The sequence below is a fragment of the Ictalurus furcatus genome, chromosome 9 (assembly GCF_023375685.1).
Source record: "Ictalurus furcatus strain D&B chromosome 9, Billie_1.0, whole genome shotgun sequence".
Taxonomy (NCBI): Eukaryota; Metazoa; Chordata; class Actinopteri; order Siluriformes; family Ictaluridae; genus Ictalurus; species Ictalurus furcatus.
In genome coordinates this window covers 17,456,057-17,526,745 of record NC_071263.1, presented here as the reverse complement: position 1 = coordinate 17,526,745, position 70,689 = coordinate 17,456,057, and the positions used below count along the sequence as shown (strand labels likewise).

Here is a 70,689-nt window from a genome sequence, read left to right as displayed (position 1 = left end):
GCATGTTGGGACAGCAGCTTGTTTTATTGAGAGATTACTTAGCTGGTTGGTACATGTTTTCAATGTCCATCCAGGCACTCCATCTTTCAGCAGGGTGGATGTCACCTGGTGGCACTGTTGAACTAGTGACTGCTACATGTTGGTGCGTGTTTAGTGTCAAATCAGGCAAATAACTGGTTCAGGGTATTGGGTAGGTTGATGTGATCACTGGGATTTAAATGCTGTTGATGTTGTTAATGACGTCAAGTAGCTTGTCTAGCACCAGCCTAGCATTAGCGTGCAGGGGTACATGCTATACTGCCATGATTATTACTTTTGTGATTTCCACCAGAAGAAATGAGGGAAACAGTCTGGACCTTAGCATTAAAAACTAGGGAGTCCAGGGAGCAGTGTTTGTCTACAATGTCCGTGGCTGTTCACCAGCTGTTGTAAGTATGTAGACATACAACCTTCATCTTTTGCTCCTCCTTTGGAATCCCCTGCCCTGTCCACTCTGTACACTGACCAACTGTCTAACTCAGAAGGAGTTTCAAAGCCATATCAGATGTAGCTTACCTGAAAAGCTCCAATCAAGATAAAGTTTCATATTTGGCATTCCAAGTCAGCTATCTAAGACAGCAAAAAACAGATCTCAGTTCTTTGCATGCATCATTGCCATGGATATTGAAGTATCATATTTAATAACATATGTTAGTATGTAGCATATGGAGTTTGTTTGTGTATCTGTGCATGCTAGTATAGACTACACATTCATATGTACTAATTTAGTGCTGCCATGTACAGGATAAAAAAATGTTAGCCTTGTACCAAATAATTGAGACATAGCATTCAAAGGATTTAAAGACGCAATCTGTGGTCACGTTGTTTGGGGTGGCTGTGGATCTAATGCTAACCTTAACTTCAGTCACCAAATGAAACATTTTGGCTCTTAATAAGAGCCAGGCAGCTGTGGCTCAGGTGGTAGAGCGGGTTGTCCACTAATTGTAGGGTTGGCAGTTTGATTCCTGGCCCACGTGACTCCACATACCGAAGTGTCTTTGGGCAAGACACTGAACCCCAAGTTGCTCCCGATGGCAAGTTAACGCCTTGCATGGCAGCTCTGCTGCCATTGGTGTGTGTGTGTGTGGGAATGAGGCACAGTGTAAAGAGCTTTGGATAAGAGCACTATATAAGTGCACCATTTATCTATTTAGTTAGAAAGCTAGATCTGTTCAGCATAATGTATTTTCATGATCATTTCAGTTGATAATGAAGGACGCATTTCTGTGTGTCAACACTAAGATATGCTGGAAAAGAATGTGCGTGAATGTGACAGGAAAGATTTACAGCTAATTTAAATTACTTTCTGGTGGCTTAGTATTGCTGTGGTCCAGCAGAGAAGATAAAGAGCTGCTGCTGAATATTCAGCACTGCAGGGAACTGCAGCTCTGACACTGTCAAGGCACTGTCCATCATGGCCACATTATTAATGCTCTTTGATGGAGAAGCAATAGGCTTTGCTTTTTTTAAAAAAATTTTTTTATAAGAGAGTCTGTTACACAGTCTGGAACAGAATGGTGTTCCTTGTATTCTCAAGTTGATTTTACTTCCTTCTTCCTTCTTTTTAAGGCAGTGGGAATTGATTTGACTTATCTGTTGTGTGGGTGTTCAAGCACATTACACACTTTCTCAGAGAGGTGCATTTGTTTATGCACTAGCTTTTTTGTTATTCATCCTCAAGTTATACCCCAAACAGAGTTCCATATGAACATAACCATTAGGTCAATATGTTGCATGTAGCAGGAATTATATCAAAGAGTTTGAAGCGTTCTCATTTTGCTGGAACTGAGAATCAAAACCTCTCAAGACATGACAGTAGAAAAGAATCTGAAATGTGTGGTTGCCATGGGAACCATAACTGCACCTAATCACCATGGCAGCTTATTGAAATTGGATAGGTATAAATACTCATAACCCAGTAGAGCAGAGTTTAAAGGAGTACTTAAGAAATGCTAATATGACTGAAAATCAAAAAGAGCTATAGTGACAGCTATTTGGCCCACCGAACATGAATTCAAGGAACAGCTAACTGGTATATCTCAATATAATTATGTTCATATATTCCTTTCATTATGCACAACCCCAATTCCAAAAAAAGCTGAGACGATGTGTAAAAATAAATGTAAATAAAAACAGAATGCAATGATTTCCAAATCTCATAAACCCATATGTTATTCACAATAGAAGATAGAAAACATCAAATGTTTAAACCGAGTAAATGTACCAGTTTAAGAAAAATTAAGGTAATTTTTCATTTGAAGACTGCAACACGTCTCAAAAAAGTTGTTAAGGGGCAACAAAAGGCTGGAAAAGTAAGTGTTACTACAATTTGTGGAACAATTTCAGAGTAATGTTCCTCAATGTAAAATTGTGAAGACTATGAATATCTCATCATCTACAGTATAATATATCATCAAAGGATTCAAAGGATCTGGAGAAATCTCTGTGCACAAGGGACAAGGGTCATTGCATTCTGTTTTTATTTACATTTATTTACATTTTACACAGCATCCCCAATTTTTTGGAATTGGGGTTGTAGTTATAATCTTAGTGGTGACTAAGGAAGTGTCACAAAAGTGACTTGGAAGATGGTATGCATTACTAATACATTAATGACAAATATTTTGAAAAAATCCTGCATTGTAATGCTGCTGTTTTTAAAACACAGATCGTATTTGTGATGTCTTGAGTTGGATCCATTAAATCTCGCTGTCAAGGAAACCTGTTACTCTTTCATAATCTGAATTCAACTGCAAGCATACAAAAACTGTAAAAATAAATAAAATAAGGAATTAAATAAAGTCAAGTCTTGCATGTTTAGAGATGCTTTAAAATACTCATGATACCTGGTGATTAAATGGTAAGTTATACAATATCTTTAATCAGGGATATAATCAAAGGTAGGATATTGTTTGTGCCAGAATATGAGAATAAATATAAGCACACACCTTCACTGGGAATTAACATATTTAACACCAGCCAGAAACCTGTTTATTCCTAATTATATTAACATGTTCACAGTTGCACATCTAGTGTTTGTATTGATTTGTTGATAATGTTTTCCCATCCATAACTGACACTTGTTGGTCCTTTATCAGGTAAACCTACTATATACAGTGAGGGGGAATAAGCATGCAGACACTTGTTTTTGTCATGTAATATACTTTCAGTGCATATATCCACTTCCAATTTACACACATAATCACTTTTGTCTCTTTTGTATTGTTTTGCAAATATGACCAAAACAAAGTATGAATTCATAAGCATAAAAACATATGTTTTAAAAAAGAAATTGATAGGAAAATAAGTATTCATATCCCACCAAATTACCAGCTTTAAAACTTTGCAAAGGTGGTGTTGTTGTTGTTGTTATTGTTGACAGTTACAAGCCAGTCTTCAAGACATTAAGAAGCAGTTAGCTTTTTTCAGTTTTGGCCCATTCCTCTGGGCAAATCATCTTCAATTCCCCAAGACTATGACGGTCCCTTTGATGGACTAGCAATTTCAAAATGCTCCATAAATTTTCAGTGGGATTAATACTTATTTCCCCTCACTGTAGGTATGAAATACATAGACTAACACGCACTTTGTGAACAGTTACTGACTGAAGCGTGTCTGCTGCCAGTTCATAAGTGGAAATGGCTCAAAATAGAATTACAGATGACCTGATATAAAATGGGTGGTGGATCATTCCCAGTTGCATAGCAACAGATGTGCTGTAAGTGTACATGTTAATGTATAACTACAAAGTGGCCTACGTGACTAGTGCTGGTGAAATAGACACCGAGTTAAAAATGTAGCTTATGTACTTGTAACAGTATTTCACGCCAACTGATATATTAAATGTCTTCCTCACATTCAAGGAAAAGGTGTCTTATGACAGAAACCTCTTTAGAAAGTAACAACACGAGAGCTGTATGTCTTCTGGACAACATCAGTCTTTTTATTTTATAAATTCCAACAAATCCATCCAATCGAGTTGGCATCGATTAGATCCCTTTGCATGTGTTATTTCTGCTCAGCTCTTGTGAGTATTGTGAAACATTTACATTCAGCAGTAGATAAATAAAGTGAATATCAGGAAAGTTCATTAAGTGCAGTCAAGTATTTGTGGATCTAATGTCACGTCAGCTTGCTGCACTGTACCTGCAGGTTTAAATTATGTGGTACATCCTGCCTCTTCAGAACATGGCTCTCATCTTAGTAATTAGGTTTGCTTTTCAGAGCAGTAAGAGCTGTACTTTAGTTGGGTGCTGGTCATTTTATCTGTGAAGCTGAGCTGAATACTCATAGCAACATAGCACATCTTTAAAAAAGAAAAAAAAAGTGTTTTGGTGTGTGTGTTTTGTCTCCATCAGCACTCAAATCTTTACCTGATGTTGCTGTCGCCACAGCAACATACTACTGGTCTCACTGATTTATTCATTCCTGATGTTCTGCCTATGCCAAGGAAGAAGATGAAACACAAATATAGAAATAGGAATAATAATTAGATCTTTTTACCACCTAGGCAGATGTTTTCAGACAGGCCAGTTCAAGTCAAACCAAGGTCTTGTATTTGAACATTTCAATAAACCAATCACAAAGACCCTGTTAATAAAGTCCAAAAGTCTCTCAGCCTTGTGCAGCAAGAGAAGCTTGAAAGTTCTAGATTATAGCTGACATTTTCAGTATCTCCTAAATCAGCTATTGTGGGTTTTTTTGTTTGTTTGTTTACATTAAATATGATTCTGAGATACAAATAGCTCAAAAATGAAGGCACTCATACATTTTGAAACATATAATTGATGTCAGAGATTCAGTTTTTAAGCTGTTTCTAGAAAACACTGATGCTTCCATGTTTTCCAAATTCCTGACACCATTTTATAACAGCTTGACATCATGCTAAGGGCGTCTTGTACTAGAAAAAACCCTCCTGTTTTTTGTAACATGTAACATTGTTGTTCCATCTGCTCTGTTTCTTCTCCTTGCCTGTTGATCTGATGTTCCTGTTAGATTTTGGGTAGCCTGGGTAGACACAAGCTGTCAAGGCTTCTCTGAGATGTTTTTTTCTACTAATATTCCTAGGCTCAGTAATGGCCGATACATTATTCGCCTTATGGTGCAGTGTTCTTAGTGCTAGCTTTATTTCCTAGTGGGAATTTATTAAAGAACACTATTGGATCAGAAGATAAGAACAATTAGTTAGAATAACCAATCCTTAAGTGAGATATTGTTCCAGGGCAAAATTTTACTCAAAGTTTTAAAAAATGTCCAGCACTATATGAATAAGTGTTTTAACCTAAAACTTAATCTAAAACTTCTAGATAATTCTATTTGAAGGTTACTGCTCGCATGTGGCCATGTTTGAGAATGATCATTGCATTAAGCTTGTGTGTACGAAGGTGAGTCAAATGAAGAACCTTAAAAGTGTGACATTAGGGAAACAGACTGTATGCAGCAATCACTCATACACCGTCCTGATTTCCACTAAAGGATCCATTCAGTGGAAAGACCTTCCAGTCGGATAAAGAAGTGCAACAGATGGTGCATCAGTGCAACCAGAAGAATTTTTTTTTAGAGGAATCCAGACATTCTTTAAGCTCAGGAACACTTAATTGAGTATTGAATGAAATGGACATTATGTAGAACTATAAATAATGTAAACACTTATACACTTTGTGACCCCTACAGTGTTTGCAATAAACAATGCAAAAATGTTGAATAAAAAAAAAGGTTTTCATTTGACACACCCTCATAGTAAGGCCCTTCCTTTCTAATGCTATTGATTTCATTGTCATGTATGCCATTTTTCAAAGTTTGTCACATTGTGACCTTAGTATTGTAAAATCTAGCTCCCATTCATTCTTAACCCATTGAACCATATTATACAAAGGTCATGATATGTTTAATAACAGTTTTTTATTACTATTTGCACTGGAATATTTCAGATACTATTAATTTCTGCTTTTGAATGGAGATGTAGTGGCACAATAGATAGTTTCGATGACTCACAGCTCCAGGATTCCTCCCCAATTGGGCTATGATAAACAGCACAGGGAACAATAAAATGATTCCAAGCATCACACAGCCAAACTGAGAGCTCAGCACAGTGATTTTGGTTGATATATTGAGAGACAATGAAGGCCAATGAAGCAGTTTTATCTAATTTGATGTCTCCCAATGACGTAAATCAAATGTGTAAATAAATATATTTTAAGACGCTGGAATCATTAAAAGTTTGTGTTCAAACTATGTCCTTTCTCTCAGTATGAGCTGAAACTGCTATTCCAAATCACAAAAAAATGGTAAAAGAAGTTCTGCCTGCTGAGGTATGCAGCACCAGTGGCAACTGCCTCATATATTTTCAGTCACTCAGGTCAGATTTAAATAGAAACATTTTATATAGAGACTTGCAGATAAATAAAATTGATTGAGTCATTCATCTTTCCTTTACCACTGCTTAAGCCAAACAAGCTAAGCCTGGGGGAACGTTTTGTATGAGAAAGATCCAAAACGTTAGGCAGCAATGAACAGTGATTCATACATTTGAATGAACTAATCAAGAAGACAGTAAAACTGAGGATATTTGGGTAAACACACAGTTGCAGCACATAAAGATTTTGAAAAAATTCAGGTTTTTTCACTCAGTGCTGTGTTTATCTTTCAATAATACAGTATAGCTGTTGAGTATTCAATATTAGATAACACTAAGAGAAATTAAGATAAGACTGCAAAACAAATGTTTAAAAGAAATATAATGTATGTTAATTTTTTTTAAACCACACACAATAACAAGTAATCACAAAAAGAAGAGACAAAAGTAACAATGTTTTTAACTCAGTTATTACCAAGATAATTAATATATATTGGAATAAAAACCACAAACCCTTTTCGCATACCTAGTGATCCATCTACTGTCAAGTGTGTGCATACACAGGTGGAAATGTAAATATTAGATGAAGGTAAAATGTCAGGGACTAATATCACCTTTTAAAATCCACATAAAAAATGTGCTTGTTTAAATTAACATGTTGAGTAACACTTTATCTGACGGATACCTACACACTGCCTTTATAACGCATTTATAAGAATTGCATAAACAGTTCCCTGGTGAACTAGTGGTTTGAGTCCTGGTCAGCTACTGGAGGGTTGCACGAGTCAGTGCACTCTTAGTGCTGGTCTCAAGTCTGGAAAAGGGAGCGGGTTGTGTCAGGAAGGACATCCACTGTAAAACTAGTGCCAGAATAAAATATGCTGATGGGTGATCTGCTGTGGTGACCCCAAACGGGAGCAGCCGAAAGAGGGGAAAAAAAATAAGCACTGCATAAATATTTTATAAAGCAATGCAGGTTTCATGCAACTCTGTATTTACATGTAAGAAAGAACAATCATCAGTCATGCTGACTGAGATACTCTGTTATTTTAATTTTAAAACCTTTTTTTTTTTTTTTTTTTTTTTAACTAATACCATGTCCACCACCTATTCTTTTTTCTTTGGTGGTTTAGTTCATTAAATTAAATTTTCATGATTTGCAAGTCATAGAGTTGTAACCAATCTCTTTCACTGGTTCACTGATATGCCTTATTGTAAAAACTTTGTTTTGAATTTCTAATCATCTATACTTAAAGCACATTGAGATATTCCACTGAAAATTAATTGTTGTATAAATAATCTAACCAAACTCTGGCAGTAAATCCCTGTCAGTGATCTCTCAGTGATATTGTTATAATCCTAACAATACCTAGACCACTTGACACAAGTACTACTCCACCTCTCATTAAACATATTTTGTCCCACTCAGTGTGATAACTGAGAAGCACGTCGAAGCGATTCTGGTTCACTGGTGATGCTGCTTTAACTGCTTTAGTCCTGAATTATATTTCAAGGAATACGAAAATATTCTCTCCCAACTGAAACAAAAAGAAAAGCTATGTCAAAATGCATTTGATTGATTATACTGTGGCTCCGCCTTTAATGCAATCATCCCTTCTAAACTTACAACCAAGCTTCACAACCTTGGTCTATCCACCACCACGTGCAACTGGAAGGCCCCAGACAGTCTGCCAAGTATATCTCCCACACTCCCATCATGAACAGAGGTAGCTCCTAGGTTTGTGTCCTCAGCCTGATGCTCTTCACACTCTACCCATGACTGTGTTGCTACCCATGTGGATAACATCATAAAAATGTGCTGATGATACAACAGTCATTGGCCTGATCACAGGGAATGAAGAGACAAAAGCGAGGTGGCAGACCTGGTGTGAGAACAACAATCTCATCCTAAACATCAGCAATACCAAAGAGATGGTTATAGACCCGAGGAGAGTGAAGGGACATCACAAGTCCGTGCTGATTGGAGGGTCTGAAGTAACTACAAGTTCCTGGGTGTCTATATCAGTGAGGACTATGAAAACACAGCAGAGGCTGTATTTCCTGAGATCGCTGAGGAAATTCGGCATGTTACTGGTGATCCTCAAGAGCTATAAGAGTACAGTGGAGTGCATTCTAACCTGCTGCATTGCATGTGGTTTGGTAACTGCACTACAGAAGACAATAAATCATTAGAGTGAGTGATCAGGACAGCCCATAAAATCATAGGAACAGATGTACTGAAGGACATCTACACCAGGAGAGTCTGCAGATGGGCTAAAAGTGTCACCCTGCCCACTCACTGTTCACACTTATGAAGACTTGTAAATGGTACAGGTGCATTACAGCCAGAACATCCAGACTCACGGACAGCCTGCGCCTCCAGCCTGTCAGACTCATTAACAACAGCCACCACTACCACTTCCACCTACATCTTCCCCAGACACAATGAATGTATAAAAAGCATGTATACCAGGTCCACCTTAATAAATAATTTGCATATTACCACTATTACACAATACCTCGTGTAAATACCTTTATTCAGCAGAATACACTTCTATCAACCTCTATTATTTATACCAGTAGTTTTTACACTCATATTTCTTCTTCCACTCATCCTGCACTACATCAACACTGCTATAATTTTTTAATTGTATCCTTATACTCTTATACATTGTTTTTAAATGTTACTTTACTGCCTTTATTATTCTTTTCTACTGCATCACCCATGAAGAGATTGCAAACTACAAATCTCATTGTACAAAGAACCTTGTGCATCTTGTATATTACCCACTCATATATTTTAATCGCCCCCATAAATGATTATAAATCTAAAGTAAGGTTTATCACTGTTTAAAAGATTTAATATCCATTCCAGTGAGTGCTAGGTCTAAATGACAGAATTATTACAATTACACTGATGATGATGCTTTCAATAACATTGTAAATAAAATTAATTTCAAGGAAACCAGGTCCTAAAACGTACCTATAAAAAAATTAAATGGTTGTTCATGAACAATTTTTCATACATTAATTCTTAGTTGGTGCAAGTCTGGATAAATCTATTTCATGGTAGAGGATATAAAAAATGTAAATGTCTGGAACTTGTGTCTAAATAGCTTGAGCTCTATGCATTATTTTAAAACTAGAATTATAAAATACACAGATTTTAACTTGTCACCTTTGCTAAACATTCTTTTTGTGACTGCTCAAAGAATATTGATATTATCCCCACTTTTCACTTCACTATATACTAGGCATCAAGTGTGTTTAAATTAGTCAGCGTTTTTGCTGATTCTAAATATTCTTCTTAAGAAATTCTAAAATTTTATTTCATTTATGATCAATCCAATACTTTCCTCCAAGGCTACTGTGAAGTGCATTTATATTTCCTAGATCCTACTGATAATCAATGTTATGAGGCCACAGACTTCTGAACTCAGATTTATGCCTAAAAAACACAAGCACTATATTGGAGGCCACATAAATTGCAGGTATTATAGCATTCAACAGCTTTTCCTTAAACCAAATGACTCATCGCATTAACCCTGCTTTAATCAGTACTACGTTAGTGGTGTAGTTTAAAAGATCCAGATGCTCTATCCAAATGCAGACTTAATTAGGGTGCGGAATCCTGAAAAGTTTACAATAAAGCAAATAACCGCATTGGAATTATAATTTACATATGATTACCATTTACAGAACAGGAAATACTGTAAATAACAGCTCCGATAAACTCAGGAACTGAGGAAAAAAGGGAGAATGTTAAAACTTTTAAGTGGGGATATATGTATTAGGAAACATGACCCTAGGATCAAAACCAAGATATTACAATAGTTTCTGTCTACAGCTGAGTGTGTTTGGAGAGAGAGAAGGAGCACAAGGGAATAACTGTCCCTGCTGTGCTACCACATAGTTTTTATTAATTAAGACTAAAGAGCAGGTGTGACATTAGGACAGTTTTATTAGAAACATCAGGTAAATAATTCTATAATACTATGGATAACAAGCATAAATATCAAACCATCACAAAAAGGCTGTTTTCATACTCCACAAGCCAGCATTGTTTACGGCTGGGATTTTTCATTTCCGCACTACAAGGAGATGTGATTGGGGGGGGTAAAAAAAAAAAAAAAAAAAAAAAAAGAGATTACATGACACTCAAGATGATCTTCAGCTGGTGACTTGAGGCAACACACACTTGTAGAATAGGCTACAGTGACACTGCTTCTGTATTTCTTGGTAGTTTTTGGGAAAAGAGATGCATCTGCTATAATAATTCCACTGCAGGGGAATAGAGTTTATCATTCTTAACTGGACAGAGACCCTGTTGTAGTTTAGCAGGGCTTCTTAACACCAAGCCTTGTAATCTACCTCAATTTATAGTCTGAAGCATAACCAACTTCAAACACAGAGGATGCAATTGATCTTTTAATTACCAAGCCAGTCATTCGTTAAATTAGGCATGCTGGGAGTAAGGAGAACTTCATTTGTGCAGTGTTTGTGTTCACAACATAAAACAGATTAGAAGTCAGATTAGGAGACCTCCTAGAGATGTTACTTTGAGGACGTAGAAATGGTGATTGGTGCATGTGTGTGTGTGAGAAAGCGCTTAGGCAGCGCTGGATACTGCCAGCTTCTTCAGGTGATCCATAAACACCTGCAAACTCACGTCGTCTGTTAGGATGGGTGCACCGGACTCCTGCACACAGAAAGGTAAATATTTAGGTATAAAAACCTAAGAAAGTCACTGCAGTAATGAGCAATTAATTTAATAGCCAAAAAAAAAATCTGTAATCCTGCATAGTTGTTAGTGCATATGTGTGTGTATTAATTTAGTTACATTGCCAGTTTAACGTTTATACAGGCTTTACACACAGGTTAAGACCAATCACTTTACACTGAAAGGCAATGTAATTATGTTATACATGTGTATTTTGTTCCCCTAGGAACAATATTAACTTTATTACAATGTTTCATAAATATAAAATGTACCCTATATGACCTGTATAATAAATGTGCATAAGCTCTGAACCTACACTACCGGTCAAAAGTTTAGACGCACTCATTCTTACTTTTCTCCCCCACATTTTAGAATAATAATAAAAAAAAAAGTCATCAAAACTCTGGAGTAACACAAATCGAACTATGGGAATTATGTTGTGATAAAAAAATCCAAAATAAATCAAAATAATTTAATATTTTAGCATCTACAAAAGTAGACACTCTTTTTGCCTAGAATTTCCAGAAATGTATTCTTGGCATTTTCTCAACCGATTTCTTGAGGAATCTCCCCGAGATGCTTTTTAAACAGCATTAAGCAGTTCCTACCGATGCTGGACACTTATTGGCTGCTTTTTGGAATATTTCACTCCAAGTCATCCATTTAAAAATATTTATTTTTTTGTAAATGAAATGTTTTTATTTCAAACATTTTATCATAAACCTTCAGCTCAAAAGATTTTTAAGATCATGAGAAACATTTCAGTCAAGTGTCTCCAAACTTTTGACCGGTAGTGTACATTGGAAGACAAGCATCTAGTACACTGAAAACACTGACTGTGGTCACTCATGCACTTACCTGGCCCCAGGCATACATGTTGTTGTGGGTCTGAGAGGGGTTGACTTTGGACAGCAAGAACCGTGCCTGATGGAGAAGAAAGAAGGGGGAAAAAAAAAGAAAAAAATATCAGCATTGTGCTGTAGGTAGTGCCATGATTTCAATCTGAGCCCTAAGGTGCATTAAACATGGACATTACTGCATAACATTGCAGACACTGATTGAGCCATTACACTCTAGACTGATTATGAACCATTAAGATGCTCTTTAAAATTGCACCCTCTCTGCAAACCTCCAGAGCATGAGTTCTATAGAGCAATCATCCAAATTTTCTTCAAACTTGGACTTCATTTGCATCTGAGAAATTGACTTAATTTCTTATACAGTTGCATGTACAGTTCCTACAGCTTCCTAATAGGAGGAAGTACTAAATGTAGAAAGGAACAAGTTTTCATTCAATCAGAAGAACCAAGTTCTCTGGCTATGAAGGTTTACCTGGCTGCCCCCATGCTCAGTGTCAATGTAACGAGGCATGGGGAAGCGTGTTTGCAGGATCTCCTGAGCGTCGTCTACTGGAGCTTGCAGGAGGTGCCGGAAGTTTTCATACTCGGGCATGTCCTGGTAGCCAGCTTTTCTCCACTGAGCTACTGTCTACAGGGAAAAAGACAACACTGCTATATGTAGCACTTTAAAGGCACAGGTGTAACAAAGCTCTTCTTATGATTATAATATAATTATTAGGAATTTCAATTTCTCGATCGGATAGCTTCTCCTCTGACGCACCACACATGCTGGAATAAATAATCAACCCTTTACTCACAATCGAGGCTAGTACATAGCCAATAATGTCTGTATAACCAGCAAAGACTAATCAGCAAAAAGATTCCGCTTACCTCTCCATGGTAGATGAGGATCTGGAAGAATGTGTCCATCAGGAGGATTCGGTCTGGCAGAATGCTGCTGCTGTCCAACAGCACCGGCTACATGTAAACAATAATTTCAATAAAGAATAAATGTTTTTGTTTTCCTATCGTACAGTCATAGGCCGCTTGGTGCATGTCCTTTATAAAATGTGCCTAGTGGGTCAAGATACTTCTATTTCTATTTTCTACACATTCTATTTGTCTGACTGACTCATTTGACAAAAGAGTGTTACCCCCCGTCTCTCCTCACTTCTGGCTATGCACAACATGTGGCACAGCTGGACAGATACCAAACACACAACACATCACAGTATTATAAGCAATGTTTTAAAACACAGTGCATCACTCGGGATCCTTCAACCTGCCGGTACTGAGAGATTTTTCCGGCAGCTCAAACTGTGAAAATTACACACTTTGGCAGGAACAGGAACCAGGGATAGCAATTATTCTCGCTTACACACACGCACAGACACATATATACTTGCACAGAATCTCCAACTAAGGTTTCAAAATCGATACAAATCTCTGGGATACACAGAAGAAAATAAATCATCTTTGGTAATGGAAAACAGAGTTTACTAATTAAACACAAGTACAGCTTGCTAGGATATGATAAGAGGCACCTGGCAATAATCTGTTGGGTCATGGGAGTTAAGGTTTATGATCATTATGACAGTGCATTTCAGAGGCACTACAGACTACCTCATATTAGAATATGTAATGGATTATGCTGGATAATGATATAACAGTAAAGATAGTGCATAACTCACCAGTATAGATAGTTAAGTAGATCACCACCATATATCATCTCTAATTAAGTGACTAAGTCTAGGAGTAAATTACAATCTACACAAACCACACATGTAAAAGTCAACCGTGAATAAGTATGTGACTACCTCTGGGGGGCCGTTGAAGGAGTATGCATACAGAATTGGCTGAATCATGATGAGCGACTGAGTCAGATCCTGCCTCATAAAATGGTGTCTGTAGTAGGAGCTCTCATCGGGACTGTTGTTGAATACTTGTAGGAATGGAGACCTCCTCAGATGGAACATAAACTGTTAAGACAGAAAAAGTCCGAATGAAACTTCAGTATACCAGAGGCAAGATCTGGGATATAAACCACAAAGTGAGAGTCAGAGGGTTAGTTCTTACCTGAGGATACAGAGAGAAGGTCTCAGAGAAACGGAACGAGTTAGGGTCATCTTTGTGGTAATCTCCAAATTTCTGACACTGAAACAAACAGTAAATGGACGGTTATGAAATCGCTGGGTAAAAATTTGTGGAGAGAGTAAAATCTATTTCTTTTTAAGCTTTCTGATTCACGAGTGATCTAAGTTGACAGACTCTTCTCACCAGACGGATAAGCTGCCTATCCAGCCAGCGCAGGACATCTGGTCCCTCTTCTGATTCAGCTCTATAGACGGCCAGACGGGCCATGAGGATGGCAGAAGCCTCCTGATCAAATGATGCAGAGATGTTCTGAATCTGTGTCTGAGCATCCGCCCAGCTGAAGAAAGACAAGGAGAAAATCACAACGCTGTCCTCTGCACACTTATTCGACACTCTAAGCCACACTGATTCACATACTGCTGTTTGAATCTTAAATAAGTAAACAAATGTGGATGCTGAGATAAACGAAGGTCAATGATTACCAGGAAAACGATTCTTAATAGAAAATTTACGGCCATTTGACCCAAGATACTTTTCAGAAACAATACCGCATGCTAAAAGTAGAGGGCTGAAATTAACCAAAACCATTAGAATATACACATTGGGTTGTACTCTAACTTCTATAATAAAACTGTAAACAAAGCCCCAGTTGCAAAAGATAACATCAGTTCACTAAATCTGTAGTTTAGCTGCTGTAACAGCTGAAGTGAATGAATACAAAAAGAGGAACTAACTTCCTGGCGACGGTGGTGACTCGGATACGTCTCTGTCCACTGGAGTGCTGGTACTGGGTCACGTATTGTATGGCACCTCGACCTCCCTGGGGGATTGGAGCATTGTGCTGTAAAACAAGACAAAAACACTTTTTCAAACAACCCACATGACATTGACACCAGGTGTGTCCTATACTACATAGCCTATACATATAAAACAATCAAGATGTGTTGTACTACAAAACAGTCTGGCAAAAGTGCAATAGACACTAATGTTCCAAGTATCATATTAACAGGTCCAAATAAATCATCCCACATAACTGTGGACAGTTATTGATTTCAAAAGGCCCATAGCAGTTCTAACTACTTTTTGATCAAAGAACCACACATCCCTTCAATGATGTTAGCACGACATGCAACGCAGAAAACAATTCAGAGTTGGCAGTCAGAAGCAACGGCTTTCTGTAATGCTAGAAGCAATGTTTTAGACCAAATACATGGCAAACTGCCAGCGTCTCAATTACATGACTCTTCTGCTACCACAACACTGCCAAATGCAGTTTCAGTTTGCCGTTGATTATTAGCCAACAAACACCAAATGAATCTTGTAACTGTATTTGACAGGACCAAAACGTTTTTGTAACCACAAATGATCATTCATTTTCAATCTTTGTGTGATCATTCAGAGAAGGAAAAACAAAGTATTATGCCCCAGCACATCAGTAGTCAATAAGTTATTGCAAAAGTCATTGACAATCTGGGAAGAAGAATAAGCCAAACAATCATAAGCAAAGTCACGTAAATAAAAAAGCACAAACAGAATATAATTGGAAATGAGACTTAAGCTTAGAGAATTTTGCTGAGCAATAATTAATCATTAAGTCTTAAACCGCTTTAGAGTCATGCTTCTTGCCAATTACCCTAACAACACTTGTGTGCAGGAAGGCTCATTAACTTGCCAGTCAGTAGATACAGCAGTAAGAGGATATTAAATCTGGAGCTTCTTGTTTACAGAACAGCCTAGTGCCAGTCACTTGCCACAGCCTTTATCCACTGAAGCCATCCTCTTTGAAAATGTTAAAAACGTGTGGCTGTTCACATAGTTTTGCTACTTAAAGTGGCTTTGTGTGCAACGTTAGAGAAGACAGGTAGAGAAAAGGACTGCTAAGCTGACGCTCCCCACAGAGATTAGTGTGCTGAGAAAGTTAATGACTGCATTGGATCATCCAATCATGAGGCGCAGCATGATGTCCACACCTGCATAACAGCCACCATCGCTCTCTAGAGCTTAGACACGGTGTGGGATAACTTGATCGTAAAACATTACTCTTTGGAGAAGTCGAACACAATGGTTGGGATTCGTGGTGCTGCAAACGAGGTGCAAGTGACACAGGTTCGTCGTTGTAAATGCCTGTCTTGAGACATCTATGTGAATGCAGAAGGACGGAGTGACTTCTAGCTTAGCAGGATGCAGTGGATAGAGGTGGCATACGCAGCTCTGATGATTAGTTCCAGTTTGTGCTCCGTGTGTGGGAACACTGTACTGCTTCTCCTGCTGCTGTCTGACAGAAGCCTGCAGACGGAGACATGGACTCTGACACTCAGTTTCAGCCTGAGTGATCTGGCACTCGGCCTCTCCACCGTCCCTTTCGGAGCCCATAACAGCCTGTTCCGGCCAGAGGGATACGCCAGCTCGAGTGCGCTGTGCCAGGGCAGCGCCTTTCTTTTCCTGTTGCTCCAGTTGGCCTCAGTCCACTCACTCACCTGGGCCACCATCGACAAGTTCACGGAGATCTGCTTCGCTCTTAGCTATGCACGAATCTTCAATGCCCGCAGAACCAGAGTGATCCTCACCATCATTTGGGTCTATTCACTCTTGAACGCATCTCTGCCGTTGCTGGGCTTTGGAAGCTACAGCTACAGCAGCAGCAGGTTTCTCTGTGCTCCCAGTTTTGAGCCTGCCAACACTGGCTTCAATATGCTCGTCATAGTAGTGGGAATCATTGTGCCCATTTTGGCAATGTGCTCCATGTATGGATACATAGTGTACATAGCCAGGAATCAAGTACGACGAGGGACATTTGTTTGCAACGAACACCACTGTTTTTATGTTCCTGACAATAATTATTTCAAGAGCTCCATTGTCATGGTGACAACCACAGGTAAGCTGCATGAGAACCATGAGACAAGATTACTGCAAAATGCTGATTTATTGGTGGTGTTTGATCATTGGCAGAATGCTATCCATTGTTCTCTCAAGCTTATTACTGCTTCCTTACCCACATTCAGTCGAGGATAAATCTTTTCAAAATGTCATTAGTATCTCTTTTGGACATTTAATGTCTACTCTCATTCACTGCTCCTAGTCATTAGTCAAAGATGATAAAAGTCAGAAATTAAGATACATTCACCAAATAAGTTGATTGGTGAGTTCACTGCTCCTTAACTTTTTTTTTTATAATACAATTCTAAGCTAGCAAAAACAGTAAATAAGTGTACAGTAAAAGGCTAACAAGAACACAAACAAGATTACTAAAAAAAACAAAATTATCACACAGGCAATAAGGTAGCACATCAGTAATATACGATCCCACTGATTAAAATGTACTATCCTGCTCTTAATGATTAACCGAATCACATGATCTGTGTACGTCAATAGTGTGTCTGCTCATTTGCTGGCTGCCATACATCACCATCTGCTTCTATGAGACTCTGACAGGAAGAGAGAGCCCTCAACCCGCCTCCGCTATAGCCACGTGGCTAGTGCTCTTCACCTCCACACTCAACCCGTGGATCAACTCCATGTCCCAGACGTAAGCATTGGAGTCACTTAAGCCCAGGCTGGTGACAGTGTCTCATTTTGTATGAAAAAGAACCGTGGTAAATGCTTAAATCTGGTGGGCAGTATGACACAGACTTCAATGGGGTGAACGCTATGTAAAGATTACAAATGACTTTTTATTTTTTTACTTTTAGCTCGCCGCTCTTTATCTTTAATTAACTTTAGGGAATGGAAAATAAATGCCTTAAGTAATTGCTCGTCATAGTTTTCACAGAACTGAAGTGCTCTCACACACGACAGCTTCTCTGCTTGCCTCTTTGTGTGTGTGTGTGTGTGTTACATGACACCTTGTGCCGACACTGTTCTGTACGCTCAGGTCACCTGGTGTGCTCTATTAAATACACTGTTTAAATGCCATAGCCTGAGTGTTGAGAAGTGACAGAAGCATGATATTTTGCTAGGCATGATATTTGCCCATCGCAATGACACACAGTGCTCGGTCCCAAGCATGTTCAACAAATGCAGCTCAACAGCTGCTCTTTAAAAAAATATATATTTATGACAGGTAAAATAAAAGCGATATTAATGCAAGATATCACATCACCCAACATTTAAAAGTTCAATTATCTCAGAGCTCGAAATTAACGTTTTTACTTGGTAGCACTGGTGACCCCAACTTTAAAACGTTAGGAGCACCAGGAAAAATTTAGTAGCACCCATACCCATATACATTACCAGATTTTGTTTATTTAAAAATAAACACCACCACTTGCACTTAAAATGTGTGGAGTCAGTGGTGAACAGTGTTACCTGAAACCTCTGTCCCACAGGCTTTACAGTGAACGCAGTGCATTGAGCCATTTTAATAGCGGAGACACTCGAAGTCTTTCAGCCTCTTTCTCTGAAAACTGTAATGCCTGGTTCACACCGCACGCGGCGCAGGAGCAGAGCGGAATTTGGAGCGCAAGTGACGCATGTGTTTTCACACCAGCGTTTCACATGCAGAAACTACAGGCTCACATGCAGAAAGGTTCTCAGGTTCCATAATTAATTTTCATGGAAAGCAAACCAAAAAATATACAACAGCTATTGTGAGTGGGCTGTCGAGGAGTTTTGTTAATTTGATGGTTATGTAATATAACATTTACATAACGGGAAGGAGCATGTTTACAATTCACGTGTGACGAAAACTCAACCCACTATTTTTTGCCAAGGATGCCAATGTATCCTTCTAGAATCTCTGAGAGTGCATTTTGGATTTTAACTTGATATCGAGCTTGATTAGGGCATCTTGAAGAAATGGGTACTAGCATTATAATAGAAAACAGTTTTATTGCAGTACCTCCAAGCCAAAAATAACACTTCTCAATCATGATTAGTGTATATTAAATGTAAAATGTATTACTCTACAAATATATGCTTTTCTCTGCAATATATATATTATATATGTATATATATACTTTTCTTGTGTCAACTCATCTTCATTTAAGTCTTTCAACCATGTGCTGCAGCATGCTTCGTCTTCAACCAGCCCAAAAGAACCCATGTCACACCCCTCTTCATCTCCCTCCACTGGCTTCCTGTAGCCGCCCGCATCAAATTCAAGGCCTTGATGCTCACGTACAAGACCTTGTCTGGAGCAGCACCGTCCTACCACCACAATCTCCTTGAGGCTTACGTTCCTTCACGCAATCTGCGATCAGTTAACAACCGATGATTAGTAGTGCCTACTCAGCGTGGCTCATGGTCCCTTTCCAGAACATTCACACTAACTGTCCCTCAGTGGTGGAATGAACTTCCAACCTCAATCCGCAGAATCTGTCACTATTTTCAAAAAACAACTAAAGACCCACCTCTTCCATGAACACTTAACTAACTCCTAAAATGCCAACCCCCACATTATTTATATTTAAATAAATAAAAATAAAAAAGCCCACTAACTCTGGCAACTACACCTCTACTCTGTGCAATTTGCTTTTCTAGAACTCAATTATAAATATTGCATGGTAGCACTACTTGTATTGTCCTCTGCTTGATATCGCTTTGCTTGCATTTCCTCATTTGTAAGTTGCTTTGGATAAAAGCGTCTGCTAAATGAATAAATGTAAATGTACTGGCTCTTTAATTCAGCGTGAGCAGCTCAGCAAAAAATAAACTTGATGCTGAAACTCCCGCTTCACTGCTGCTCCTAAAAGCACTCATTTGTTAACATGCACACCAAAAAAAATCTGTGTTCTTTTCATCTAAAGATGAATTTTAATTGGTTATGTAACGCTGGATAGAACAGTGGACCGGTCACTGTATCAGCTCACAGCAGGCACATACTGTGCAGTAATTAGCGAACGTTTGTAGAGAAATGAAAACAGGTTGCACCTCAACAATTAGTTGCACTCGCAAAAATGCTCCAAAATATATTTTGAAGTCATACAGATAAAATTTTGGGAGCGTAGGCGACCAACATGGTCGCAATTTCGAGCCTTGTATCTTTATGTGTGGGAATGCTATGAATTGCATGAAATTAGCCAGAAATTTAATTTTTTTTTCTAAATCAGCGGTAGAGAGATTTTACAGTCACTGGGGGCTGTTGCCACAGTAGCTTGGTTTTCCATTACTGGGCACAGGCATACAGTCATTTATATGTCAATAGTCTCTACATAAAATGCTACATGTTAAATGAATGTGATGCTAGAACATTCTGTGACTGGAGTGTGAATGTACATGTGGGTGGTTAATCATGACCTTGTTCTTTTTAGGAGGTACAGAGTCGCCCTGCGCAGGAGTGTCAATAAAATCCGACAATGTGCACGCAAGAACTCCTTCTCCACAAGTACAGCAATTTGCAGAGAGAGTCACAACTGTCCCTGCTCAGTGTCCAGTGCACCTCAAGCACTACAAGCACACACTGACCCTGTGAATGAGCCCGAAGAGAGCTGAGCATGCTTTTCTTACCGCAGGCTGCTGCGTGTATGCAAGACCATGCAAAGAAGGTGCTACAGAAAATGAATAAAATTAACACCTTTTCATGGGAACCACAGTAACTAACTGGGCTTTGGAGCCAGACGACAAGCACACACATGCATATTTAATGACCTGAGCTGTACAGTGAACAGTTCCTTCTGAAACAGCTCTTACAGAGAGAAACGCTTTTTTTGTAAAAGAATACTGAATGAACTTTTAATTTTACTGTTTTAATATATATATTTAAATGAACTGTCAAGTGTTCTGAATGAGAAGTAAGACTAATTGGTGCTCTTCAGTTAGAAATGTTTTACCAACTGAGCGAAATTATTAAAAAAATAAGAAGACTGTTTTTTTTTTGGTCATGAAAAGTAGTCTGCCTGATACATGAATTTCCAGACATACTATACCGCAAAACAATAAATAAAATATCAGTCGATTCCATTTCAGCAGCTTGAGCAAATATTCATGTTTCTGGATAGGATCTGCCCTCTAGTGGATGAGCTTAACATAACATGTAATAACCTTAATGACTGCACTGCTTTTAAAGGATCATGAAACCCCCACTTCCAGCTCAAGTTTACCTCAAAATCTTTTTGAAAAATGCAACTTAAATGGATGTGGATGGCTGGGAGAAGAAGGGAGGGGAATGGGCATGACAGGGGAGGAAGAGTCTGTCATAGGAAAGTGCCAACTGCTGTCATGAATAATTAAGAGACAGCATCTTCTCATAGGATAAGAACACGCCGTCTCATGAATAATTATGAGCCACCGGCATGTCATAGAAGTAGTATAGTACTCCAAGTATGTAGATTTTAAACCCGCAAGAGGAAAATAGTGGAAAAAAAAGCTCAAAATTAACCAGTTTTGTCCTACACTTAAAATTAACGGATGCTAACGTTGTCTTTTATGATGCGACACAAACACCTCTGTTAAAATCTCAGAAAATGTACTTATATTTCATGACTCTTTAAATCTCATATAAGCCTATTTTTTTAAATGTACTCAGAGGCATCTAACTTGCAGGTGTAGCTCTGGATCCAACCCGTCATTTCTTACTAGATGAACTTACAGGAAACAAGACTTTACATAATACTAGAAGTACATGGTCTAGTGATAGGAGTGAGACCAATAACACGCATACCTGATTGACAACTTCAAAGTAAACTGCCAGCGTGGTGTTGGGGTCCAGACCACAGATCTTCCATTGGCAGGTACCGCCTGTTCCAATTTCCTGGAATAAGTGACAAGAGGATAGGTCAGAAGTAATTCAGAGTGCTTCAGTAACAATTGAAGATCTGACATCGACCAAGAAGGCAAGAATATATCAACTTGCAGTTTTGATCAAACAGTATTGTTGTACATCGGATGCATGACTAAAGTCCAACTCACATTTTCTGACACGCAAGGTCCCTTGGCGTTCAGGGAGACACATGGTCCAATTGCTCCAGATATCTTAATCTCTCTTGATGTCTGAAATATAAATGGTGGTTATTCATGTTGACTACTTTTATAAGACATGAAAAAAAAACTGATAGGAAAGCAAGCTAAGACTGTACCTTAATCTCTAGAGTTCCTGCAAAGGCCATTTTAAAAGATCCCTGCACATCCTTATTGAAAATCCTCTGGAAGGTTTGCTTGAACAGAGACGTGTTGAAGGAATCTGCCATCACCATATAACCCCTGCAACAAAAGAGTGATTCTTACCATGTTAATGAAAGCCACAACACATAGCTCCACAAAGCATTTCATGTGTGAAAACAGATTTTCAGAAATTATATTCACACCATGACCTTTTGTGAAATTGATAACTGTGACATGAATTTTATTTGGAAAATGTAAAACCGCTACAACTGTCCACCATTTTACGATCAGTTATAACAGACATATTAACCCAATTATAATATTATATGCTGCACGCTCACGCTGTGTAGTTGGTGCAACACTTCATCTCTGCCAATCCTGTCTGGTCCAGGGCACAGGCATAAATGTCAATGATGTGACCATTGGCTGCAGCTCGGTTTGCCAAGGCTTCATAGTGCTACAAGAACATAATGGCACGTTAAGCTCTCAATTCTAATCATCCACCAGAGAGCCAAGATTTGATTGAGATCATCAATGCTTATATCTTGCAAATGGTAACAAAGAGCTACAGCTGTCAGTCCCAAATGGTGATTCAGGCAACTCACTTTAGTGGCTTTTTTCATGAATTTCGCATTGTCTTTCTCTATGTCGTGCCAGGAACGGATGGGTGTCTTCAGCTCATCTCCAACCACCATGCCCGGGCCCTGGGTGGCTGGGCCACCAATAAAGGTCATTATTCGAGCCCCTGTATTGGGGAATGTGCACTAGAGAGAGAGAGAGAGAGAGAGGGAGGGAGGGGTAAAACGTCACAGAAACGTAAAAAACAATTACTTAATGACAAATTATACTTATAATTTACGTATGGCAAAATGAATCCATGTTAATTAATTGATCATATTAATTGTCAAACACCATATTCTTAAGAAAAGTACTTAACCTTCCATGCTCCAGGGGGCCGTATCATGGCCAGCCCTGCACTCTGACCCTAGCTTTCTATCAAGCTGGGATGTATGAAGAGAATAATTTCACTACACTACGAAGTATATGTGACAAACAACTGCTTCTCCAAGATTAAGTACAAACATTTTGAACAGCTCATTAGCTGCTTCCATCTGATCCTAACTAAAAATTTTTTTACATAATAAACAAAAATATACTTAAAATGATACCCATAGCTTTATATAAAAAAAAGAAAGAAAAAAAAGCATATTGTGACATAATTTACAATACTGACATTATCGCTCAGCCCTAGATGACATGAGTAGTGCTAAGAGCTGTTATTACAGGCTACAGAATGACACTTACCTCTAACAGTCCAACAGCAATAGATAGTGCTACTCCTAATGATCTGAGGGGCCGTTTACCCTGGGTGACAGGCCAAGGGTCTTTCTGCAGCTCTCCCAGGAGATCAGTCAAGTTCATATCAATCTTCTGTACTGGCTGTAGGAATCTGAGCACAAGACCATCCATCTACATGTAAATTTATACCATGCTATAAGCCAATAAATCTTGTGCACTAATACAGTGACTGCTAAAGTTCAGAAATTAACTGCAGATTAATGAGATTCTAGTTTAGCCTTAGCCTACTAAGACGTGTTCAAAGCTCTGACAAGCCCAGAAATTATTCTTTGGTTTATGTGACAGCTAGATAAAATAATGTCCACCTCATAAGTGAAAAATGTAGATACCTGTTAGGAGGAGGAGCTTGGGGTTGCTGTGGTCCACGGCCTGGTTGTGCCACAGTTTGTTTGCTCAGACCAAGCATCTCCTGCACACAACATGATCCAGAACACTGAGAACCATTCTACCAAGATCTCAAAACCCTCAACCTAAAACTGTTTGCATGGTCTGTACTGTTCATTTAAAAATACGTATATATCAGGGTTTCTATTCTCCCAGTCCACAAGATACCTGAAAGAGGTATTCAGTGATTTAGTGGATTAGATAAATGAAGATTAAATACTCAATGAGTAAGGATAAACTGAGACAAAGTATATTTTCTAAAAGATCATTATCTATCAAACTAATATCTTCATTTAAAGAGAAGAAGCAGTTACCTGTAGCTGCTTTGCACTGAGGTCTTTGGTTCCTCTGAATACATAGCTTTTAGAGATGCCCTCACAACCCAGCTCATGCACCTGCACCATCCGTCCAAATGTGATGAGACCCACCAAGGCTGTGGGGGGCAGCAGGCTCAGAGACATCTGCAGAGATTCCTTCAGAGCCTGCAGGTCCTCATCTTCCATACATGTGTCTACCACATACAGAAAGTTCAGGGGCATCTGAGGACCTCTCTGTGGATGCAAAAGTGGTAAGTGCTTTGTAAGCATTCTGTTTAAATGCTTTTATAATTTATGGCTTACATCTTTCCTTGCACATCTAAATCCTAAACACTGTCAAATGGCTCATACTGGGTGGCTGTCAAACTCAAAGATAAAGAGTAACTAGTGATTTTCTTGTAAAAATGATCACAAATTTTATCATCTCCTCTTCTAGTTGGGGGGTGGACTTAGATGCAGGTCGAGGACCACAACGTCAACCTATTCTGGGAGCAGAGCTTATTTAATTCCCACACTATCAAAACAACTCTGTTCTTGTCGATCTGCTGAAAGCACTATAATCAGTCATACAGTACATGTATAGGCTTAGAGGCTAGGTAGTGGTGGGAGGTAGGCTATATGAGAAACAGTATGGATTTTTAAATCTTGTTTCTACCATAGTAGCGAAAGACTACAAAGGCAATTCCTCATTCCGATAAAAGTAGGCTTTCCCCTTCAACATGAATTAAGGTGTGCACTGGCCAGTGACGCAGATGGCGTTTGAATACAAGGGTGTGACAACAGGAATCAAGCCTGTGAAGCTGCTCTTTAAATAGAAATGACGCCAGCAGTCACGTCAGTCTGAGAAAGTTTACAAACAGTCAGTGCTCAGCAGTCATCACCACTAGGCTATTGATATGCATGGCATGTCAGAAATGTATTGTGACATCCAAAAGCTCAGATCAACACAGTTGCCAGGCATTGTTTACCTTATTCTGTGCATTTACATTTGATTTGTATGCGATTTATCTTACACAGGTTCGATCAGACACCCTAGCTTAGTTAAAGATGTGCTTACTATTTTACAGATTTAAAATGTATATATGCATTAGCTGTAAGCCAATAGGACAAATTTACCTGGACTACATATTCAATGGTGGAGAACTGTGGAAGCAGTTCAGCTGGCTGGTTCACCTCTGATATTCCAGCGTAGGTTGGGGGAAACTAGACAGGATTTACATTAAAAAATGTCAATTTGAAAAACAGCAGCCTCCAAAAATTTAACTTTTGATGCAATCACTGTTTAATATCAAAACCCTTACCTGGTTTCTCTGATAACAGAAATTGCAAGCCCACAGTTTTGCTCTGTAATCCACTTGGCTGAGTGAGAGAGAAAGCACATTTTTTTTTTAAATAAGTGAACATTTTTTTTTAAAAGTAGTAATTGTTTTGACTATTTCAGAGAGCAACAACCTAGTCATGAGTAGTATTTTTGAGTGGCGAAGTGGTTACTTGTGGAGCCCCAGTGCTTTAATACAGTGGTTCCCAAACTTTTCCAGGGTAAGGCCCCCGAAATGGCATTGAAATTTGACCGAGGCCCCTTTTGCAACATGTCTTTAAAACACATTGAAAATACAGACTTCTGAATATAGCCCTCTTTTTTTATTAATAATTACATCTTACATCTTTACATTCCATTACATTAGGAATTGATTGTGTGTGTGTGCGCGTGTGTGTGTGGTTGTCTGAGAGTGAGAAAGAGAAACATACATTTATTTATTTTTCAAACCAAATTCTTGAGGCCCCCCAGGCCATGGCCCCCACTTTGAAAACCACTGCTTTAATAAACAGGGTAGATATTGCGCTATGGGAACCTCACATATGCCTGAGGAAAGAGACTCCAACGTAACCTTAAAAATGTCACAGTGTAAAAGATAAATCTGAGTATTTCACAAGCCGAATACACGCTACAACATAACTTGTTCTTTGTGCTGAACTTTTGTGGGCTTATGACACACGAACACACAAAAAAAAAGTATGACATACTTTTTTTTTCCATCTCTCAGGACAGAGAAAGCAAATGCTACAACTTTTATGTTTTAGTCTTCTTCAATCGTACAGATATCAAAAAGTATCAGTGTCTCACTGACTTACAGTGTATTATGTATCACAGAACTGTCAGTATCATTAAACCACACAGACAACGTATCATGTTTTGACAGTTTATGTTACTCTGTGGTCCCCAGTACATGATCGGAGACGCAGGGCTGCCCTTGTAAAGTTGTGACTGGTCTATCCTTTAGACAAACAGGGTGTGCCAGTGGCACATTTGTTTTCCCATATCAGGACACCTTATGAATGTTTAAAAAGAACAGGCAGTTGGTGGACAGATTTCCTTATGTGAACCCATTAGAATAAGCAGACGAGACAACGAGGACACACTCCTTACTCACCATAGTGGATTGAGTACAGCCCGGCAGGTAGCACGGCTACACAGCACTGGTTCATACTGTATAGGTGGGAGATCCGGACGCTCTTTCAGTGGGGTAAAGAGAGAAGCCACAGGCACTACCATACGCGTGGCCTCCAGTCGACTGGAGGGCCAAACGTTCCAGCTGAAACGCACTCCATCGCGGTCTTCATTCTGCTGAATGAACTCTGGGAAGGTTGTCATTGCACCCTCTAGGAACGATGTGCTGCGAGGAAAGGGTACATAAGAATACAGAATTGAAGCAGCAACAATAATACTAAGTTAATGTGAAAAGGCCACACAGATATATTGCCTTCACAAGCATTACAGCAGCTTTATCACATATGTGTGATAAAGGTTTGCTGAAAAAGAGAGGGCTTATATAAAATGACAGAGAACATAAACTGGACTTCCGCTTACGTCACATGGACAACCGAGCAGAACTTTCAACTCTGACGCAACGCAAATATCTTGTTGGATGTTTGTTGCTGTTGTTTCATCCAAAAGGTGATTTCACAGTTCATTATCAAAACACACACACACACACACACACACACACACACACATAAAGGTTGTTCTGCTAATGTAACGTTATTATCTACAAATCAAAAATATCTACAACACCTTTCCTATGTGCCTCAACTGGAAAAGTACACGTCTATCAAAAACTTTCTAAAAATCAGTCATTATTAGCAGACTTGTCTTTCACTGCAATTATTAACAGACTTTTATAAATTGACATGAATACGAAAACGACGGAGAGGCAGGTCCATGTTTTAAACTGGGTCATTCATTAGAAATGCCAACGCTGCTAACTGGCTACATTCGCGACGTTAACACCGCTAGACAGCTAAACACAATATAAACCTGTTATTTGGCTAGCTATGTGAAACCAAATTGATATTTTAAAAAAAAAATAACCACACATATACTTGGTAAATACACCGTCAGCTACGTTACCACATCAACACGTCCTAGACATTTTCGCAAGCGAGAGAACCGGATTAGGGTAAGGAGGCGATCTGAAACACAACCGATACTGACTTATTTTAGCTAGCCGATAAAAAAAAACTACAGAGTGCTTTTACTTAAAACAACCAGTCTAATACCTCACAGAATCATATTTAGTCAACATCCATATATAACACGCCAGCAGTGATTATTTCATCAAATAATGAACATACCTAAAAGTAGGTTCTCTGAGGTGCTCGGGCGGACTCTACTGACGCGCTGACGTAGCAAACATGGCTGAAGCAGCGCTGCCACGTCATTACAGGGCTGCAGGGGAGGAGCTACTACTGCCTGCCTCACCTCCAGCCCGAGTTAACCCCTTCACTCCCTGCGCCATTACAACACTTATCATATTACACCACCCGAGACGTGGTGTCCATCAGAATGCAAACATTCATTCATCCACTCTTCTTTATCCTGCTCAGGTTGGTGCTGGAGCCAAACCCTATCCCGGGGACACTGGGTGTTTACAGGAATACATCCTGGATCAGACACCAGTCCGTTGCCGGGCATCTTGAACACATATATTTACATTTGGAGGCCATTTTGAGGAGCTAATCCACCTACCAGCATGTGTTCAGGGGGTAGGAAAAAAACAGAAAACCCAGAGAAACCCTATGGGAACACCACACAGAGAGTAACCCAAGCTCAGGATCAAAGCCAGGAGCTGTATGGTGGTAACACTACTTACTGGCATAAAGCTGGCTTGACGTTGGACGTTCGATATTCGCGGATATGCGGAAATTAAGGGACCGTCTCTAAAGTTACATACGTCATTGTTATACACGTTTCTAACTTCAATAGCATTTGATGGGAATGACTTACAGTCATATAACCAACTGTAAAGTGTTCATCTAGGTGTCAGCAATGATGCACACCTTTTAGAGTTTTGATATTTAATAAAATAAACTATTAAATCATATATAAAATTTGCCATGTATTTTATTACTGCATGGGGTCATACACAAAATATACCATCATTTAAAGCTCAATAGCATTTGAAGGGAATGACTTACAGTCACACAACCAACTGGAAAGTGTTCGACTAGGTGTCAGGTATGACGCACATCTTTTAGATTTTTGATATTTAACCCTACAATGCATGAACCAAAAAAACCTTCACAAATACATAAAGGGGGTCAAAATGACCCGTACCGGAATATTGTTTTCTTCAAAAAATAGATGTCCTATTAATGAGATTATATATATATATATATATATATATATATATATATATATATATATATATATATATATAATGTGAGTCTGTGTGTGTGTGTGTGTGAACACTTTCCAGTTGGTTTTGTGATTGTACATCATTCCCTTCAAATGCTGTTGAGCTTTAAATTATGGCTATTTTGTGTATGAGCCCATTCTGTAGTGAAATACTTGGCGATATTTGCATATGATTTAATAGCTTATTTTGTTAAATATCAAAAATCTAAGAGGTGTGCATTAAAGCTGACACCTAGATGAACACTTTACAGTTGGTTATATGCCTGTAAGTCATTCCCTTCAAATGCTATTTAAGTTAGAAACGTGTATAACAATGTTGTATGTAACTTTAGAGATGGTCCCTTAATTTCCGCATATCTGCGAATGTCGAACGTCCAACGTCAAGTCAACTTTATGCCAGTACACTACCTACAAGATTCAAACAGCATCACTGAAGAAGAAAAAGAAAATGAACAGTTGATGCTTGGCAGCATTTCTTCTAATAAGGGCTTGTTTTAAATCTTTAAAATATATTTACTTACTTATTATATACTTAATATTTATATTATTTCACTTACACTCACTGAGCACTTTATCAGGAACACTATAATAATACTGGGTAGGGTTTCCCTTTGCTCTCAAAACAGCTAAGTTCTTCCTAGCAGAGATTCCACAAGATGTTAGAAACATCCCTTTGAGACTCTGATCCGTGTTGATATGATTACATTACATAATTCCTGCAGATTTTTCAGGTGCACATTCATGCTGTGAATCTCCCATTCTACCACATCCCAAATGTGTTCTGTTGTATTCAGATCCTTTGTCTGAGAAGGCCACTGAAGAACACTGAACTCATTGTCATGTTCATGAAACCAGTTTGAGATGACTTTTGCTTTGTGATATTGTGCATTATCATGCTGGAAGTAGCCATTATAATATGGGAAAATTGTTTCCATGAAGGGGTGCACACGATCTGCAACAATACTCAAATAGGCTGTGGCATTCAAGTGATGATTGGTATTAATGGGCCTAAAGTGTGGCAGAAAACATTCCCCACAACATTGTACCACCTCCACCAGCCTGAACTGTTCACACAAGGCAGGTTGGGTCCATGGATTCCTGTTGTTGGTGCCAAATTCTGACGCTACCATCTGTGTACCTCAGCAGAAATTGAGATTCATCAGACCAGGCTACATTTTTCCAGTCATCAGCTGTCCAGTTTTGGTGAGCCTGTACCCATTGCAGCCTCAGCTTTCTGTTCTTGTCTTAACAGAAGTGGAACCTGATGTAGTCTTCTGCTGTTGTAGCCCATCTGGCTCAAGGTTCGATGTGTTGTGCATTCTGAGATGCTTTTCTGCTAACCACAATTGTACAGAGTGGTTATATGAGTTACTGAACCAGTCTCCCTTGTCCATTGACCTCTCTCATCAACGAGGAGTTTGTCTGCAGACCTGCTGCTCACTGGATGCTTTTTCTTTAAACGCTAGATACTGTTGTGCATGAAAATCCCAGGAGATCAGCAATTATAGAAATACTTAAATCAGTCTGTTTCTCACCAAAAATCATATCACGGTCAAAATTACTGAAATCACATTCCCCCCTCCCCTGATGGTTGATGTGAACATTACCTGAAGCTTCTGAGCATTGCACTGCTGTCACACGATTAGCTAATTAGATAATTGCATGAATTGGTAGATGTACAGGTGTTTTTAAGTGCTCCATGAATGTATATTTTACATAACACTTCAAGGGTTCATTATAAATCCTTCTTACTGTAACAAAGTTCTACAACATTTTTCTAAATGTCCATTACAGAGGACAGCAACTCCTTAAACCAAACCAAGAGGCATAAACACAACAAAATAAACAACCATCAATTAAAATGTTGCTATATAAATTTATTATATTATGACAAAATATTGCCACACACTTATCTGACACTACAGTTCTTTAGTCTCACATACAAAGCCAAAGTTCTTCTAGGGCAATTCCAGGAAAAAAGGACTCAGACAATGAACCATGATTTCTTATTTTTTTCCCCCAACTGTAAACATCTTAATCACAAAAGGGGGAACAAAATCACAAAATCTGTTTTCCTTGAGATTCATACATAAAGGACAGCAGCAATTACTAGCAACATTTTAAAAAGGATGAACATGTCTGAATGTGTGTTGTGTGGTACACAAGTAGCCAGATCAGACTCCTTTAAACATTTCACCTTTCCTTGCAGTCTAAAAAAAAGACATAAGTAAATAATGTTAATTAGAATTTAGACCGCATTCATATAACTCAGCAAAACAAACAAACAAAAAAAAAGGTTTACGTATTACAGGATGTTGGCTTTAAATGTAGTATAATGTTTTAAAACTACGTAGTTGTCACTGATCAAACTTTAAAGTGAAACAGTCTGATTAGTGAATGCTTTCTCCAGAAAATCGCAGCTTTATAAATACTCAAGTCTCTGAATATTTTACATGGTTTAATAAATGACTATTATCTGAGGCAAAAAAAAAGAAAATCCTGCTCCACTTAGGTTTTATTTTTGTTAAAATCCATCAGGATGATTTCCATCTTTATTTAAGCCTTAAGCATTCACATATTGTTGAATCCCATCATTCCTTTCATGTTGCCAGCAGCCCCTTGCTGAAACTGCCTCATCATCGACTGTAGACCAGCCATGCCACCTGCATCAACACATATACATCAATCACCCAAAAGCCTTTTTACAAGTATGACAAATAACAAATTGGTGAAAAGATTATTTTACTCAAATGCTACAGCAGATTTTTCTGAGACAAATGTCCCCAGTCATGTGTAAAGCCAACCAAACCTTTATATATTGTTAGAAATGATAGATTAGTGAGTGGTGCATACCCATGTGGTGCAGCACTCTTGGATCCATCATCTTTGCCATCTGCTGGTTCAATTTGGCCATCTGAGATGGGTTAACATTCTTGGACATGTCTCCTCCTGTAAACCAAATGAGACATCATACATTTGCAAAATTTCCATAACTCTGTGAGCAAGCTGCTCCCAAAATCATGTGTGAACATAAAAACATCATATGAAACATACCTTTAAATAAACCTTTAATTCCACCCATTTTCTTGACCATTTGGGCGAACTTTGTGTACTGGGTAAGCAGTTCCTGCACGTCTCTGGTGGCTACACCTGCACCCCGCGCCACCCGCTGAACCCGGTTCGGCTGCTTACTGAACAACTTTGCACCGTCTTTGTTGTCCAGTTCTGCAAAGAGTAAACAATTATTTAATAACATCTTTTATACCACTGCACTGTTGAATTCTTAAATCAGGCTGATCAGAAGGTTGATCAACTTTCTATAACAGCAGGCTCTGACAATAGTGCTGGTTGTAATTCAAATCACAGGTTTATAATAATATGCTCGTTTGAACCCATTATGTTCTATAGTAAGAGCTCATTTACAGTGACTTGTATAGTGAACACACCATATAATCGAAACCTAATAATAAACAAATTAAAATACTTATTTGATAAATGAAACATCATTGATATGCTGATTTTTTATGTAAGGATGTGTTTATTTATCATTTCTAGAAGGAGCCTAAAGCGTTAAGCTGTAACTAATATTTCCACCACAGAATTAAAAAAAAAATTGTTTCCTATAACACCATGCTCCCAAGTGTTTTATTTCTTATGTTGGTATCTGGTTTTAGTTATTATATAAATTCCTCAGTCCATTAGATTACCTTGGTCATTCATACTGTCCATTATGGTCATGAGTTTCTTTAACCTGGCCATAGATTCCTGTTCATTGCCTTTACTCATGAAGTCTGTTCCAAAGCCTGGGATCATACCCTAAGTGTAACAATAAAACAGATATATTCAACTTCAGAGAAGTTAAACTGAGGTATTCATTACGTCAACATGAGCATGTTGTATTCACTGTACCATGATTTGCCCAAAAGGTCCCATTTTCATGATGTTCTGGAACTGTTCATACATGTCCCGGAGTGTGAACTGACCTATGAGAAGAGTGAACAGTAATCACAGATTAGCCCTGGAACAAGCAAACAGCAGCTGCTACATGGCATGTCTGATTTAATACAGGTGGATCTATTTACAATGTATTTATCTCTCTGAAAACATATACACTATATAGCCAAACGTTTGTGGACACCTGACCATCAACCCATATGTGTTTTTTGAACATCCCATTCCAGATTAAGTTCCCCCTTTGCTGTCATCATAACCTCCACTCAAGAGCATTAGAGAGGTCAGGCACTGACTGATGTTGGGTGAAGAGGCCTGGGGTGCAGTCAGTGTTCCAAGTCATCTCAAAGGTGTTCAGTGTGGTTGAGATCAGGGCTCTGTGCAGGCCACGTCAGTGCTTCCAGACCAGCCTTGGCAAAACATGTCTTCATAAACCTCACTTTGTGCACAGGGGAATAGTCATGCTGGAACATGTTTGGGCCCTTTAATTCTACTAAAGGGATTTTCACCTTTAATGCTACAGCATAAATAGTCATTCTACACAATTGTGTGCGTCCTATTTCATGACTGCAGTTTGGGGAAGAACCACATATGGATGTTATGAGCAGGTGTCCTCTTAATTTTGGCCATATTGTGTATATCAAAACGTATCTCTCTCCCTCTCGGGCTCATCCGATGAAGCTTTTCATTTCACTGCATTTTATATACTGTATATAATTCTAATAAAAACTGGCCTCCAGTCTAATGCTAAACCTGCACTACACTGACATTTGTTCACTAGAGCACCAGCCCAACACTACATTTCAGACCAATCTTCACAGCACTCCTACTAACTTCAGCCTGACTGTGACTGTATGCGGTATACATTTATGGATTTTTGTAAATGCCCTTATCCAGAGCGACCTACTATACTGAACTGTGGGTCTCAGGGTCATATAAAAAAACTGAACATCTTACCATGTTTAAGTTTGTCAATTAGCTCCTCATTATCATCAAGTTTGAGTTCATTCACTTTATCTATCAGTCCCTCGATGTCTCCCATTCCTGTAAAGCCAAGAGCCAAACAATTTAAAATAAAAAAACTTCTTTAAAAAGTAAAATGATATAAACATGTAGGATTATGAGGAACAAAAAAACATACCAAGCAGTTTGCTTATGAAGGGCTGAGTTTTAAAAGGCTCAAAATCATCAATGTGCTCGCCTGTCCCGATGAAAATGATAGGACTCTTTGTGGCAGCAACTCTGTTCAAATATATTTTATAGCCAATATTAGGTTTTGAGTAATACAATCATGAACATCTGTTTTCACCATAAAGAGTAGCTATGTACTTACGCACTGAGGGCGCCACCACCTTTAGCATGGCCATCCAGCTTAGTGACGATGACAGACGCCACATCTACCTTGTCTTTGAAGGCCTTAGCCTGAGCCTCACAAGCCTGACCAATGGATGCATCCATCACGTACACAATGTTGTCGGGTTGCTGTGGAAATCACAACAGCACAAAAGATACAACACTTTTTTTTTTGCAATCTGCTTTACCTGTTACTACCAACAATTCACAATGTGTTTTACACAAGCAGACTGCATCATACACTTACCACAGCATTTGAAACCTGTAGCATTTCTTCAAACAGCGAATCTTCTTGCTTATGACGACCGCTAGTGTCGACAATGATTATTTCAAAGTTTTCTGACTTGAATTTTTCGACTCCCTCAGCAGCTATTATGACTGGATCCATTTCTGTGTAACTGTTGATTGACAAAGGTTTAAATAACAAAACATTCATGTTCTTGTTTTGTATCATGTGCATTATAATAACCTCAATCAAAAAACATTACCTTCCATAAAATGGAATTCTGGCTTTTGTTGCATTTTGCTTCAGCTGATCAAAGGCACCTTATGGGGAGAAAAAAAAAGAAAAACACACGTTATATTAGTTTATATTCAATCCAGTCAATTTTGCTCTACAATCAAAGTGAAAAAGAAGAAAACCTCACCTGCTCTAAAAGTGTCAGCACAGATCAAGCATGTTTTCCATCCTTTTCTTTGGTAGTAATATGCCAACTACGGAAACAGTACGAAGAATCACGATTACAAGCAAGCCAGCCAGTACTCAAATAATATTTGTATGCTTTCTTGCTTAAAATTGTTATAAGAACAGCCATATCTTGAAGAAACTATTAGATTAGTATATAAAAAGCAAACATTGATGTAATTTTACCTAACCAGAACTATGTATTTAGAGATATTACAGTACTGGCTCACCTTAGTACATGTTGTGGTTTTTCCACTACCCTGAAGGCCAACAAACATGATGATGTTGTTCTTTCCTTTTGTAGGTGTCCATGATTTCACACCAGGGTCCACCAGCTACAGAAAAACATTAAATCATTAAACTGACCTTTTGAAACATTTATATTTCATTAAAAATCTCTAAAAAGTCTTCTGTCTAAAAAAGGTTTCATTTCAATACAATCAGGATTGTACTTAAAACTACTGTAGTGCAAAAGTCAATGCAATGCAAAATTGTCTTTTTACAGAGTAATCCAGACTTTTATTTCCAAAACCTTATCTTATTAGATAATCTATAATCTTATTAGTTCAAATCAAACCTGATTAGTCAGAAGGTGGTGATTTATTTTCTATAACAGTAGCCATGACAGTAGTGCTGAGCATAATTCAAATCACAGGTTTATATGAATGTGTTCATTCTAATACGGTATAATTTATTAAGAACTCTTTCACAGGGTATGGAGGACACGCCGCATAACCTACGACTAATAATAAATGAATAAAAAGTGTGTTATTTAACAAAGTAAAATGTATAATAATTGAAAAGGAGGTGATTCCATAAATGTTAAACAAGGAGCTTTGTAACACTTAGTAGGTTTTCTGCCACAGGCTTGTCTGTGAACATTGTGATTTCCAGTTTCTCAGCAACAAGCTGTTTTTCCTGTCTTATAAACTTCAAAAGATAGAGAAGAAGAGAGGCTGGTAAGGGAACAACTATTTATAGCTGATTAACCTGTCTTGTGGAAGAAGACAAGTTAAAACCACAAAGAGTTGCTTATTAACAAATTAAAATTTTTAATTGTTGCCAATTGGCTGTGGTATAAGAGGAGTAAAACACTTCAGGATGTGTGGTTATGATTAACTTTGTGGTGGTAATGGTGCTTTGCATTACACCACCCCGTTGTTGATTATTTTCCTATAACAGCACATCCCAAAGTGTTTTTATTATTAATTACATGATGCCACTGTACACTAAGATAGTCCCACCAGGATTTAGCAAGTCTGCAATAGCAAAATCAGCGCAAAATTAAGCAAACTCTACAATATTCAGAGGAGCTTACAATTTGTCTAAATGACCACAAATTTTCTGCGGATTTGGACCAAGACACGTCATGTGGTGTCATCACAAGGTGCATTCAGCTAAAGCCCTCTTCAACTCATGTGCGTCGAACACGAGTACAACTAAAAGGTCTCATTTACCAACAAACATAATTTCAACATCAACATTTCGTGCAATTGCAATTTCACCAACCGGTTTTCCGCAAAAAAAAACAAAAAAAACCCCACAAACTGCATCGCGAATTTTGGGGGAAAAAAAACAAACAAACGCAAAAATCAAGCATTTTGCCCATAACAATCACAAAAAAACTCAAACCTTGACAAGCTCCTTGAAAACAGCATGCTGGATCATTCGCCTCTTATTCAGCCCGGAGGCCATTTCCTCGAGGTCAATGGCTGCCCTGAGAACGGATAATAAATATCATTACATTTAGCTTCTTCACTGCTGGAAGCAGAGACTACGTGAATTAAAAGATCTGTACTTACTTGACATTTTCTCTGAGCTGCTTCACCAGTTTGATGTTCACATCAGCTTCTAGCAGGGCAGCACAGACCTCTTTTAGCATAGCATTTAAAACCTGCGGAAGAGCGAAAAATACAATGTTCTGAACAAGACACAAACAGCCTCTCTGGGAGGAAACGTTGAAGAAGAAGAGAGTCTGAGTTGTGACATAAACATACAGGATAGGGTAGCTGTTTTCTTCACGTATTAAGAAATGTTATGTGTGCAGAAACATGGCTGTGGTGTGTGTGTGTTACCTCTTCATTGATGATGGTGGCATTGCTGAGAGATCTCAGCGCCGATGTTATCTTCCTCCCCAAGTCCGCTAACACCATGTTTGCAGTTTAAATATGTAGCGGCCTACGACAAGAAGACACAGTGTATTAATCACATGCACTGGTTCAGTGCTTGTAACTACTGTAATATTAGAACTATGTTTATGTAGTAATGAGTAATAGAAGATAATGTTTTTCCCCCCCATACGTGTTAGGAGAACAGGAGCTCTGCAGTAAGGTGGGGGATCCCCCACAGCTTTTTAACCACTCCGTTTAATCTCTTTGAGGCGATACTGGCACCAGGGACCCGGGCAAGAAGATGAAGAAGTGCAGATTTCCAGTCTGTCCTCACACAAACCCAAACATACATTTAATCATGCCATTAGCTAATATCATTACAGTCTATTATGAGAGGAAACAGATACAACAATTGCTTAAAATGTGCAGAGCTAGCAAGACTGTAATCTGTAATAACTAAGATGAGTTTGTGGCTCTTCTGAAGCTGTAAGGAAACACTCAGTAACTAGAGGTGTTATTTTCTTGGTTTTGTTGTGTATATTACCCCTTCTGACCAGAACAGACAAAACACCAAAACAGGCGAGGTTGTTGTTGTTGTTGTTGTTTTTTGGCCAAACAAAAAGCCCCACACGAGTTATTATATACTATCACTATTAACTGACTATAAGCTGTGTTAAAAGCGGAAGATGTAGCTCAGATCCAAAGTTTTATTTAATACACAATCACTCCGCTAATCCACCTAACAACAACCCAACGCTAACCAGTTTGATATGGTGATTTTTTTTTTACCACTGGCTTGCTCGCGATGATCACCGAAATTACAAACTAATACAATCTCTTATAAATAAACTAACAAGTAAAACTATTGATGTGTTGTTAAACCGTGGAAATCACATTCGTGTAAATTATTTCGTCTTGATTCTTCTTACCTTCGATACAGCTGTTACACGGGAAAAGCAGACAAACGTCATCTCACAAAAAAAACTCCCATAAAACCTTTTTACTTCCGGGTTACTTACCGGATGTCGTCATTTCTGTGCTGATCTCAGATCGGGCTTTCGCCCATAGCATGAGGTCTAACGTGAGTATTTGTCGCATTAAAACTGATCCAGAATCAGTATAAAATAACAGTTTATACATTGATGGTTTAGTGTAGTACACAACTATTTACTTTGCATTTAACACTGTATTTCAGTTATATATTAATTTCTGGTAGTTCTTTGTCCCTCTCTTGTTCATTTATTTATTTAGAAAATGTCTCCATGTCAAAGCCATGGAAATCATGTTGGGAATAGTCAGCACGAGCCGCACACATTTTAAGGTAGCTCGAAACATAGGCAAGATTTATTACCAGTTTAATATTAACCAACTGCTTCTATATAATTACTAATCATATAACTTGTTATGGGATATTTTATGGCCGCTAAGTGCAGTCTACTGTAACGCACAGGCCAAAGTGTTAACAAGACTAAATTGCAACTCAAGAAGCACCTTAAAAATAAGAGCAACTGTGACTCCTCCCCATTTTGAAGAACCTTGTTGTACACGCGTTTCTCAAACTTCCTCTTAGGTTTGGATTCCAGCCACCTAGATCATAACATAGTGATTAAATATGAATTTCGGCGACGCTAAGAATAATATTCTACAAATACTGAGCAGAACAGACTGTCAGGATCTTGTTAAACTGATCAGTTGGATGAAGTATTCAGGTGATTCATTATGTTCCTGCTAAGATTGTATGAGTAAATTAAAGTGTGTTACTTGCATTACATGTAAAGTGTGTTTATCAGACGAATTAATGAGTGTTTTTAAGTTAACATTTGTTATTTATATCACCAGAGTTGGAAGAACCTTTGTGCTTTTTTGACATTCATCATCACTTATAAGTTGTATGTATTTGAGATGTTTGTAGCCAGTTACTGTATTTGTTTGATTATGTTCTTTATGTAATCTTTTAGATGATCTTGATAACTACTTGGTTGACAATCAGAGAGCTATACTCCAAAGTATTGCAGATGACCTGAGGAGTTGTCTTCCCTTGGAGGCTGTGTTTCCTTCAGAGACCATGGCCATTCAGAAGGTTTGCAAGTTCTTCTTGTATTTTGGGTTATCATTATTTTAGCCTCATACTTGGCACCTCCTAAAGTCCACTTTGCCTTGCAGACTCTGCAGAACCCCAAACCTACTGTCCACATGGATGCATTTTTGTATGATGAGGAAATGGTAGATTGTCTCTGTGAAGAGGGCAAGATGAGTCGCAACTTCTGTCTCACTTGTGGATCGCATAAAACAGCACCTATGGGTAATTTTAACCAGTTCTCAACTGGATGGGATTGAGGTTTTTTTTAGCCCATGCAAGTTGCTAAATGCTGTAGTTTACAATGTTCTGCAGAATTCATCTCACATTCCTTCTCGATCTCGGAGCTCCAGTTCCTGTTTCTTCAAGCTCTCCCAGACCTGGCAGGAAAGATGGTAGTGGATGTGGGATCCAGGCTTGGAGCAGTGCTCTATGGGGTAAGGTACTTTTGGAATGAATGGTCCTGAGTTTCATAATATTTGATTGAATCAATGAATAGAGGCAGTAGGCAGTAGTCACTCAGTGGTTAGCAATCACTATGAATTTAAATCCCAGAGACTGTGGGGTCTTTAATTAGTCCCTTAACCCTGAAACGCTCAGATATTTGTTTCTTTGTACTCAGTCTCAATATTAGTGTTGGGTCCGAGTCCACCTTTGTCGAGTTCGAGTCAAAACCAAGTCCTTAACCAATCGAGTCAGAGTCCAAAAGGGGCAGAGTTGGACTCAAGTTCTTGTCCTTAATGGCCGAGTCAGAGTCAAGTCCTGCTGAGTTCAGAAAGTAATTCAGTTGAAAACAGATTTGAAATGGCAATTGTAAACTCAACACTGAGCTGTTAAATTAATATTTTAACCTTCGCAAACCAATGGCAACATAAATGTAACAAAAAATACCACTATTACATCTTGTCATTGCCGTTTAATATTTTTATTTCATGTCATCAGCACCTCAACTAGTTTCCTATCAAAAAATGGTTTCAAAGAAAAAAGGGGTATAGAGGTATAAGTAGAACTTTTATTATATTACAAGAGTATGAAAATACGGATGATCCTGTTTTGTTATTGTATCACACTATATTGTGTCCTCCAGTTCGAGCTGACATTTCGATGATTTGATGCCTCTCCTCCACAGTTATATAGGCAGAGAGAGTACAGAGTAGAGTTACATTTAGCAGCAAGTCATAACAAGCTTCATGCTTTATTACTGCTTTTAATCTGTCTGTGAATGACAACAAACTCAGTTCTGACGCAGCTCTGTTGCATTTACATTTATTCATTTAGCAGACACTTTTATCCAAAGCGACTTACAAATGAGGAATCTTATTTCACAATAACGATACGTTTTCTCAGGTAGGACTATCCATAGTATTCAAGTAAGAAATACTATGGAAATTGAATAAAGCAATTTTTTTCTTTGTCTTTTGTTGATTGATTAACATTAATGACACAGACAGCAGCAGGTTTATTAGACTGCTGTCACTTTTAGATCTAATGTACAGATACTGTATTGACACACCTCCGATTTTCCCCAAACTGTTCATTCACTTAAGACATAACCCACTGTGTTTGCATGAATATTCGGCCAGACCTGCATTTTGACATGATGTGTGTGTATTTATTTGACCGTCCGAGCGTAATAAGCCGCTAAAGAGAACTCAATTCGGTACTCACACTATGAGGCAGCTTTCTGTGTGCGTGTTTCAAGTGTGTGCAGACAGCAAGCCCCCTGGTCAGGCAGGGAGATATTGATTAATTTCTTGTTGTCTTAATTTTATGTTGTTATGTATTTTTGTTTCATGTTACACGTGAAGCGGACTCAACTGTACTCTACAACTGAAAAATTTCTGAGTCTGTGTCAAGTTCAAGCACAAATTTTTCCCGAGTGCATGACAAATCCGAGTTCATTCATAATTGGACTCGAGTACCGCAACTCTACTCAATATCAGTCACTTTAGTGTCTGCCAAGTGAATAAAGGTAAATTTGTAAATCATGTATACAAGCAGATGACTGACTGAATATAATAATTACCTTATTCGTTATGATTTTTTTACTGTCTCTCAAAATATTTTAGAAATATTTCTTGTAAATCCTGTCCACTTGGCAGCCATCTTGGCAATGGATCTTGGCAAGTATTTTCAACCATACAAAGCTATGTACTTCAGTGAGATTTAGAAGAAGAAGCCTTTATTTGTCACACATGCATATGTCACATATACTTTCTTTGCATATCCCTACTTGTTATGAAGTTGGGCTCAGAGCACAAGGTCTGAAGATTTGAGCTCAGATTTGAAAAGGCTGTTAAAAATTAAGAAAAAAAAAGGTATTTTTATTTTTAGGTCACTGTGGATACTGCTCATGAGTGTTCCTTCATAAAAAAATTGAGCAAAGTGCCCTAGATCTGTGCATATGTAACTGTAAGAATCTGATAGGCCAGAATTTATTGCCAGATTCATTATCAATAAGGAAACTGGCTTTTTTTTCCTGAGGGGTGGGACTTGCATAATAGAGGTATTAAACAGCTTGCCCCATTTATATTTTATGCAATTGACTGTATATACATATTACATCTCTGGTTTTAGATAAATGATTTCTACTTGCTTTTCTGAGTTCTAAACTGATAAACGTTTCCTCAGTAGGGCTACCTCTACAGTGCAGCAGTGCAACTTGTTGGAGTAGAAATATGTGAAGAGTTTGTCAAGCTTCAGACAATGGCTGTGGAGAAGTATGGCTTCAGCGACAGAATTCAGGTACCAGATTAAAACCATAGTGTTGTCAGTGCTACAGGTGATCTGTCCTGATTATTATTTCTGTGTGCTATCCACAGGTGATTCATGCAGATATATGCTCTCAGGCAGTGTTGTTGCAAAATGCAGATGTGCTAATAATGAACAATGTGTTTGAGTACTTTATGGAGCCCAAAGACCAAGTAAGGTAAGTCACACTGGTATTCAAGCTCTGGGTAGGCCTGTTTATGATGCTGTAACAAATACTGTACATACAGTAAATAAATAAGACCATACAATTGCAAAGAACAGCATTTGTACGATAAGCTAGGCAGCATAATTGTCCAGCACAATGAGGTGCTGGTAGTAAACGCTAAACACAATGTACCTGGACAAAGGACCTGATTCTGTCCCTATTCAGAATGCACATATGTTCATCTCAGTAGTATTTTTGGGCTGTATAGATGACAAAATTTCTTTCTTTTCTGCAGAGCGTGGCAGTTTGTTAGCCAACATTTCCAAAAGAAAGGTGCATTGTTGGTGACCGTTCCAAGCATTCAAGAAGCTCTCATGTCACTGCAAGAAACAAATGTGAGCAACATGGCAAATTGCCATATTTATTCGCCACATTCTCCATAAACACTACTAGAAATTGTACTACAGTCCGGTAAATTTCAGCTGAAATATTTTTTGTAGTTATTGTAGTATGAATTGGCAGACCTACAGCCTAGCAAAATGTTTAAAGGATTTATGGACACTCTGGTTTTTGTTTGTAGTTTGAGTTACTTTTTATAACAATATGTAATTAACAGTGAATTATGAATGCACCAAAATTTTGATCGAAACACACAAATATAATGACTGAAGATGTACTGAATGAATACTATTAAAATGAAGGTGTATGACATTTTCCTTTTCTGTTTCAGGGAGCACCAGTAATTGGCCATTGGTTGCAAGAAGTACCTCTTGATTATAATACTTATCTCCAAAATGACACAGACCCAGATTCCCTCAAGCAAATACATCTCTACACAGTACTTTGACCTAAACACACAAAAGAACAACTGAATAAAACATCTTGTAGAAGTATATCTTTGGTAAATGGATTTTCACAAAGGACTATTCATAGTAGATTTTCATGTATTGAAATCAGTTTTAACAAGATTAATATATCTTATGAGTGTTGCACAGATAATGTTGACATGGTGGTGCAGGGATTAGCGTTGCTACCTCACAACACCATGATCCCAGGTTTGGTCCTGAGCTAGGGTTATAGTCTGTGTTGAGTTTCTGTGCATGTTCTCTTCATGTCTGGGCTTCCTTCAGGTTTAACGGTTTTCTCCCACCTCACAAAAATGCTACTAACTACTTGGCTACACTAAAATGCCCTCAGTGTGAAAGAATGACTTAAGGAATGAATGAATTAACAGATAATGGTGAAACAAACTTGTCTTTTCTAAACCAAGCAGATTTTGATAGGGAAAGTTTTTTACTTTGAGCATATTGTCACATTCATTCATTCAACATTCATTTGTTTGTCTTCAGTAACGACTTTATTCTGGGAATGAGGTGGGAAAACATCCTGGATGGGGTGCCAAGCTCCATGCACTTACACATTCACACCTAGGTGCAATCTATGTGCAATATGTGACCGATAAAGACTCATTATCATTATATAACATATTCAGTACTACCCACTGCACCACCATGCTGTCCATTAGGACTAGTTACTGTAGTCATTTTGTATCAAAACTTGGTACAATCCATGTTATGAATTTACCCACCATAGTACACACACTGTATAGCCAAATGTTTCTGGACATCTGGCCATCACACCCATATGTGCTTTTTGAACATCCTCTTCCATATGTAGTCCCCCTTTGCCATTGTAATAACCTCTACTCTACTGGGAAGACTTTCCACTAGATTATGGAGCGTGGCTGTGGGGATTTGTCCATTCAGCCACAAGAGCATTAGTGAGGTCAGGCACATTTGTCAGATGAGGAGGACTGGGGCACAGTCGGTGTTTCAGTTCCTCCCAAAGGTGTTCAGTAGGTTTGAGGTCAGGGCTCTGTGCAGGTCACACATGTTCTTCCAGTCCAACCTTAGCAAACCACATCTTCATCGACCTCACTTTGTGCAGAGGGGCATTGTCAGTTCAGGTTAGTTCCAGTGAAAGGAAATTGTAATGATACAGCATACAAAGACATTATTTACAATTGTGTGCGTCCAACTTTTTGGCAACCGTTTAGGGAAGAACCACATATGGGTGTGATGGTCAGGTGTCCACATACTTTTGGCCATATAGTGTATTAATCAATGTTCCTTTTTTCCCTGAATTCTTATTTTTCCAATCTTGCTAATAATTCAGTAAATGTCAATAAAAATGTGGATCACTGACATGATCCTTGACAAAAACCTTGCTTGTTTCATGACATTTAAGACTGTGCCAAACAAATGAAAATATAAAATTTACTAATGAACACCAAAGAAACACTAAAATCCAGCTATCATGTTATCCTTCGTTGTATGCAATCAGAAGACATGATATCTCTTTCCTTCAAAACAAATGTTAATTACAACACTGTGGAAGCTGTCCAAATACACAAAGGATGAAGCACTAATCCTGACATCTCGGCATTGGCGGTGGACATATGAGTGACAGCATGTCTAACCAATAGAATGTCAGAAATTTCAATCCCCGCCCATAGTGCGTCCTTGTCGGTAACCGAAGTCTAGGGAATCAAAACTTGTCGTCAACACGCGCGTCCCGCTCGGAGAAGTGGGGCAAGTCCGGAGTTCTGCCTTTATCTCCTGGAAAGGATTATTTCTTTCCCTGTCTTCCATAACGGGTAAATGTGTTCGTGAGTATTTTCGGTGTTTGTGGTTTTCTGTAAATGACCTCATGTTGGTTATTAGTGGATCTAAACACCACTGGTGTGTGTGGGCTGGATCTAACGTCACTGTGTGACTGGGAAGCGTGTGTCATTAACAAAGGCTGCATTTCCTCTCGAACTGTGTCGCCTTTAGCGCCTTTTTAAGTAGTTTTAAGCCTCTTCAGCTTTAGACTCTTCGTGGGAGGATGTAAACGAGTTTTCCTATCACGTACGAGCTCAAAATTAAACCTTTCTCACTTTCAGTTTCCCTCTCTTTTTTTTTTGAAAGTCTAGGACACCCAGCAGCGGCATCAACACCAGAGACGCCGAAATAAAGAAAGATGCCCCTTCTCCACAAAAAGCCCTTTGTCAGACAGAAACCTCCTGCTGATCTCAAGCCAGACGAAGAAGTTTTTCTTTGTAAAGTCACCCACGAAATCTTCAGGACATACGAGTGAGTGAGATTACTTGCAACACCGTTGGAACTTGTTGTGATGTTAGCAAGTTATGCTAGCTAATGGCATCAAACTGTTATGAAAGTCGGACAACACAGTGACGTCCTCGAAAGTTTTTCTTCCGACTAATTAATCAGTATTCATTATTGCTTCTTTAGCAAGTAGTTTTCTTTTTGTGTATGTGTGTCTTGAAATAAACCCTGTTTTATTTGGACACTGTATCTGGTTAGAAGCGTTGCTCTGAAGTGGCAGGTGTAAGTAGTCGGGATAAATGTACTAGCCTAGCTGAGCTCGCTAGTAGCTAGGTTACTCACCCGCACCTCGCCTAGGCCAGGCTGCTGTTAGCTAGCTCAGTGTTAAAACAGCTTTCTAATGGAAGAAAAGTTTGTTGTATGTGTAGAGGTCGCTTGAACTTTGGCAGTAATTCATGCTTTTGTGTAGTTTGCCAAAGTAGTTGAAGAAGAGGAGCCTTTTGTTGGGATTCAGGTGCTGTTAACTTCTCACAGGATGTTTAGCTAAAACGTGGTAGCAGCTATTGTTGGAAAACATACCTGTGTGTGTGACTCTTCTTTCAGCCTACTACAGTTTATACTTACTATTAGGAGTTATTAACTGTTTAGTGTAAATAGATAAGTTACAAATGGCTGTTTACAAAGTCACTTATTACATAAGTACACCTCATTACCTTGTTAACTAATGGTGTATGTACCACTACTTCTACACTGTACCTCAGTTATTATCAGGAATACCTACACTCCTTGGCTATTTTATCGTGTATATCTAGCACACAGATGGACTTTGCAGATATACCATCGCTGCCTGTACCCCATCTGTTACACACCCTGTCATATCGCCTTCACCCTGTGCATCGATAGGTAATGGCCCACAGCCTCTGTCTCCTGATTTAATATGGCTCTGTGGTTATGAGACGAGCACAGGTTCCCAACCCTGGTCCTGGTTGTACCCCAGTTCTGCATATTTTAGTCTTTTCCCTGTTCCCAGTATACCCAGTTCGGCACATCAGACAGCAGATTAATAGGCCTTCCTGAGTTTAAGAGTGTATGTTAGAGCAGGCAATAAAAACTTAAAATGAGCAGTATATAGTTTGGGAACCTGTGTGTGGGTATGAGAAGGAATAATACAACTTGTGTATATAGGCTTTAGTGTCCAACTGTTGTGACTAACAAAATATACAGGACATACAGTGGTCCTTATACACTTGTACTGTACTAGGACTACACTCCATCATGTCCGTATCAGTGCTGCTGAGAATAGGCTGTCGCCCAAGTAACACCTTGGAGTGTTATTATATTGGTCCATTTCTCAGTCCCTCCAGGATTTCACGATCGCAGAAGTCAAAGCAAAATCAAGCAAACTCTTAGAGAAGCTTGCAGTTTTTCAAAATTGCAGATTTTCAGCAGATTCGGGCCAAGACGCATCCTTCTGACGTCATCACAAACCCCTCTTTGATTTACGTGTGCTGAACATGAGTACAGCTAAAAGGTTTCGTTCACCAACAGACATCACTATGAAATTGCAATTCAGCTGATTTGTGCAAAAAAAAAAAGCACAAAAAATCTCAGCAAGTTACATCACAAATTTAGCGGGGGAAATAACAGCAGCAAAATCAAGCGTTTTTGGGTGCGACAATCACAAATCACTTAGGTGAAATCCCGTACAGACTGATTTCTGCTGATAGACCTGGCAAAAGGTGGGATGACTAATTACATGGCAACAGGTGGGAGAACGCTCACAAATCGCATACAACACCTATATGTCAACTGGCAGATCCAGCAAAGTATTTTAGTGCCTCTAAAACTACTGTAACAGAGCTCATTAATGGTGGGGGGGGCTGTCTGGTTTAGCGACTCAAGATTTTTAACTTGATCCAATGCAGCTTTTATAGCAGATCATCTGTTGTTGGCTTGTTGTGGCCAATCAGGCAACCTAAAAGCAGCATGTCCACGAGAAAGGGAAGAGTTTTCACACACTTTCATAGATTTACATTTTATTTAACCTCTCTGGTGTGATTAGTGAAGTGAGAACATTGCTTGTTCAAGAAACAAAAAAAGAAAGTAAGTAGATGATGAAAACAGAATGTTTAAAGACGATTACAGGGAAGCATGTCTTTTATTCTGTGTCTCAATTTCAAAACCAATGTCCTCTGTTCAGAATCTGTGGTCAAACGCGATTATGTGACGCGCCACTGTGAAACAAAACACACTTCAAACTGATATGTATTTATAGCCAGGAACTGATCGTTAATGGCTTAAAGAGGTAGCTGCTGTTGCCTTTAGTTGCTTAGCTGGACCTTTGTAAGCAGGAAATTTTATATAGCTTTACCTTCACAAATTTTTGTTGAATACCCCTGACTTATATGCTAATATCCCCATTGAAGTGGCCACCGAGTTTATATTCCTTAAAGAGTATTTTATCCAAGTATATTTCATAGTTTTCCACTGGTGTATGAATTCCTGACCTTCTGTCTTGTTAACCTGCATGTTTTCATGCTAGTTTGATAACCTTATATTTTGGTGAAATATTGTTCCTACAGTGAATTCTTTGAGAGGACCATCCTCTGTAACAGTCTGGTGTGGAGTTGTGCAGTGACAGGCAAACCTGGTCTAACCTACCAGGAGGCCTTAGAAAGTGAGAAGAAGGCCAAGCATAATCTGCAGAGCTTTCCCAAAGCTTTACTCCTGCCTCTATTGCACCTGACTGCTCTCACCCAGCGCACACGGCTGCATGAGATATGCGACGACGTTTGTGCTTTCGTCAAGGAGCGTTTCTTTCCAGGGGAGATGGTTGATGTTGTAAGTCGCTCTGGTGCCAGGTAACGTACTGAAAGCTTATTTGTTTAAAAATAAATAAATAAAGCATACTGAAAGCTTATTTGTAAAGTGTGTAAGATCTGCTACAGTGACATATGATTCTATGCCATGAGGTCCAGCCCACAAATGTGAACTGAGATTTGTGACCATTAGATTTGAATTGTAATGTTTGTAATCTGCTAGTTTCCCATAGTCGGCATTCACTTCTTATCGCATTAGTTATGCTTGCTTAACTTATTTGGGAATAAACAAGGAATTTGTGCGTCTTCACAGTTTCCTTTTATTATGCTGTAACAATGTTGACTGGAAACAAAATTAGTGAGCCAATTAGTGTCACTACAGCCAGGTTTTGTAATGACCAGTTATGTCTGATTTCGAAGTCCGTGATGTTCATGTGCATATTTGTTCTAAATTCTGTTCTAAAATCTGGAGTTCTAAATTACCAAATGATTAACACTATTCCTGAAATTTGTTCTGGGAAAAGAAATCAAAGATGGTGTAGAGCAGTAAAGAGTGACGGAGCATTCAGCCTGGTTTTATCCTGTAGCGTTAGTGAGTATCAGAAAGCGCTGTGGTTCTGTGAGTGGATCTGAGACAGCCGTCACACGATGAAATTGTCATTTGGGTATAGCAGAAGTGTGTGGGTGGAGCCAGGAGTGGCATTTTTGACTCCACCCACACACAGATCTGCCTAGTGCAAGAAGGTGTCCCAAATGTCACATAATTGTGGCCTGCACCACTGCAGCATGAGCCTCTTTTCCTGTGCAGGGCTGAGTGATTCTGTACAAGGAGAGAAACCGTTATGACTTAATTTCCTCAATGAGAACTTTTAAGCCTGGAACACTTTCAAACTGTGACATGGTTCGCTAATCATACTGAATGCAACAAAATGATGTTGGTATTTAAAAGAAGGAAGAGAGCTGTTACAGTGTTTGGTAGAACAATTTTACACAATTCTTGTGTAAGTAGTTTGGTTTTACTGTGAATGATGACCATTAGACTCCAAAAATATAGCTATTTAGATTAATATAGGTCAATAACAAAAATAATAATAATAAAAAAAGTTTTTTAACATTAGAGATCCTGACCTACTATTGTGAGATTTTATTATTGATTGAGCGCTTATAGATTTTAGCATGTTTGTCTGGTCTCTTCAACTGAATGGGTTTCATTCAAACATCAATAACTCAAAAACAGGTACAATAATGTAAATAATGTCAGCATGGACCTGATGGGTTGTCGGTGGAAAGTTCAGAAATAAAATGTTTAATGGCTCCATTAGACAGACAACTATAATTGTACACATTAAATAATGTTAATGAAATAAATCTGTAGATTTATCTGGAGATGAGAGGAGCTTTATGTGCGTGTGGAGATACTGGGGAATGTGTGTGGGTGGGTGGGGGAGATAACATCTGGATGTCATTGTTGAGATGCCAGGCTGGATCCCAAGCCCCTCCCCAATTGATTTTTATTTTATTTTATTATTTATGTTTGTGTATTGAGCCATTTGATTGAAACGGTACAAATGTGCTGACATCTTTGTTGATTCTGCACTTTATTCTCGTGCTGTGGGCAGCTTCTCATACTTGTCATTCATGTTCCTCAGACAACATTGCCAGATCTTAGAAGTCATTCCACCTAATTCTAATGGAACAGTTAACGGTCATGTCAAACACCGTATAGAGGGAGACTCCATCGTCATCAGTGACAGTGATGACGAGATTACGATCACTTCACCCATGTCCCCCAAAACAACACCCAGTGGGTAAGTACCTCCTGTTTTTTTTTTTTTTGTTGTTTGTTTGTTTGTTTTTTTCAGTTATACAGTAGTACCTTTTTTGTTTTGCTGGATTGAATTCTCATCCTGTTTCTAAAGCAGGAAGCGGAAGGCCATCAACCCATCCATGTTTAAATATAAGGTTCAACTCGTCAGTCCAGAGGGTAGAGAGCCCATGCTTGTGAAATCAGCACAGATTGTGTAAGTTTACACATTTTATAATGTACTGTCATTATGGGGTTAAGATTCTTCTGCTACATCAACTTCTCAGGTTCTTTACACGTACATGAAATAATCAGTATGCAAATATTCACTAGGGATTTAAATTAGTCTTACGTTGTTGACCTCAGTTGACAGATTGCTTTGTTTTGTGTGTCTTTTGTCCTCCTTTATTCTATAAATGTTGCATGCTTTTATGTACGTCATAAAACTAGTTTTGGTAATGACTTGTCTTTTAGTTTAATGACTTACTGAATAATTAAGCTGTTTTTTAAAAAAAAAATTATTGGCTCTCTACCGTAGTCGAAAGAAGAACGTGTTCACTCGAGACAGACTGAAACTTCTCCTCAAACAACATTGTGAACCAATGAACGGGACCATCAGACTCAAAGTACGCTGTAGTAAATTATTCCTGATTTAAATGTCTCCTGATTTTATTTAACCTACTTATGTGTTCTGAACAAATGTATCAAAAGTGTGGCATGAAACAGTTTGTGGTGCTTTAAAAGTCTATTTATTTTATATATTTTTATTTATTTTATTTTTTTTGTAGCCATCAACTGTTTCAACATACAAACTGTCAGAACATAGTTTCTCCAACTTCTTCCCGGATGAAGCCCCAGTTTTTGTTTTTAGTCCTCCTGGAAGGGTCAGAGGTCGCCCCCACAGTGATGCATCTAATGTGCAGGTGGGTCCAGCTGTGGCTCGGTTCTTCAGATGCTCTGGTGTTTTTCTTTACACATGAGGTTGAAAATAAGAGTATCAACTTGAGATAAAATTTGAAACAACTCTTAAGGCCTCAGTTTGAAAAGTATGTCCATGTGAGGAACCCTGGAAATTCCAGGTGTTTTTAATGAAGTTGCCTTTTTTCTCTCAGGGTGCGAATGCAAGGCGAGCTGCAGAAGAAAAACTGAAACTCATGCAACAAAAAGAAGAAATGATGGCAGTGGGTAAGCCATACTATTAAATATATGTTCAGGATCTTTTAATCATATATTATTTAAATTCACTTATACAAACTTAAAATGTCATAAAATGCATTCTGAATATTTGCATGTTTTCAATTATTAAGCACATGAAAAGGCAAAAATGAAGAGAGAGAGAGAAGACTTGCTGGAAGCTAAAAGGAAGGAGAAGGAGGACAAAGAACGAAGGAAAGAAGAGATCAAGAGAATGGTTGAGGAAGAAAAACAGAAAAGGAAAGAGGAGAAAGAACGAATGAAGATTGAGAAAGAGCGGGTGGGTTGAAAACCAGACATCTGAACACCACTTCTGTTTTAACTTCTTTGTCCTTCATGTAGGATGAAATGGAGCATGAAGGTTTGTGTGGCATTATCTTGTTGTAGTTATATGCTGAAATAAATGCAATTGTGTTTCATTCGCCATTCTCAGGAGCGAGAAAAGTTAAAGGAAGAGAAGAAGAAATATGCTGAACGGCTGAAGTTGTGGAGTAAACCCCGAGAGGACATGGAGTGTGATGACCTCAAGGTAGGAATTCCTTCGTGCATAACTAATTGCATGTTAGCATGTCTTTGTGGGAAAGCCAGCATGTAAACATGCATTTTTCTTTGACCTCTCTGTGTTGGTGTGGGTGTAGGAGCTTCCAACACCAGTGCCAGTGAAGACGCGTTTGCCTCCAGAGCTGTTCGGAGATGCATTGATGGTGCTGGAGTTTCTGAAGGCATTTGGAGAGCTCTTTGACCTGAAGGATGAATTTCCTGATGGCATCACGCTAGGTGTGTGAGGAATATTGATGCATATATAGGCAGCACGTAGTGATCATGATCAAATTGTTTATCATTATCTGAGCTTCAAGATCATTATCTGTCTGTTTTCTTGTGTTCCGGCAGAGGTTCTAGAGGAGGCTCTCGTGGGCTGTGATCCTGAGGGGCCACTATGTGAGCTGCTGTTCTTTTTCCTGTCAGCCATATTCCAGGCCCAGGATGAGGAGCAAGAGGAGGTGGCTAAAGAGCAAGTGGCTGAGGCTGATACAAAAGGTTAGAGAGCATTTTACATGGATATGGAACTAAATAATTTTAGATTTTTTTTCCCCTTCTATATATTCTCCATTATTTAGGCCGAATGATTTATAGATGGAGATATCTGTTGATATGAATGATGATTGATGAGAATGAGGATGATGATCACAAGAGCGTAAACTAGGCTTTCCAAAACATTTAAGTTTTTTTGAATTGTGTGATCAGCTATAGGACCAGGGAGCGAATGTTATGTTATAAGAGCTGCAATTCAGGGAACGTCTATGCCACACTTTCTCATAATACAAACATAAAAAGGTTTTCCCAGTAATGCACATTCAAGTTTGGCCATTGAACTGCTTTGAGAGAGAAATAATGTGTTTTTTTTGTTTTGTTTTGTTTAAAAAAATAAATAATTTAGTGTATGTTTTTGGGTTAGATCTGAGTGAGGCACTGGATGATGATGCTGACCCCACACAATCTGCGATCAGTGCTGTGGCCTCACTGGCTGCTGCCTGGCCTCAGCTCCATCAAGGTGAGTAAAAGGTTTACTTGCATTCAGTGCTATGATGATGATTTTCCATTTTCAAATAGTGTGGCTTTTGTATTTCCGGCAGCATAGTTTAGATTAGTCAGTGTGGTGAGAGCAACTTGTCCATCAGGTTTTTATTATGCTTATATTTGTATTATTTATATGCAAATTAATTATTTTCTTACCTATGTACTGCATATATGATGAATACCATTTGAAGCTTTTCTCCAGGTTGAAAGAAGGGGCTTTGCAAGCATTCTTGCATATCTGATGAACCTCAGTGATCTTCAGGAGCCCATGCAGACACTGAGGGGGCTTTCACAGTGGCAGTTTAGTCCGAAACGGAGCATGGTTTGCAGGGAAAAATTGGTAATGTGAAAGCTGTCAAGCGTACAGTGGTACTGAACCCGAGACTACCTGTAGGAGGTGGTCTGAGTTCGGTTGCTCTGGAACTGTGGCACGATTTCTGTGAATGTGAACACAACTCGTACTGGGTCCCTGTTAAACAGTTAACCTGCACATGTGTTTTAGCCGATGATTACGTCATTGGTTTCTACTAGGGATGTCACGATACCAAAAAGTAGTCAGTACTGATACCACCAAAAGTACACGATACTCGATACCAAAGTCGATACCACGGTGTGGTATAAAAACATTTTTAATGAAATACTGGCAAAAAGAGAGAGGGGGGATATTTTAGTTATCAAACACTGTCTGACAATGACTAATAAAACAGTGCTTAGTGCTAATAACAAGTGCTAAGGTGCACTCTTAAACGCGCACACACACACCCCACCCCCACCTTATACTCTGAATGCAAGCATTAGTTGAAATTCACTGATATGGTGGCAGGCCAAAAAGATTTATTAAAAGCATGAACATTTGAATAATTATTTGTGATTAGGCTACATTTAGCTGACAGGACACGGGCTGAATGGCGATGCATGGTGGCCCATTAGGAGGTAGTTTATAATATTGCAATGCGTTAGCATCATTAACAAATAACTGGCTATCGCAAACATTACACGTAACATAACATTAGCTGGGTTCACGGCCACAATGCCAGCTGCCTCAAATAAACATAATATAGGCCTGTCTTTCAGGTGCTTTCGCTAAATTCGAGGTGTTTCCTCGCTTTGTTTGAAATGAACGATAGCATTGGTTACACACCGGCAACCGATTCTACCTTTCCACTCAACGAGCTTTCCTCTCTTTTCCTCTCAATGAGTCGGGGCAGAGCTAAAATTGTCACCGTCTTCTGTAGTTTTTCCCGTGTGCTTGTAGGCGTTCTTCCTCTTCACCACTTGTGGACCGACTAAAACACTTGCGTGTATTTGCTGCCCCCTTCAGTTCCGGAAGAAATGCAACATCTGTACCTTCATTACCATCGGTACCTCGGCTACTGCAGAAAAACAAGTACCGTCACGTTTTAAGAATGTTAGTACCGACCTGGTACCGAAGTATCGGTTCTTGTGACATCCTTAGTTTCTAAAACACATGTACCATGAGTGGCAGGGGAATGTTGTGGGATACAAAAGAGGTCCACTGCTGAGCATAATATCTGCATTAATATCATAATAGTACTAATATAATAATTGAAGAAAAATATATGGTGCATCACGTTCTGTTCTCCATGCGCATTTGTGATGACTTAAGATGAAGGCAAAAGCACCGGGATTCGATAGAATCAAGTGAGTCTGAAACCAGACCACCGCTCCAGTGGGCGCCAGGCACAATCGCACTCTGATTCGGACCACAGCAAACGTGCCCAGTGTGAAAACCACCTAAAATGCCACCATTGTGACTGTAGTGAATGAATTGAAAATGCAGGCGCTATACCAAGAAGAACGCAGAAGTGCTTGTGCAATGAGCCTGTTAGTGTGGAAATGTAGCACTTGAAAGGTGTTTTGACATGTGCAGCATTTCCTCCATTTCATAACTGGTCCAAGATTGTTCGACCAGTATAGCAAGATTTTGACTATCTGAGCAAGGTGATGAAGTTTATAATCATTTTTGATCACCAGCTCTTTTGTTACTACTTGGCAGGTTTGTTTACATTTTTCGTAGCTTTTATTTCTTAACAATTAGTTTTATGTATACTTTTTCAGCACTACACTTTTTTTTTTTTTTTTTTTTTTTTTTTTAATTACTCTGGAAACGTGCATTTGTTTTGTTTCTGTTCTGGAATATTCTGTCACGTCGCGAGATGTAAGGGAGTATGGAAGCAGGTAAAGATGTATTTATATAAGGGCAGGCAGACAAATCCAAATCGTAATCCAAAAAACGTAGTCAAGACAGGCAAAGGGTCGGGCGATCGGCAAACAGGCATAAAAACGGGACAAAGCAGGAATCGAAGTCACGGTTACAGAAAACAGGGTCAAAACACAAAACAAGAAACATGAACTAATACTATGGCCTGGGAGCGGAAAAACCAGCGGGGACTAAATGAACTAATCTATAGTTTAAACTAACTAAATCTATCAAGGAACATAACATTAACAATGTATCTAACTATACTATATCTACTATACTATATATAATACTCCGCGAGGCGTACAGGGACGCGAGTGGTATATATCCCCAATAAAATCAGCCGTATAGAACCGAATAGAACCATTTTTTGCACTCTTGTCAATGCACTTTTCTGTTGCAGGCTACAGAGTGTTACATTCTTTCAGCAGTCAGTTATAGGCCTAACATCGGCTATTCAATAGGGGCTCAAAGATGACCACATAAAAATATTTTTATTTTACTCATTTATTTATTTAAAGTTATATTGTGCCTTGTTGGTAGCCTATACCTGCTGGAATGAGAAAAAATGTTCAGTGTTCAATAAATATTTTGAAATTGTAGTTTTTGTAATTGATTTTTTTTCTTTGAAAAGCAAGACAAAATAGTAAAAAGCACATTTTGACTATTTAATTTATGCAATGGTAAAAAAAAAAAAAAAGGCAAAATAAATGGAAAAAACGCGAAAAAAAACATGTTCGGTATTCGGCCAAGTTTTTCATTATGTTCGGTTTCGGCTTTGGCCAAGAATTTTCATTCCGGTGCATCCCTAACCAAAACCAAACAGTAAATTGGTATCACTTACATATCTCATTTGGACTCTCAATGAACACACTCTGCGAGTCCATATCCTCATATTATTACAAAATAACTTGCTAAAATAGTTGTTAAGAGATTGCGTTTTACTGGCCATTGTACATATTTTTTGAAGATGCCTTTCACACAAAAGGTACACTGCTGTGAAAAAGTATTTGCCTGATTTCTCCTGTTTTTGTTTATATCTAATACTAAATTGTTTCAGAAATGAAAACAAAATCTAAGATAAAACAAAGGCAACCTGAGTAAACACAAAGTACAGTTTTTAAATGATGTTATTTATTGAAGCAAGAAAGTTAAATCAAATACTAACTGGTCCTGTGTGAAAATGTATTTGCTGCTGTAGTTACTAATTTCCCAAATTTATGAAACTGCATTCATAATGGGGTTCAGCTGGATTAGACCAGGCCTGATTACTACCAGCCCTGTTCAATCAAATCAACACTTAAATAGAACTTTTTAAACAGCATGAAGTTGGTTAAAAGATCTTACACAATAACACACTACACCAAAATTGAAAGAAATTCCAGACATGCTGAGGAAGAAGGTGATTGAAATGCATACCTGGGAAGGGTTACAAAGCTGTTTCAAAATCTCTGGGACGCCAAAGGAGTCCTCTGGGACCAATATGAGAGCCATTATCTCCAAATGGAAAAGCTCAGCACAGTAGTAAACCTTCCCAGAAGTGGCCGACCTTCCAAAATTCCTCCTGCTTCAGGGCCTGGGCAACTTGTAATACTTGAGGGGAAACATGAATTCTGCTCTAACAGAAAATCCTAAAGGAGAATGTTTGGTCTTAGGTCTGTAAGTTGAAACTCAAGGACAACTGGATTATGCAGAAAGACAATGATCTAAAGCATAGGAGCAAGTCCGCCTCTAAATGGCTCAAAAAAAGTTAAATTAAAGTTTTGAAGTGGCCTAGACAAAGTCCTGACTTGAACCAATTGAGATGCTGTGACAGGACCTTAAATGGGCAGTTCACACTCGAAAACCCTCCAGTGTGGCTGAACTAAATCGGTTTTGTAAAGAAGAGTGGGCCAAAATTCCACCACAGTGCTGTGAAAGTCTGATCTCCAGTTACCGGAAGCGTTTGGTTGCAGTTATTGCTGCTAAAGGAGGCACAAACAGATTAAGTTTCTACTTCAATAAAAATAGTAAGTAAATAAAAACTGTATTGTGTGTTTACTCGGGTTGCCTTTGTTTTATGTTGTATTTCATGTAGATCTAAAACTATATTTAGTATGAGAGATACTCAAAAACATGAACTCAGGAAATACTTTTTCACAGCACTGTACCTCAAATTCTTCCTCAAGGGCACAGTTTAGATTAGGTCGGACAGGCAACCCACCTGTCACCTGCCCCCCTCCTCAAAAAAGAAAATCTCTGTTTACACAGGCTGCACACTGAAACAACTGGATCTGGACAGCTGTACTCTCTCAGAGATCCTGAGGCTGCACATCTTGGCCTCAGGGGCAGAGTGTAACTACACCAATGCAAAATTCCGCTACCAGAAACAAGGTGGCTTTGGCTCAACCGATGACCCATGTGTGGAGCTGCGCCTCTCTACCCCCAGCCTGCTCAAGAAGCTGTCCTGCACTGCTGTTTATGACCTGCTGCCTGGTACGTGCTCACCCTCTACAGCTGTACACAATTTCCTCTCTATCCCACAGTGGAAAGGGGGCCACCACTGGACCACTACAGACCAGAATTTCAGTGAAGGGCCATTCTCAGTACAGCAGTGACACTGGCATAGTAGTGGCATTAAATGTTGCACTTGTTCAGGAGTAGAGCAGAATTAAGGTCACTGCTGTGTTAATAAATGTTCATGGGCCAAAATTGTCCAGCCAACAGCAGTCTTTTGTTCAGAAGTTATTAAGACCTAAGACTATTATCATGTATAACTATTAGCTGAGCTTAATAAAGTGGCCAGTAAGTGTAGACAGTGTTACACTGGTGTTGCACCAGCACCATACACTACCGTGTCTGTCTCATCGCTGTGCTGAAGATGGTTCATCACACTAATAATATCAGGTCAGAAGTGGTCCTGTGGAGGATTGTTTACATTGATGGAGAAATAGCATGTGGCTGATTAATTTTACTGAACTAAATTGCCAAGAAAAATCTCCTACTTGTTCAAGAAGGGAACAAGTATTAATACTGAGTGTTGCATACAGAGAAGTGGATATGGGTAGAGAACTGGGAGAGGCATTTCCTGAAGCATTTGAGCATGTTTTGATCTTGGGTTAAGTCATGCATTTCTGACAACCGTCTGTAGCTGTTCCAGTTGCAATAATAATATAAGCTTAGAATTAGAGCCACTCAGTACTCTCCCTCTTCAGATTTTAGTTTTTACAGTTCAGTATATTTGAGTACTTTTTTTGCATGTAGTTTGAGTGGATTGTTTTTAATGTCTGCTAATCTCCGTATTGTGATAACAGGAGAGAAGCTGAAGCTCCTGCATGCTCTGTGCGGAAAGCTGCTGACTCTGATTTCCACTCGAGACTTCATCGAGGATTGTGCTGATGAGCAACGCGCTGCCAAGATGGAGCTCCGAGAACTCAAAGCTGAACAACACCGCCGAGAGAGGGAGGAAGCAGCTAACAGGTACTGCCGAGCATTACAGCATACCACATCAAACATGCATTACGGTAGAAACCATTATGAAACTTTTTTTTTCTTGTACTGACAGAGTTCGTAAAAGAAAGGAGGAAAAGCTGAGAGAGCAGGAACAGAAACTTAAAGAGAAACATGAAAAACTTAAAGAAGAGGAACTGAGAAATGGCACATATGCAGCAGGGTAAGAACCTTAATCAAGTCATCAACCAGGACCACAAGTTAAAGCAACATGTTGAAGAATGGCTGATTAATGCATATTCCCTACAGAGATGAGATGGACACTAGTACGGAGAGTCATGCAGACCAGACAGAGGACGAAGGGGAGCATATACTGCATAGCGAATCTAAAAAAGGTATAGGCACTGCAATATTCACATTGTATATTGACCCAAAAGAACACTTTGCACCATACCGCTACTGGTGAATTGTCCATCAAGTACAGTCATGTGAAAATAAATAAATAAGTACACTCCATGGAAATTGTTGGCTTTTTTGATGTATTTGGACAAGCAAACATTTGATCATCTTTGAAACAATGTCTATTAATGAAGTTAATATACTTGAACAAAACCACAAGGAGAATTAGGTTTTTTTTTTCTTCAATCATTTATTAAACAGGAATATCAATAGCTGTGATATTCTGTGGAAAAAGTACACTCTTGGCCTCAGAAGCTAGTATTGCCCCCTTTAGCAGAAATAACTTCTTGTAAATGTTTTGCATAATTGTCCACCAGTCTCTGACATTGGCTTGCTGGAATTTTTGACCACTCTTCCATGCAGTATTTTTTCAGTTGCAAGATGTTTGAGGGTTTTCTTGCATGTACTGCCTGTTTCAAATCCCCTACAACATTTCAATTGGATTCAAATCGGGGCTTTGACTAGGCCATTCCATAGCCCTCCATTTCTTCTTTTTAACCCATTCTTTGCTGGATTTGCTAGTGTGCTTAGGATCATTATCCTGTTGAAAGTTCCACTTTTATTTCAACTTTCGGACAGGTGACATTGCATTATCTTCAAGCACTCTTTGATATGATGCAGAATTCACAGTTGAATCAATGAATGCAAGCTGTCCGGTCCCTGAGGCAGCGAAGCAACCCTAACCATAACATTTCCACCACCGTGCTTCACAGTTGGTATTTGGTGCTTCTCCTGAAAAGCCGTCTTTGGTCTGTGCCAAACATGTCTGCTGTTACTTTGGCCAAACAACTCTTTGAGCACAACTCTCCAGAGCACATTATTCCAAAAGGCCTGGTCTTTTCCTATATGCTCATTGTCAAACTGTAGTCTTGTAAAGGATTTTTCACTGGCACACCTCCCATGCAGGTCCAATTTGTGCAATCTCTTTCAGATTGTAGAAGTATGCACTTTTATACCATCAGTTGCAAGATTTGATGAAATTTTGGGGTCCTTGGAGACTACTTTTTGCTTCAGACGGTCTGCTCTTGGGCTGAATTTGCTGGGATGGCCAGTCCCGGACAGTGGTTTAAAATCTGCAATTTGTAGATTATTTTCCTTACAGTGGAATGGTGTATTTAAAATAATTTGGAGATCTTTTTAAATCCCTTGCCAGACTCATAGGCATCCACAAACTTTTATCTGAAGGCCTTAACGAACTCTTTATACCTTGGCATGATGACACCAGACACTAGATAAGTGTATAAATAAGACCGGTTCCACCTGCACTCCCTAAGCAGGTTCTAATCGCTGGCACCCAATCTTGAACACCTTGATTCTAATTTTATGGATTTGAAGGTGTGATAAATGTAGGGTTGTACTTACTTTTCCATGTGACTAATCTGTTATTTTGTTAATTTTAAATTGTGAAAATTACTACAAAATCTCAATATTATATCTCATTTGATAGTGTATAACCTTTGATTAATAGGCACTTTTTCAAAGAGGATCAAATGGTCGCTTGCCCAGATATGTCAAAAAAGTTGACTTATTTTTTCACATGACTGTATTACATATGCTGTCTCTTCTGACCCCACTGTTATTTACTTGCCTGCAGTGAGCCTTTTTCAATTTTTCCATTGTTGGAATAAGTGGAACACTTGTATTAATAGTATTTGGATGTTTAAGCAGTCTTTGGAACAGAAACCTTATGAATGCAAATATGGTAAATCTGGAATTGAAAATTTATAATAAACAACTTACATTATATATTTCAAACCCCAGTTAATGGCAGCACTCCAAAAGGGAAGCAGACAAGTGAGGAAGAGTTGAAGAATGGGCCCAGCCTGGACGAACTCCAGCAACAGCAACTGAAGGAGAAGGAGCTATTAGAGCGCATCCACGAAGCTGCAGCGTGCACATATATTCTTCCACTAGGCCGTGACCGCCTTTACCGCCGTTACTGGCTCTTCCCCTCAGCTGGAGCACTTTTTGTGGAGGACGACTTTTTTGGTCTGACCGAGGACATGCTGGAGCCTCGTCCTGTCCCTGAACCTAAAACAGAAGATCTCTTTGCCCAGAGTCCTGTGAATACTAAACAGCTGGCAGAAGAGCATGGGTTGTACCAGAGCACTTTAGTCCCAGTGAATCGACCCAATAACTGGGCTTTTTATAGCACATCTGCTGAGCTGGAGCAACTGATTGAGGCACTGAATCCACGAGGACACCGGGAGAGTGCGCTCAAAGAGACTCTAGTGCAGGAGAAGGAGCGCATCAATCAGCTGCTCAGCAGTGCTGCTGCAGAGCGCTACCACTACTCGGGTATGTTCAAATAAACAAACCTACATGATCAAGCCTCTCAAAATCGACGTGTTGAGAGAAATACTGTGATGTGAGCATAAACATTCTTTACTCCTTACTACTAGGCATGAGCATGTAAAAACGTCAGTCCTTTTAAATTCACATATAACTATATGAAAAACACAGTGTACTCATGGTCCATCAAAATAAGTGCATTTTAGTCTGTATTATTAGTCATGAAATTGACAATTTGACAATATTATTGTGATATTGCAGATAAAGCACCATCAGAGACCAAAGGGAGTACTGTGAAGGTTAAGAATGGCTCCACTCCCCTGGAAAGCACTGTATCCGCTGAGCGCCGCATGGAGAATCGTCTCAGGGATCTGCTGCTGGACATTGAGGACCGTATCTATCAGGGAACTCTGGGTTCACTAAAGGTATTCTGGCCTGCAACGTTTCTGTTGGGATTTAATGTTATTTCCTGCTCTCATTTAAAAAGCAAACAAACAAACTGGTTTACTCTGAAACATGGGCATTTATGTCATTACACTCTATCTGAGTCATATCTGAGTACAGTTCCTTTGTTTAAATATGGCAGAAAGTGTGAATGATGATTTCAGTTCTTAACTCTGTTGTGATTATCAGGTGATGGAAAGAGGCGCATGGAAAGCAGCACTGGAAAGTGGAAACTATGAACTATTGGTTTCTGAGGGCAAGGAGAACTGGGTACTCAATAGTGAGGAGGAGGCCATGGAGATAGTAGAGAACCATATCAGAGTCAAAGACAGGTATCTGTGACTAGAACATACCGGGGGGAAATAACTTCCTGTTCTGATTAGTGGTAAAACACTCTTTGTCTGTGTTCAGAGGCTGTTTGCATCACTATGAATAAAAATAAAATAACCCATAACTCAACATTCTGTGATCTTGTTGCTCAGATTGCAGGAGTTAAAGAGTGAGAGCCAGAGTGCAGCATCTACCAGTGCTAGCACACCTCAGCCCGTAAACAACAATGTGCACTACCTTGCACGTGCCCTTGTTCAAATAGAGCAGGGTATTGAGCGAAAATTCCTTAAAGCTCCACTGGGTAAGATGCCTCTTCCTCCTCCTCCAACTTGCTAGTGCTACTTTTGAATAGAATGTTTTTCATTGAATGAAGGGGTACAGTTTTTTTTCCCCTAAAAAAATTCTCTGAAATTCTTCGTGCTGTTGTGGTTTACTGGAGGAATAAATTATAGTACTATTTGTTCGGTTCTATTTTGTTCTTCAATAAGGTGATGATGAAGGCAAAAAAGACCAAAAAACAAAGAAAAAAGAGAAGAAGAAAGATGATGACCAGTCCAGTGAGAAGGATGGTGAGTTACAGATTTATAGCAAGAATGGAAATTTTATGATTTAGTTTCATATTTGTCCACATGCAAGTCTTTTAAGTATGATTTTTAATTGGTGTATTCCTGAAATGCAGATGGAAGTGAATGTGGGCGGCAGGTGAAGACGGTGCTGGAGCGCTGGAGGGAATCTCTTCTGACCTGCTCCAGCCTCTCGCAGCTTTTCCTGCATCTGTCCACGCTGGAGCGCAGTGTGCTCTGGGCCAAGTCCATCCTGAATGCCCGCTGTAAAGTATGCCGCAAGAAAGGAGACAGCGAGAACATGCTGCTGTGTGACGGCTGTGACCGAGGTCATCACATCTACTGCGTTCGCCCAAAGCTGAAGGTACACCTTTTTGTTTCCAAATGTTTCCCCAACATCTAAAAAGTTTTTGAATAGCCAAATACCATAAGTATGTTCCGTTTTGCTTCCTAGGCTGTTCCCAGTGAAGACTGGTTCTGCCCAGAGTGCCGTCCCAAACAACGCTCTCACCGCATAAACTCTCGTCAGCGCTCCTCCATCGACTCTGAGGAGGAACTGGAAGAAGAGGAGTCTGAGGAAGAGGTAGAAGAATCTGAGGATGAGGAAGAGGAAGAGTTTGAAGATGAGGATTCAGAGGTGGAAGCGAAAGAAAGGTTGGTCGATTTGGTTGGATAGTGAGTCAACCTGGATGTATATTGATGTATTTTGTATTATTATTGAAACAAATCTATCATGAATAAGAAACTCGTGTAAAGATTAACATTTTTCACACTTTATCACAAGTAGCTTCAAGAAGGCTGCCGTGAAGCTTCCTCTACAAGCTTCCAAAGGTGGCCGTTCAAGCATTAGATCCAGACAAGCTGAATCAAATCATTCCACACCACAGAGCCAGCAGAACACATCCAAACAGAACAACCTCTCCGTTAAAGGAGGCTCTAAAAGCACAGGGAAGAAAGTCACTCCAGTGTCCAATGGCAGGCCTCCTCCTCGTGCTGGAAGCCGCTCCAGTGCCCGTCTCAGCTCAGAGGTGCTGAACACGAATGGCACCTCAAATAAAAGCAGCCCTCAGCCGAGTCCTGCTGCATCTCACAAAGAGTCAAGGAAAAGAGCTAGCACAGGTTTGCTATATTAGCTATGACTAAAGTAATCCAATATAATTTATCGGTTTATTGAGGGCATGTATGAAAGTACTCGTGTGTGTGTGTGTGTGTGTGTGTGTGTGTATACACACATACAGGTGCATCTAAAAAAATTAGAATATATATTTTGAGATACTGGATTTTTGATTTCCATGAGCTGTAATAATCGAGATTAAAACAAAAAAAAAGGCTTGACGTATTTCACTTTATGTAATGAATCTAGAATATATGAAAGATCAACTTTTTGAATTAAATTACGGGAAAGAATGAACTTTACCACGATATTCAAATTCTTTGAGATGCATCTCTGTGTGTGTATTTATTTATATAAAATTTATTATTATTAAATGTTAAAGCAACTTTAATACTTTTATGGAAAATGTGCGTATTGTTTTTTTTCCTCTTGACAGCTGTACCGACAATCTAATTCTATTTAATCTGCATTTTTATGTTACTGCTTCTTTCTGTTTGTTCACTTCTTCAGTGCTTCTGCTTTTTGATTTTCTCCAGCAGAGGTCTCCCCTAAAAATAAGATGTCCATGGCCCCAGTGAGCTCTTCCTCTAGTCGCCGCTGCTCTGGGAGAAATCTTGGTGTCCATGAGCTGTCAGTGTGTGAACAGCTCACTGTGGATCTAGTTCGACATGAGGATAGCTGGCCCTTCATGAAACTGGTGTCTAGAACTCAGGTACACCACATAAATATTGACAATTGTGATGGTTTATTTATTTATTTTGGAAGTCTAAATCAGGGATCACTCATGTTAGATAAAACTTTTGTCTACATCGGAGTATCCCACCTCCTCCTGATTTGGGGACCCATGTTTTTCTTACACTGAACATGGCTGACCAATCTGATCAGCTAATGCTCTATGTGAGATGGATCAAATGTGTAAGGTAGTGTGTAAGGCTGAGATCCACAGTGGTATCTATTCTATATATTATGAAAGACTATTTTTCTTTGTTCTAGTTTAAATCCCCCACCAGGAATAAGGGTATTTAAAACTAGGGAGAAAAGTCTTTAGTTGTCACACCACTATATAATGTTCTTCCAGTTTCTCTTTTGTTTGAGGTTTGCAACCTAACATACTGGGTTCTTTCTGCAGGTACCTGATTATTATGATATCATCAAAAAACCTATTGCTTTGAGTATCATCAGAGAAAAGGTGAACAACTGTGAATACCAAACTGCATGTAAGTTGTCTGCTTGCTTAATCTGGTTATATGAATTTAGTTATTTTGATGCACTGTACAGATCTGCCATCCCAGGTACAGACCACTTCACCACACAGCTATTTCTCACTTCCACATTTACGTGTTTTACAGTGGAGTACGTCAATGATGTGGAGCTGATGTTTTCCAATTGCCTTGAGTATAACCCTCGTAACACCACTGAGGCCAAGGCTGGCGTCAGACTTCAAGCTTTCTTCCACTCTGAGCTGCAGAGGCTCGGCCTGGCTGAGCGAACGAGCCCTCCACAGAAACGATCCAGAATGTAAACCTGAATTCTTTCACTGGAACATCATGCACATAATGGTCTTTAGACAAACAAGAGACTCCATGTAAGATTTGGAGGAACTTATGGGATGATGCAAGAAGGCAATTTGGCTTTGCCTAATGTGTTGCAGGGCAAAACAGCGCTGTGAAAAAGTATTTGCACTGTTTTTTGAAATGTCCTTGACTAGGGACAAAAAAAAAAAAAACCCTTTCTAAATGGTGCATTTTTTTGTATTTTATAACTTGACTGCATTTCTAGACTACTGTTTATAGATGTTTCATAACATATTTCACATGCATTGATAAACTAATTGTTGCGACTTAAAGGAATACATAGCATATCTGTTTTGTTGTAGTTGTGAATAGTAAAATAATTAAACCTATGTTTCAGTAAGTTCCCTGTAGCTTGGTTAAACACTACATAGGGACCAAGACCTGCTTCTTTTTCCTGCAATTCTGTCCACAATATTTATTTTAGTTTGGAGTATACTTTGGAATTTGATTTATTTATGAATATTGTTTTGTACTGTTTTTGTAATGTACTACCAGCGTTGGTCTCCAAATAGTAGACACCTTGGTAAATGTCTGTCTTCCTCTCTCTCAGATTATTTTCGTAGCTGTTGTGCGTATTTTCTAAAATATAAATAAATTGCTTTTGTAAATATTTGTTTGCAGAAACTGTATGGCATTGGCAGTTTTTACATTTTATATATTGTTCCAATAACACTTTGTTATGGGGTCTTTGTCATGGACATTACTGTGTGGGGCAGACATGGTGGAATTGACTGTCCAGGGTGTCTACAGGAAGGGAACCCTTTAAAAGCTTTGGTGAAAAATTCATTTTCAAATTTTCAAATATTACAGACCACAGTATATAATACATTTGGGCATAATCACATTCACTGCTTCTTTACGGTCATGTGAAAAAATAAGTACATCCCATGGAAATTGTTGGCTTTTTTGACGTATTTGGACAAGCAAACATTTGATCATCTTTGAAACAGTGCCTTTTAATAAAGTTGATATACTTGAACAAAACCAGAAGTAAAATTTGCTTTTTCAATCATTTATTCAACAGAAATATTAGTAGTTGTAATATTCTTCTGTGGAAAAAGTAAGTATACCCTTGGTCTCAGAAGCTAGTATTGCCCCCTTTAGCAGAAATAACTTCTTGAATATGTTTTGTACGATTGTCCGCCAGTCTCTGACATCGGCTTCCTGGAAATTATCATTTATGATTTTTCCATACAATATTCTTTCAGTTGCAAGATGTTTGAGGGTTTTCTTGCATGTACTGCCCATTTCAAATCTCCCATAACATTTCAGTGGGATTCAAATCGGGGCTTTGACTAGGCCATTCTGTAACCCTCCATATCTTCTTTTTGTCCCATTCCTTTGTGGATTTGTTAGTGTGCTTAGGATCATTATCCTGTTGAAAGGTCCACTTTCAGCAGATAGACTCACATTATCTTCAAGCACTCTGTGATATGATGCAGAATTCATAGTTGAATCAATGAATGTAAGCTGTCCAGTCCCTGAGGCAGCGAAGCAACCCCAAACCATAACATTCCCACCACCGTGCTTCACAGCTGGTATTAGGTGCTTCTCCTGAAAAGCTGTCTTTGGTCTGCGCCAAACAACTCTCTTTGATTCGTCTGTCCAGAGCACATTATTCCAAAAGGTCTGGTCTTTGCCTATATGCTCATCCGCAACCTGTAGTCTTGCAAAAACTTTTTCCTGGCACACCTCCCATGCAGATCACAATTGTACAATCTCTTTCTGATTTGTAGAAGCATGCACTTTTACACCGACAGTTGCAAGACTTATTAACAAATCCTGTGATGAAATTTTGGGGTTCTTAGAGACTTCTTTTTGTATCAGATGTTCTGCTCTTGGGCTGAATTTGCTGGGATGACCAGTCAAATGACTGCCAGACATTTGAAATCTGTCATTTGTAGATTATTTTTTTTACAGTGGAGTGATGTATTTAAAATAATTGAGATCTTTTTAAATCCCTTGCCGGACTCATAGGCATCCACAAACTTTTTTCTGAAGGCCTTACAGAACTCTTTAGATCTTGGCATGATGAAACCACATACCTTAATAGCAAAGGGAACACCAGACACTAGATATGAATGACAGAACCTGCTTAGGGAGTGCAGGTGAAACCCATGTGACCTTGAATAATTGTAATTCTATGGAATATGTTACTGGCTACATTTAAGAAGGTGGTTGCAGCAAGCAAATCCAAGAATATTACTGAACTGCATTTTGCTCATGAGGAATGGGCTAAGATTACTCAGGAGTGCTGCCAGAAGCTATGCATCTTGTTTTCAGCAGGTCATAACAGCAAAATGGTGCTCTACTAAGTACTAAAGATGCTTGCCATGAAGGGGTTGAATAATTTTGAAAATGGAGAAGTCATTATAAGTTGCATTTTCAGTTGAATTTGGGGAAACCACTTTAATCATTCGTTGTGTTGAATTGCACTGCATAATTGTACCTGATGTGCCTGCAGGGGTGCCGTTAGGGTTTCTGGGGCCCCTGGCTAATTTGTACTCCGGGCCCCAGGCCCCCACCCCTAATTATCTTTGTTTTTACACATGGCAATAAGAAGTCATTATCAATAAGCATAAAAATTATTGCCTGTTCAATGAGACTGAAAAGATCTAAATTTGAACAGTTTATTAAATTAACTGAAATTATACCTTTATAACTATATAGAAATAACTATATACAGTCCAAGTAATTAACATCATTGTATGCTCTCTCATACACAGACACTATAGAAGCTCTGTCTGGATGTCTTTATGAGCTGTCAACTTGTAATTTCTTATTCCCCATGTACCAAGAACAATGAACTTGACTTCTTCTTCTTCCTCTTCTCCATTGAGTGAATAACAAGTTTCACATACCATAAGCTCCAGAAAGAAATGTGGAAATTAGCTAAAACACCGAAAGGATCACTGAATCGGTGAGTTGAACTTGAGAATCAAATCGGTTCTATTAGTGAATGAATCATTCAGACTGGTTTCTATCAACGGGGTTCTCCAATTCGTTGAAAAGAACCGATTTAAACAAACGATTCACTCGTGAATCCGGACATCATTACAACACTTCTCTCATAAACTCACTCGGGACAATTAAAGCAGATTTATACGATTACATTAAATTTCGATCGATTCCTCACAGAAAGACATCGGAAAGCTTGAATATATACAACACTGGACTAGTTTTATTGTCGCTTTGTGCTTTTCCACCTTTTTGAACGTCCATTTTATATTTAATATTAATTTTAACAACTTCATAAGGGCTAGTTTCAGAATCATAGCACAAAACATGGACCATAAAATCACCTTATTTTTTTTGAAAAACTGGGTGACTGGCTGTCTTTCTCGTCTTGCTCTCTCCTCTTTTTCATGTTTTTCTTTCCTCTTTTGGTATCCCGATTTTGTCTGTGCCATCTCTTGCCATCTACCTGATGCATGTGACTGTCGCGTTTAAGGGCACACACTCATGCACTAGGCCCAGTCTGAGGGCATTCATTATAGCGTGCTTAATAGATTATTGTGCAAAGAGGCCATTTAAATACCAAAATCATACAGGAAAGTATGGGGTTCTACTGGGCCCCCTGTCTGTCCAGGGCCCTTAGAATCGTTACAGCGCCCCTGTGTGCCCGTTTGCGCTGCAGAACTGTACCTTGTAGTGGTGGTCACGCGCCCGTTTGCGCTGCAGAACTGTACCTTGTAGTGGTGGTCACGCGCCCGTTTGCGCTGCAGAACTGTACCTTGCAGTGGTGGTCACGCGCCCGTTTGCGCTGCAGAACTGTACCTTGCAGTGGTGGTCACGCGCCCGTTTGCGCTGCAGAACTGTACCTTGCAGTGGTGGTCACGCGCCCGTTTGCGCTGCAAAACTGTACCTTGCAGTGGTGGTCACACGCCCGTTTGTGCTGCAGAACTGTGGTGTGCAGTGGTGGTCACGCGGTCGTATGCACTGCCACTGCAGAGTTTGTCCGTCACTGCGACTGTGCAGTGGCTAGCACACGCGCGCATCTCTCTCTCTCTCTCTCTCTCTCTATCTTTCCCCCCCTCCCTCCTCGTGGTCTCGGGCTCACACGGTCGCGCGCTCACATTCCCCTATAGAAGTTACCAAGAAAATTCACACATTCAGCGGCAAACTAGATACCATCAGACAACATGGTGAGTTCTTCATCTTTTTGTATTATTACACTCCGGATATCTGATTGATCGCCGAAAATTAGTAATACACAAAACATTATTTTAACAACTGTTACATGATCATTTAACTTTTTTGTCGCTCGCGCACAGTCGGTCACCACAGTGAGTGACAGTAATGAGGCACGCGCTGCCTTTATAATGAACATTTTCGCCTATTGCGGGTTCCGGTTCATGTATTTGTGCGGTCTACGCTTATGTCCCCTCACCAATCGCTAATTAAATCAGTTCCAGTTTGGGACATCTATGGTCAGGGCCTTGAGCCTTAGGCGGCCATTTTAACTTAATTTTAGCCCTTACTTTATAGCGCTAATCACTTTTAATCTAGCCAGCATTTATTCAGTGAACTACTCGGAACATTTTATACCGTTAGCCGAAACAGACCCAATCACTTACCGAAAGAGATTTTCTGTCGCGTGTAAATGAAACTTTCCAACTGAACAAGCTATTTGTGGCCATGATGACTCTTGCAGGGTTTAGCTGTACCTACACGCTATGCCCATTGGTTTAGTAAGCTCATTCATGGCTACCTGACCGACTCAAACTTCACCGAGTTTAACTGCTGAGCTTGTCACAAGCAAGCCCAGCTCTTCACTTCCAAACGAAGACAATAGCCTATCTGTCTTCATTCAATACGAATATAAATAGTAATACAACATTGGCGTTGTATTCTCTTGATAAATATAGATAATGCCTGCTAAAAAAAAAAAAAAAAAAAGCACGACGCCCCTGTTTCATACCACTGACTGTGTCCTAGGAAAAGTGAGTTTACTAAAACTACAGCTAGCAATCCGAGGTGCTAACATGAACTATGTGGAGTGAAGGGACACAACTGAAGAACAAATGCCAGGCTACAGGACCAAAGTAACAACAGTAATTAGCTCTTTAGGTTGTCCTTAAACATAATGTAATAACTATGTCAGGTTGTTACCTGTGGCTGTTAATGTACTAACCCTGCACCCTAGCATCTATTACATTGTGAAGAGTATAAGGCTCATGTACCACCTGGTTTACTTGTGTGTAGTTTCTTTAAACCTTTTGAGTCATACACATGATTTTCATTGCCCCTACACCTTTCACCCCCAGGCTTCAGGAGTCACCGTTAACGATGAAGTCATTAAGGTCTTCAACGATATGAAAGTGCGAAAGTCCTCAACCTCGGATGAGGTAAAAAAGCGCAAAAAGGCAGTGCTTTTCTGCCTCAGTGATGACAAGAAGAAGATTATTGTAGAGGAGGACAAGCAAATCCTCGTTGGTGATATTGGAGAGACTGTTGATGATCCATATGCCTGTTTTGTAAAGCTCCTACCTCTAAATGACTGCAGATATGGCTTGTATGATGCCACTTATGAAACAAAAGAATCCAAGAAAGAAGATTTGGTATTTATATTTTGGTATGTGACCCCCTCTATTGTCATAAAAATGTATACATTTACAACTCATTTTATCCATATCTTCCTAATGAATCGTGGTATACAAGGAGTCACTGTATTTGATCTGTGTGTATCCAGGGCCCCTGAAGGTGCGCCATTAAAAAGCAAGATGATATATGCTAGTTCGAAAGACGCCATTAAAAAGAAGTTTACAGGCGAGTCCTTATCTATGTATCTCAAGAATCTTTGTATTACTGACAACTAGTATGCATA

At 39.0% G+C, this 70,689-nt stretch overlaps 6 protein-coding genes across 12 annotated transcripts in view; 4 read left to right on the top strand and 2 right to left on the bottom strand.

Annotated features, from left to right (window-relative positions):
* Positions 1-10,337: 10,337 nt before the first annotated feature.
* sec23a (Sec23 homolog A, coat complex II component) lies at positions 10,338-28,313 on the bottom strand. 4 transcript variants are annotated; one of them, XM_053633112.1, is made up of 20 exons: positions 28,296-28,313; positions 26,577-26,819; positions 25,446-25,503; positions 25,261-25,347; positions 24,142-24,378; positions 23,773-23,852; positions 23,390-23,534; positions 22,690-22,848; positions 22,426-22,541; positions 22,060-22,183; positions 21,893-21,973; positions 21,645-21,734; positions 14,782-14,888; positions 14,231-14,384; positions 14,030-14,107; positions 13,771-13,932; positions 12,845-12,931; positions 12,447-12,602; positions 11,973-12,038; positions 10,338-11,093 (listed from the first exon to the last, which is right to left on the bottom strand). In XM_053633112.1, exons 2-20 carry the CDS (start codon positions 26,795-26,797, stop codon positions 11,004-11,006), a joined length of 2,298 nt encoding a protein of 765 aa, XP_053489087.1. In that variant the 5' UTR covers positions 26,798-26,819; positions 28,296-28,313; the 3' UTR covers positions 10,338-11,003. The 4 variants fall into 4 exon arrangements, with proteins under 4 accessions (XP_053489087.1, XP_053489086.1, XP_053489084.1 ...); XM_053633111.1 differs by lacking the exon at positions 28,296-28,313 and adding an exon at positions 28,172-28,287; XM_053633109.1 differs by lacking the exon at positions 28,296-28,313 and adding an exon at positions 27,778-28,269.
* On the top strand, positions 15,938-17,584 carry LOC128612738 (adenosine receptor A3). The gene is made up of 2 exons (XM_053633113.1): positions 15,938-16,922; positions 17,420-17,584. The coding sequence occupies exons 1-2, from the start codon at positions 16,229-16,231 to the stop codon at positions 17,575-17,577; spliced, it is 852 nt and encodes a 283-aa protein (XP_053489088.1). The 5' UTR covers positions 15,938-16,228; the 3' UTR covers positions 17,578-17,584.
* Positions 28,314-31,353: 3,040 nt separating the features above from the next.
* srp54 (signal recognition particle 54) lies at positions 31,354-37,952 on the bottom strand. Its single transcript, XM_053632226.1, has 17 exons — positions 37,870-37,952; positions 37,131-37,264; positions 36,905-37,007; positions 36,632-36,723; positions 36,462-36,546; positions 35,060-35,164; positions 34,792-34,858; positions 34,633-34,690; positions 34,392-34,542; positions 34,125-34,273; positions 33,933-34,033; positions 33,749-33,835; positions 32,750-32,823; positions 32,548-32,656; positions 31,895-32,065; positions 31,694-31,789; positions 31,354-31,503 (listed from the first exon to the last, which is right to left on the bottom strand). Exons 3-17 carry the CDS (start codon positions 36,980-36,982, stop codon positions 31,412-31,414), a joined length of 1,515 nt encoding a protein of 504 aa, XP_053488201.1. The 5' UTR covers positions 36,983-37,007; positions 37,131-37,264; positions 37,870-37,952; the 3' UTR covers positions 31,354-31,411.
* A 528-nt stretch (positions 37,953-38,480) lies between these two features.
* Positions 38,481-44,156, top strand: zgc:109986 (uncharacterized protein LOC553566 homolog). The gene is made up of 8 exons (XM_053632227.1): positions 38,481-38,649; positions 38,899-39,020; positions 39,104-39,242; positions 39,333-39,454; positions 41,652-41,762; positions 41,840-41,946; positions 42,230-42,329; positions 42,665-44,156. The coding sequence occupies exons 1-8, from the start codon at positions 38,553-38,555 to the stop codon at positions 42,779-42,781; spliced, it is 915 nt and encodes a 304-aa protein (XP_053488202.1). The 5' UTR covers positions 38,481-38,552; the 3' UTR covers positions 42,782-44,156.
* Positions 44,157-44,479: 323 nt separating this feature from the next.
* Positions 44,480-65,857, top strand: baz1a (bromodomain adjacent to zinc finger domain, 1A). Of its 4 annotated transcripts, none has more exons than XM_053632223.1 (28): positions 44,480-44,590; positions 44,904-45,068; positions 47,624-47,902; positions 49,510-49,668; positions 49,780-49,881; positions 50,203-50,290; positions 50,453-50,587; positions 50,777-50,849; positions 50,972-51,138; positions 51,292-51,387; positions 51,497-51,635; positions 51,750-51,896; positions 52,315-52,410; positions 56,908-57,132; positions 57,951-58,116; positions 58,202-58,309; positions 58,396-58,481; positions 60,307-60,843; positions 61,099-61,262; positions 61,471-61,613; positions 61,764-61,912; positions 62,100-62,180; positions 62,291-62,538; positions 62,629-62,828; positions 62,962-63,293; positions 63,825-64,000; positions 64,418-64,505; positions 64,638-65,857. In XM_053632223.1, the coding sequence occupies exons 2-28, from the start codon at positions 44,956-44,958 to the stop codon at positions 64,808-64,810; spliced, it is 4,470 nt and encodes a 1,489-aa protein (XP_053488198.1). In that variant the 5' UTR covers positions 44,480-44,590; positions 44,904-44,955; the 3' UTR covers positions 64,811-65,857. The 4 variants fall into 4 exon arrangements, with proteins under 4 accessions (XP_053488198.1, XP_053488199.1, XP_053488196.1 ...); XM_053632224.1 differs by having other exon boundaries at positions 62,959-63,293; positions 63,828-64,000; XM_053632221.1 differs by having other exon boundaries at positions 62,959-63,293.
* Positions 65,858-68,835: 2,978 nt separating this feature from the next.
* The window catches only part of cfl2 (cofilin 2 (muscle)), a 2,883-nt gene continuing 1,029 nt past the window's right edge, over positions 68,836-70,689 (top strand). The window contains exons 1-3 of the mRNA XM_053632228.1: positions 68,836-69,007; positions 70,130-70,437; positions 70,555-70,631. Coding sequence (XP_053488203.1) covers positions 69,005-69,007; positions 70,130-70,437; positions 70,555-70,631 — 388 coding nt within the window. The 5' untranslated portion in view covers positions 68,836-69,004. The remainder of the gene's footprint in view (positions 69,008-70,129; positions 70,438-70,554; positions 70,632-70,689) is intronic.

Bases quoted from the DNA above. Each gene is read 5' to 3' on its own strand.
- LOC128612738 (XM_053633113.1), top strand. From the start codon at position 16,229: ATGCAGTGGATAGAGGTGGCATACGCAGCTCTGATGATTAGTTCCAGT. The intron at 16,923-17,419 runs GTAAGCTGCATG...GTACGTCAATAG, and splicing joins TGTCATGGTGACAACCACAG to TGTGTCTGCTCATTTGCTGG.
- sec23a (XM_053633112.1), bottom strand. From the start codon at position 26,797: ATGACAACCTTCCCAGAGTTCATTCAGCAGAATGAAGACCGCGATGGA. The intron at 22,542-22,689 runs GTGAGTTGCCTG...ATGTTCTTGTAG, and splicing joins TCATGAAAAAAGCCACTAAA to CACTATGAAGCCTTGGCAAA. The intron at 22,184-22,425 runs GTGAGCGTGCAG...CTTTTGTTGCAG, and splicing joins TGTTGCACCAACTACACAGC to GGGTTATATGGTGATGGCAG.
- srp54 (XM_053632226.1), bottom strand. From the start codon at position 36,982: ATGGTGTTAGCGGACTTGGGGAGGAAGATAACATCGGCGCTGAGATCT. The intron at 34,274-34,391 runs GTAAGTGTATGA...TGATTTCCACAG, and splicing joins TACAGGTTTCAAATGCTGTG to CAACCCGACAACATTGTGTA. The intron at 34,034-34,124 runs GTAAGTACATAG...ATATTTGAACAG, and splicing joins GGTGGTGGCGCCCTCAGTGC to AGTTGCTGCCACAAAGAGTC.
- zgc:109986 (XM_053632227.1), top strand. From the start codon at position 38,553: ATGAATTTCGGCGACGCTAAGAATAATATTCTACAAATACTGAGCAGA. The intron at 41,947-42,229 runs GTAAGTCACACT...TCTTTTCTGCAG, and splicing joins GAGCCCAAAGACCAAGTAAG to AGCGTGGCAGTTTGTTAGCC. The intron at 42,330-42,664 runs GTGAGCAACATG...TTTCTGTTTCAG, and splicing joins TGTCACTGCAAGAAACAAAT to GGAGCACCAGTAATTGGCCA.
- baz1a (XM_053632221.1), top strand. From the start codon at position 44,956: ATGCCCCTTCTCCACAAAAAGCCCTTTGTCAGACAGAAACCTCCTGCT. The intron at 50,588-50,776 runs GTGGGTCCAGCT...TTTTTCTCTCAG, and splicing joins GTGATGCATCTAATGTGCAG to GGTGCGAATGCAAGGCGAGC. The intron at 51,897-52,314 runs GTTAGAGAGCAT...TTTTTGGGTTAG, and splicing joins GGCTGAGGCTGATACAAAAG to ATCTGAGTGAGGCACTGGAT.